Genomic DNA, 72,089 nt, shown 5'->3' with positions numbered 1-72,089 from the left:
AACAAAAACGTTTTGGAGGGGTACACTATAACATGTAATACTCTAAATGTACCGATACCAAACAAGTCATACTGACATCCTGACCCTACAAGGCTTAGTTCCCTTAAGAAAGCGCCTAAATATCTATCATTGGGACAAGCCGACTTCACACTACTTAAAGCTACTACTACAACACAAGAGAAACACGGGCAACACACAACATATTTAAAACAGAACATTAAAACAAAACAATTACATAATATCCGACAAACATAAACAGTATCAAAAGTATCAAAATACATCCACATCAACTTGGGTTTCCAACCCACAAGAGACTAGGGTTACCCACCCCCCCCCCCCTCCCCCACTAAAAACATTGAATTGTTCCCAATGCAACACATATAATCATAAAAAGGTGAGAACTCCCTGTGAAGCATCAAGCATCATCACGGGCCACATCAGAATGAGCTAAACCGGGCTCGGTGGGTGGAGCAACAGTGCTGGCTGGAGTGGGTTTAGGAATCTGGGATTGAGATGAGCTAGATCCATCTGCAAGTCGGAGAAAAGCATCAGCACTCCTCTCGCGCTGAGTTATCAAGTCCATCATGGAATGCTCACAGGCTGACCGCGTCTGCTGCTCAAGATCCTCCTCAGTCTGAACAACCGGGTGCCTGTGCTGAAGGGAAGGTACCAAGGTAACCTAAAAAATTGGGTCATCTACATCCTCGAGGAGATTCTTAAAATCTGGCAGTTCATCATAATCTGACTCCCCGTCATCTTATAGCTCACCCTCTATATCCTCTCCATCCCCAACAGTGGAGTGATCGGATGAGCTGTGTGTGCCCTCAGCCGGTATTCTGCTAGGGTCCTGTCCCATCTCGGCTCCAGTAGCCATGGCCTCAAACAATGGAGTCCGGGATGTAATAAAATCTGCCCTCAACTGTGAGTGGTCACTCTTGACTCCTGTCAAGAGGCCAGTTTCCCCGGACTCAATATTCACCACTTTCTTCTCTAGTGCCTTAACTCTGGCTGTCAAATCCTTATTAGCTTCGGCCACTGTAGCCTTGATCATGTCTGGGATGGTCTGGATGAATTTGGAGACTTTAGAGTTGACGACTCCCACAGTCTTGTCACTCGACCAAAAATCAACAACTGAGGGAGGACGGACTGTTCCTACTGGGCTGGGGGCAAGACCACTGGCTGTGGGTCCCGTAACAGTACTGGTGGAGGCGGACCCAGAGACAGCATTGGACGGCGTGGGCAAGGTAGAGGTGGCATCCCTCACCAACTCTTCCAACCCCATTGTCAAGTCAATGTACTGTGCCTTGGCCTTTTTCTACTTCTTGTCGGGATTTTTTTCATCAATCAGCTTTAGAATATATACAGTACCTCTTGGGATGAAATCCCTTTCGATCCGACAAAAGATGGGAACCTTTTCCTTTTTGCACAAAGCCGTGATTAGACATGGGAATGGAAGGGCTCTCGTAGTCTGGAATGCTCTGTCAAAAATGTGGTAGTACATGAGCATACCCACATTCAAGGGAATCCCATCCATGATGCATGCCAAGAGAACAGCTTTGGGAAGCCCCACCAAAGTCTCATTCTGGACTGGCCAAAAGCGACTACTCAAAAAGGACAGCCAAAATTTTGCTTCAATGTTCAAGCTAGCCTTTAGAATCGGAGTGTGGGGCTGGGGGAAGCGGTCCCAGGAGCTACTATCTTCTCAGCCACCTACGTTCCATGGCCCTCAGTGCTCTCTTTTCGGATTTTTTCTACATAATCACGATGTGGAGTGCCATTGTTGTCAAAGTAAACCCGATTGATACCTTCCAGGTACAATGACACTATTTCCCCATGAACTTTCACACCACCCACGTAGCGCTTTTTCTTTCCCATGGTTGCTCCCAAGCAAGAATAAAACTCCCGAACCAAAGTAGGGATGTTGATACCCAGTTCCTTAGTGAAGATCATCCAGTTGCGCTATTTCAACTGCTCAAGGATGCGGGGAAAGGAGTCTTGAAGCCCTCGCATGCTAATTTGCTTCTCATAGTTGAAGCAACGCTTTTTGGTATAGCGCTCCTTTACCCCATCATCCTGAAACCGGAGGCCATCCTCATATCTGATTCGTGCTGCCAACTAATCTTGCAGCATTTGAGGTGTGAAACCACTAGTACCCGGGGGCTGCGTAGTCTGTTGTGGCCCTGTAGGAGTAGTGGCGGGCCCTATTGATTGTGGGGCTTCCTGTGGCACTGGATTTGTCCGCTTACGCTTCCCTGACCTCTTTCCGTCCTTAGATGTGTCTCTGTCCGCAAGGGATTTCCTTCTTTGGGTCATGCTGTATAATCAACACCCATTAGATGCAACTAATCAACAAAGGCAAGCAGGAATTAAAAAAAATTATTTTTGATGTTTTGATTTAAAGAAAGGAAAAAATCCTAACAATTACACACACTAAACAGGGATTCAACTGAAGAAAGGAAGCCATCTGCGACAATGCGACGAGCATGCGCCATCGTATCTGATGAATGCGGGCGCATTTCAACAGATGAATATCGCATACTCGAAATGTGTACCAAAATGTGATCGCATCTTGAGGATGCGGTGTCGCATATCATTCGCATGCTCAGGCAATTTGCAGACTTTACTACCCAGATGGGCCATGGAGTATGCGTTCCAAAATGCGACCACATCTCAAAAATGCGATGTCGTATTTTGGTCGCATACTCGGGTTTTCCTAGAGGTTACTACTAGACCACATGGAGAATGTGACGCAAATGCGGCACCGCATTCTAGGAATACGACCGCATTTTGGTCGTCTTCTCCATGCTGTCACCCTTCGAATGGTTTCCCCATTTTAAGTGATCTGAAACCCATTCTAATAAATTTAAAGCCTACAATCACATTCCTACCCATATTTCAAACCTAATAGCACAAATTACCCTAATTAACAAGTAATAACAACACAAGAACGCAAGGTGCATCAATCACATAGCCATGGCATAATGGAAACACAGAATGTACACTCTCACAAGGGTAATCACACGTAGTACTTAAGTAAAACGGACCAAGTACAAGAACTCGAGGAGGTTGTGCTTACATACCTTGAGATGAGAGTTGTGTGCGAGTGAATCAAAAGGGGCATGACTGTGTGATCAAAGTGGACACTTGTTTTTGTGAAAGGATTGATTAAGCAAGGGGATGCTTGAAATCATCGATTAGGGTGTATGGGATAATGCAATGGTTGAAATTTTTAGAAGGGGGAAAGTAAGGATTTAAAATTGAAGCGTCTATTTATACTTACCCGAAATACGTTGAGAATGCGGCCTTATTCTCAATTTGCTGAGCCGCATTCTCTTCGCATTTGCACAATACCTAACCTGGCACCTTTGGGCATATGCGACCGCATACTTGACACCCTTTTGAAATGTGATGTCGCATATGGTCTGCATGTTTCTTGATTTTCCTGTGGTCAATGGATTTTTGGGACCGGGGTATGCGGCTCAATATGCGACCGCATCTCATGGATGCGATGTCGCATATAGGCCGCATTTTCGGTGTTTTTTTTGCTTCCATTGATTTTCAACTCCCTTTCCAAGTGTTGGAGTTTTAGATACTTCCCATAAATGTTTCCCTGCAACTTATATACTACACACTTAAACAAACGTTAAACATAAAAGGACTTGGGTTGCCTCCCAAAAAGCGCTTGAGTTAATGTTGCGGCACGATGGTATTACTCTGTTCATGGCTCATTAAGGAAGATGACCACAATATTTTTTTGCTTCATTGGTGGAGCCCAAGTAATGCTTCATCCTTTGCCCATTCACTTTGATTCTATTACCACCTGGGCACACAAGCTCAATTGCTCCATGTGGGAACACTCGGGTGACTTTAAATGATCCCGACCACTTTGACTTCAACTTTTCGGAAACAACCGGAGTCTTGAATTGAACAACAACACATGATCCCCCAGACTGAACTCTCTCTTCAAAATCTTCTTGTCATGGTGGTGATCCATGTGGGCCTTATAGAGGGAAGAGCTAACATATGCTCTAAATCGGAATTCATCCAGCTCATTTGGTTGATCCATCCTCAACTTTGAGGCATCACCCCAATCTAGATTCAACTTTTTTAAGGCCCACAATGCCTTATGCTCAAGCTCTACGGGAGATAACAAGCTTTCCCAAACACCAATTGATAAGGAGACATACCTATTGGCGTCTTGTAAGCCGTTTGATAGGCCCACAATGCATAATCTAACTTCCTTGACCAATCGGCCCAATTAGCATTCACGATTTTGGAGAGGATGCTCTTGATCTTCCGATTTGATACCTCCACTTGCCCACTCGTTTGGGGATGGTAAGGGGTGAAAACTTTGTGCTTGACTCCATATTTCTCAAGATGAGTCTTGAATGACCGATTGCAAAAATGAGAGCCCCCATCATTAATAATTGCCCTTGGAGTTCCAAACCTTGAGAAAACATACTTATTCAAGAATGCGGTAACACTTCTTCCTTCATTATTAGGGAGCGCTACGGCTTCCATCCATTTGGACACATAGTCCACCGCTACAAAAATGTACTTGTTATTGTAGGAACTCACAAATGGACCCATAAAATCTATTCCCCATACATCGAATAATTCAACTTCAAGAATAGGTGTCATTGGTAGCGCATGCCTTGTTGAGATGCCCCCCGTGCCTTTGACATTGATCACAAGCTTTCACAAAGTGATGGGCATATTGATAGATTGTTGGCCATTTGTGAGTTACTATGGTTTCCACCAACCGGTGATGAGTGACACGCTTCAATGATGGGCATCATTTCTACTTCGAGTATGCACCTCCGGAATATATATGGCTCATCCTAATAGAATTTTCGGATGTCACTCGAGAACTTTTTCTTTTGGTGGAAGCTCAAATCCTCCGGCATGATGTCACTAGCATGATAATTTGCAAAGTCGGCATACCATGGAATCATATCATATGACCCTGCCATCACTTGCTCATCTGGGAACGCTTCATTGATTTCAAGGCCATCCGATGGCCTCCCACTTTCTTCAAGATGAGACAAATGATCTGCCAATTGATTTTCACACCCTTTTCTATCCTTGACTTCAAAGTCAAATTCTTCCAAGAGAAGGACCCAACGTATCAACCTCAGCTTTGCATCTTTCTTTGTCATGAGGTAACGTAAAGCCGTATGATCGGTGTGCACAACCACATGGGTTCCCAGCAAGTAAGCACGAAATTTCTCAAAGGCGAAAACAATGGCAAACAACTCTTGCTCAGTGACCGTATAGTTCAATTGGGCCCCATTGAGAGTCTTGCTTGCATAGTAAATTGGATGAAAGATCTTTTCACGCTTTTGGCCAAGCACGACCCCTATTGCAAACCCATTTGCATCACACATAAGCTCAAAGGGCTTAGACCAATCCGGAGCGATAATGATGGGAGCTGATGTGAGTCTCTCTTTCAAACAATTAAAATCTTTGAGGCAAGAATCTTCAAATATGAATTTCGCTTCTTTCTCCAATAGCTTGCAAAGAGGATTGGCCACTTTTGAGAAATCCTTGATGAACCTTCGATAAAACCCAGCATGCCCAAGGAAGCTTCAAACACCTTTGACGGAGATAGGGGGAGAAAGCTTAACAACAACTTCAATTTTGGCTTGATTAACCTCAAGCCCCTTCTCCAAAATTTTATGCCCCAAAACTATACCTTCTCTTACCATAAAGTGACATTTTTCCCAATTGAGCACCAAATTGGTTTCTTCACATCTTTTTAATACTTGGGCTAGATTCCCCAAGCAATCATCAAAGGAGTCCCCAACTACAAAAAAGTCATCCATGAAGATTTCAATGGACTCCTCAACCATGTCGGAGAAGATGGACATCATGCAACGTTGGAAAGTTGCGGGACCATTGCACAACCCAAAGGGCATTCTCTTGAAAGCAAAAGTCCCATAGGGACAAGTGAATGTGGTTTTCTCTTGATCTTATGGGGAAATAGTGATTTGGTTGTACCCCGAATAGCCATCCAAGAAGCAATAAAAATCCTTTCCGCAAGCCTATCAAGCACTTGATCCATGAAAGGTATTGGGAAATGATACCTCTTTGTCCACCATATTCATCAAGTTGGATTTTATAGGTGCAAATTCCGGGAGGAATTCCTTGAATATCCGCAATACACCACCCAATTGCCTTTTTGTACTTCCTCAAGATCACCATTAGTTGCTCTCTTTGTTCATTGGTCAACCGGGGAGAGATTATCACTTACAAAGTGTTGTTTGGTCCACGGAATTCATAACTCAAATGTGAAGGGAAAGGTTTTGTCACGACCCGACTTAGGGGCCATGACGGGCACCGCTCATACCATTACTCATCGTACACATAAAGCGTTCATTTATTAATCTTATACTCAAATCATAGGAAAACCATTTTTCACTTTGAAACATAATTACCTTTATATACATAAGCCCTTCGGCTATCAAAATAATATACATACAATAAGGACATCGTGAGACCATACTACCCACACATACGTATCTACGAGCCTCTACTAGAGTGCTAGACATATGGACGGGACAGGACCCCGTCGTGCCCAAAACATATATATACACAAAAGAATAAATCAACGGCACCTCCGGAATAATGGGGTGCTCTCAAAATCAGCTAATAGTTCCTACGAGTCTGGATCACCTCCCTGTCTACATGTGGGCATGAACACAGCGTCCAAAGAAAAAGGACGTCAGCACGAACATCGTCCTGAGTATGTGAGGCATGAATGAAATGAATATAATACAGAAATCATAAGACATAGGATGAAGATATAACCTGCTTAACCTTTAAGAGTGGATGCATTTCATACATATATCATATAAATAATCCTAGTACATATATCATCATAGCACATACATCATCACATCATATATATCATAATCGTTAACCCGCGTCCGGGTAACCATCATACGCCGCCCACTAGTGGTGATCATGTCTGGCCTTCTAGGCACGGTGGAATCATAAGCAGCCCGCCCTAGCGGTGACATGTCCGACCATTTGGGAACGGTGGAATCACAAGCAGCCCACCTTCGCGGTGACATGTCCGGCCATTTAGGCACGGTGGAATTGTATCATCGTGTGCACATCATAGACTTATCATTATTATACGTCTCATAAGCATATCATGACCTTATCATAAGCTTATCGTAACCTTGTCATGACTTAGCATCATTATACATTTATCATTAAAACATACATTAGAACTTGAAGGCAACTATAGCTATGTTGGGGTGACATAAGGTCGTGAAACCCCGGTTACATTATGGAGTGATCATAATCATCATATCTCACCTTGAAGGGACTAACATTTTAAGGTGAGTGTACACAAGGAAAAGTATCAATGGAACCATACTTAGGGTCATTAGCTTCATGGACATCTTATATTACTCTAGGATTCTTTATACTTAAACTCATCATCGTCATTATCTTTCTCGTCGTCGTATCTCCTTTCTTTATCATATGCGTATGTAGCTCTTTATAGTCATGGACTCATAATTTCCGTTATTTAGGAAGATCATGGAAAAATAGGAAGATTCATGCCGTAGGAGTCATGCCTTAGAAGGAAAGGATTAGCCTTACATACCTTTATGTTTAGCTATTCTATCGCTTGATCGTTCTCGTTCAACGCTCACGTTTCTACCTTCAAGAGAATTCGCATCAACATTAGCTAATCGATTATATGAACGTGCTTACTAATGCTAGAGAAAATTGGGCAGCATTTCCTTTGTTTATATAACTTTCCTCACATTACATATCAACTCCCAAACATCCATAACACCATTCACAATATTATAAGCAATAATCATCATTCATCTACATTATCCACATTTCACCATTTCACTTCAATTCCTCCATAATCATGGTCATAGTTCACTATTGCGTTATCTCACATATAATACTCATCCCATGTTATAAATGTCACTTATAGCATACTTATAATCACAACATATCGATATTCATGACTCATTCCAAACTACTACTCAAAATGTCAGTATTCTTACATTCATGACCCATTTTCTATTTCCTCCTACAATCCAAGTCTTTCAACCTCTCATTACCTTAAACAACATGGAATGATCATAAAACTTACCTTAGATAGTGTAAGAATAGGCCTTGAGTGGAAATACTCCTCTTGCGCCAAAACCCTAGTTCACTTCCATTGGAATTCCTTGGATTGGATGAACTTTAATGTGTTTCTTACACTTGAATTTGTTGGTTTGATGAAGTTGATCATAAATTTATCTTGGGTTCTTGTGGATGAAGAGTGGAGAGGCTTCTAGAGAATTCTTGAAGTGTGGAGAGGGGAAATGAAATGAATTAAATGAGATAGGGTCCTTATATTAATTCTTGAAGCTGTCCCGACCAGATTCTATGGACCAACATACTGGCCGTATGTATGGCTGTAGATCTGGTCCAGTGAAGGACCCATTCTGGTCACAACATACGGCCTAACATACGGCCAGTATGTTGGACCGTATGTTGCCCCAACTTCCCAGAATTCGTTCTGGTCGACTCGTTTGATCTCCAATCCTTATGGAACCCTCTTAACACTTGTTCAACACCTCATTACCAATATAAGGGACGTTATAACTCTTCTCCAAAACATCATTAAGTCATCATTAATTCGATACTCGTAAATCCTGCCCGACACACAACATATACCTTGCTTTCCTTGACAACTTTCTTCCCCGACCTCAAATGTCTTTGAAATCTCGATTTGGATCATTAAATGCTATTTCTTACTTATCAAAACATCGTATACGTCATGCCCTTCATTAGTCTATTCACTGTACGTTAAAGGTAAATTTTCTGAGGTATTACATTCTTCCCCCCTTTTGGAACATTCGTCCTCGAATGTTAAGTTCTCGGGAATTCTATGAAAATTTCGCCAGAGGTTCCCCTGTAATATGGTACTACCATCCTATCACAACCGCCCATAATAACATTGCCTCACAGGGCCACACACGACCCATATGCATAAAAAGAAAACATATATACCTCATAATCTCTATGTTTCATCGTGAATCTCTTCTAGGGGCTGAAATAAGTGCGGGTATTTGGATTTCATACTCTCTTCTACTTCCCAAGTCATTTCTTCTCGGTTGTTATTTTGCCATAAGACTTTAACTGAGGCTACTTTTTTATTTCGAAGTCTCTGTACTTGCTTGTCTAATATGGCAATGGGCACTTCTTCATAGACTAGCTTTTCCGTCACTTGGACATCAGTTACTAGCACGATCCTAATAGGGTCTCCAACACACTTACGGAGCATTGGGACATGGAAAACCGGATGGACTGATTCGAGTTCTGAGGGTAAGTCCAATTCATAAGCTACTTGACCCACCTTGCGGACAATTCTGTAAGGTCCAATGTATCGAGGACTTAACTTCCCCTTCTTACCGAATCTCATCACTCCTTTCATTGGTGAAACCTTTAAGAATACCCAATCATCAACTTGAAATTCTAAGTCTCGCCGGCAGTTGTCCGCATAAGATTTTTGGCAACTTTGGGCTGTCAACAATTGATCTCGGATCACCTTGACCTTTTCTACTACTTGTTGAATCAATTCAGGACCTATTAGTTGTACTTCCCCTACTTCAAACCATCCAATTGGGTATCTATGTTTCCTTCCATATAAAGCTTCATACGGAGTCATTTGGATACTGGAATGGTGGCTATTGTTGTATGCAAACTCAATAAGAGGTAAGTGGTCATCCCAACTACCACCGAAATCTAGTACACATGCCCGTAGAATATCTTCCAAGGTCTGGATGGTATGTTCGACTTGCCCATTAGTTTGCGGATGAAATGTCGTGTTGAGCTTTACTTGAGTACCCAAACTTTCTTGGAAGGATTTCCACAACTTAGCTGTAAATTGTGCCCCTCTATCTATGATAATGGATATTGGGATACCACGGAGTCGCACAATCTCCTTGAGATACAATCTTTCATAATCTTCTGCTGAGTATGTAGTTTTGATTGGAAGAAAATGAGCTACTTTCGTGAGTCTGTCCACGATCACCCATATGGAATCATACTTGCCTCAGGAACGGGGTAAACCCACAATAAAATCCATGTTGATCACTTTCCATTTCCAAGTAGGGATTTCCATTGCTTGCAATAATCCTCCTGCTTTTGATGTTCGATTTTCACTTACTGGCAATTTGGACATTGAGCTACATATTCTACTATGTCTTTCTTCATTCCATCCCACCAATAAATTAACTTGAGATCATGATACATCTTTATCGCTCCTGGATGAATAGAATACCTAGAATAATGAGCTTCTTCTAGAATTCGGTGACGTAATTCTGCAACATTCAGAACACATAGCCTGCCTCGGTATCTAAGAATTCCATACATAGAAGTTTCAAATGGAGACTTCTCTTTTTCATGAAATGTGTCTCTATAATGGCTCAACTGAGGATCTTCATATTGACGCTCTTTCACTTCCATATTCAAGGACGAAACTATGGGATTATTAATACCAATTCCTGCACTACATGGATCAATTAGATGTACTCCAAGATTAGCTAGTTGGTGGAGCTCATGAATTAATTCTTTCTTCTCCGGAGGAACTTCACACAGGCTACCTATCGATCGACGGCTAAGCGCATCAGCTACTACATTTTCCTTTCCGGGGTGGTATAAAATACTCACATCATAATCTTTCAACAATTCTAACCACCGCCTCTGTCGCAGATTCAACTCCTTCTGTTTGAAAATGTATTGAAGACTCTTGTGATCTGTATAGATATCAACATGAACACCATACAAGTAATGTCTCCACATCTTTAATGCATGAATAACTACAGCTAATTCAAGATCATGAGTTGGGTAGTTCTTTTCATGTTTCTGCAGCTGTCTCGAAGCATAAGCAATGAATTTACCGTGCTGCATCAATACGCATCCTAACCCAACGCCAGAAGCATCACAATACACAACATAACCATCTGGCCCTTCTGGGAGTGTTAAGACTGGAGCTGAAGTTAACCTATCTTTCAATTCCTGAAAGCTATGCTCACAAGCATCATTCCACTGAAATTTAGCTGACTTCTGAGTTAGCTTCGTCAATGGGGATGAAATAGATGAAAATCCCTCTACGAACCTTCTATAGTAACCTGCCAATCCCAGAAAACTACGGACTTCTGTAGGCCTCGTAGGCCTTGGCCAAGTCTTCACGGCTTCAATTTTCTTAGTATCAACTCGAATGCCATCATCTGAAATAACATGACCAAAAAATGTCACAGAATTAAGCCAAAACTCGCACTTTAAAAATTTTGCATACAATTCTCGAGTTCGAAAAATTCCAAGAACAATACGTAAATGGTCTGCATGTTCTGATTCTGTGCGAGAGTATACCAGAATATCGTCAATGAATACAATTACGAATAAATCCAAAAGAAGCCTGAACACATTATTCATCAGATTCATGAACACTGCCGGAGCATTATTTAACCAAAATGACATCACCCGGAATTCATAATGTCCATATCTCGTTCCGAAAGCTGTTTTGGGAATATCTTCTTCTTTAACTCTTACTTGATGATAACCTGACCTTAGGTCTATTTTGGAAAACCACTTGGCACCTTGTAATTGATCAGACAAATCATCAATCCTTGGGAGAGGATATTTGTTCTTTATCGTCACCTTATTCAACTGCCTTTAATCAATACACATCCGTAAGGAACCATCTTTCTTTCTCACAAATAGGACTGGTGCTCCCCACGGTGATGAACTGGGTCTAATAAACCCCTTCTCAAGCAAATCTTTCAACTGTGCCTTTAGATCTTTAAATTCTGCTGGAGCCATTCGGTAAGAAGGAATAGAAATATGCTTGGTATCCGACAACACATCAATAGCGAAATCAATCTCTCTTTCCGGAGGAAGGCCTGGAAGTTCATGTGGAAATACATCCAGAAATTCATTCACTACCGGAACGGATTGGAAAGTTGGCGAATTTGCTTCAGTATCATGAACTCGGACTAAGTGATAAATATATCCCTTAGCTATCATCTTTCTTGCCTTAAGTAGGAAATAAACCTACCCCTTGGAGATGTTGTGTCACCGTCGGAAATTGAAATCGAACTACTTTCATTCGACAATCAACATTAGCATAACACGAGGCCAACCAATCCATACCCATAATCACATCGAAATCTAACATTTCGAGCTCAACTAAATTAGCTTTAGTCTGGGGGTCACATATCACAATTACACAATTTTTGTACACTTGTCTAGCTATCACGAGATCACCAACTGGAGTAGATACCTCAAAAGGTTTAATTGGCTCGGGTTTCACCCCAATACGACCAGCAACATACGGAGTAATATAAGATAAGGTAGAACCCGGATCTATCAATGCATATACATCATGAGAAAACACGGATAGTATACCTGTAACCACATCTGGGAAGGACTCAAGATCCTATCGTCCGGCTAAAGCATAGATACGGGGCCAGTGGCACCTGAAGTAGATACTCCCCCTCTGCCTTTACCTCGACCTGCTGGAATCTGAGGAGTATGCCCTACCAGGCGCACTGAAAAGGAACCAGCTGCTGATCCTGTGGGCTGGACCCCAACTCTACCATACCTCGAGGGACAATCACGCATCACGTGCCCATTCTGTCCACAAACATAGCAAGCATCTGTGCCCTGGCGACATGGCCCCGAGTGTAATTTTTTGCACTGGCTACATCGTGGGACTGGTGGTCTCCTCTGACTATAATTACCCCCAAACTGGGAACCTGAAGCTCTCGAACTCTGACCCTGTCCTGAAGGAATGGAGAGGTCAAATCTCCTACCTGCAAATCGTGAAGGTGCACTAGTCGCCGACTGGCCTGAGTGTCTAGGATATGACTGCCTCGATCCCCCTCTATAATCGCTACCTGCCCTCATAGATCTGGCCCTCTTGCTTTGCCCCCTATCAATATCACGCTCACCCCTTTGCGGATGTTGTTGTTCTTCAAAATTTTGGGCATGGGCTTGAATGCAGGAAATATCCATCCCGTCTTGCAATGAAGCCGTTAAATAATCTTTAAATAAATGTGTCCCTAAGCCACTCATAAACCTGTGCACCCTATCTCCCTTGTCGACCACCATAGTCGGGGCATATCTAGCCAATGAATTAAACCGAAGGCTATACTCCCGGGCACTCATATTTTCTTGTTTCAAATTTAAGAATCTATCCGCTCTAACTCGGCGGACCTCGGGTGGCAAATAGTGGCGGTGAAGGCATCTACAAATTCTTGCCAAACCGGAGGAGGCGCGTTGTCTTTTCTTGATGATATCCAATTATTGTACCATAAGACCGCCACATCCCGGAGTCTATAAGATGCTAACTCCACATATTCGGTTTCGGAGGCATGAATAATCTTCAATGTTCTCAACATTTCATCAATAAAACCTTACGGGTCTTCATCCGGCTTTTATCCGAAAAACTCCGGAGGATTCAAACTCATGAAATCACGGGCTCTAGTACTAATGGCCCTGTCACTTGAACCCGAACCTTGCCGCTGCGCCTGGGCGGCAACTAACTGCATCAATAGATGAATAGCCTCGATCACTTATTGACCCGAAGTAGCCGGTGGAGGAACTGGAGGCATAGGAGCTGGAGATCAAGCTCCCTCTTATTCTTCTAAATTAGGCAGAGTGGAAGAAGTATTAGATGTAGCCTCATTATGTGATTCACCCTCTTCTACATTCATTGGTGACTCTCTTTCTACCCGTCTTTTCATCGTAGTCTTGCTCTTCTGGGCGGCTGTAGCTTTTCCCTTTGGCGGAATTTCTGAAATCATAGCACACTATTAGGAAGGAGATAATCTTATAACACAGCTCTATCGCACGATCTCTTAAGATGAAGGATGGTCATTTTTCCTAAATGCCCTGTAGCCTCCTGTTTATTAGTGGCGCGCAACACACCATAAACAAGACTCTACTAGACACGGCTCGTAGACACTTCCTAGGACTGAACTGCTCTGATACCACTTTTGTCACGACCCGAACCCGGGGCTAACCACCGAGCATTGCTCATACCATTACTCATCGTATACATCAAGCGTTCATTCATTAATCTTATACTCAAATCATACGAAAACCATTTTTCACTTTGAAACATAATTAACTTTATATGCATAAGCCCTTCGGCTATCAAAATAATATACATACAATAAGGATATCGTGAGACCATACTACCTACACATATGTATCTACGAGCCTCTACTAGAATGCTAGACATAGGGACGGGACAGGACCCCGTCGTGCCCAAAACATATATATACACAAAAGAATAAATCAATGGCACCTCCGGAATAATGGGGTGCTCTCAAAGTCGGCTAATAGCTCATATGAGTCTGGATCACCTCCTTGTCTTCCTGTGGGCATGAACACAGCGTCCTAAGAAAAAGGACGTCATTACGAATATCGTCCTGAGTATGTAAGGCATGAATGAAATGAATATAATAGAGAAATCATAAGACATAGGATGAAGATATAACCTGCTTAACCTTTAAGAATGGATGCATTTCATACATATATCATATATATAATCGTAGTACATATATCATCATAGCACATACATCATCACATCATATATATCAACATCGTCAACCTGCGTCCGGGTAACCATCATACGCCGCCCACTAGTGGTGATCATGTCCGGCCTTCTAGGCGCGGTGGAATCATAAGCAGCCCGCCCTAGCGGTGACATGTCCGGCCATTTGGGCACGGTGGAATCACAAGCAGCCCGCCTTCGCGATGACATGTCCGGCCATTTAGGCACGGTGGAATTGTATCATCGTGTGCACATCATAGACTTATCATTATTATACGTCTCATAGGAATATCATGACCTTATCATAAGCTTATCGTAACCTTATCATGACTTAGCATCATTATACATTTATCATTAAAACATACATTAGTACTTGAAGGTAACTATAGCTATGTCGGGGTGACATAAGGTCGTGAACCCCCGGTTACATTATGGAGTGATCATAATCATCATATCTCACCTTGAAGGGACTAACATTTTAAGGTGAGTGTACACAAGGAAAAGCATCAATGGAACTATACTTAGGGTCATTACCTTCATGGACATCTTATATTACTCTAGGATTCTTTATACTTAAACTCATCATCGTCATTATCTTGCTCGTCGTCGTATCTCCTTTCTTTATCATATGTGTATGTAGCTCTTTATAGTCATGGACTCATAATTTCCGTTATTTATGAAGATCATGGAAAAATAGGAAGATTCATGTCGTAGGAGTCACGCCTTAGAAGGAAAGGATTAGCCTTACATACCCTTTTGTTTAGCTATTCTATCGCTTGATCGTTCTCCTTCAACGCTCACGTTTCTACCTTCAAGAGAATTCGCATCAACATTAGCTAATCGATTATATGAACGTGCTTACTAATGCTAGAGAAAATTGGGCAGCATTTCCTTTGTTTATATAACTTTCCTCATATTACATATCAACTCCCAAACATCCATAACAACATTCACAATATTATAAGCAACAATCATCATTCATCTACATTATCCACATTTCACCATTTCACTTCAATTCCTCCATAATCATGGTCATAGTTCACTATTGCGTTTTCTCACATATAATACTCATCCCATGTTATAAATGTCACTTATAGCATACTTATAATCACAACATATCAATATTCATGACTCATTCCAAACTACTACTCAAAATGTCATTATTCTTACATTCATGACCCATTTTCTATTTCCTTCTACAATCCAAGTCTTTCAACCTCTCATTACCTTAAACAACATGGAATGATCATAAAACTTACTTTAGATAGTGTAAGAATAGGCCTTGAGTGGAAATACTCCTCTTGCACCAAAACCCTAGTTCACTTCCATTGGAATTCCTTGGATTAGATGAACTTTAATGTGTTTCTTACACTTGATTTTGTTGGTTTGATGAAGTTGATCATAAATTTCTCTTGGGTTTTTATGGATGAAGAGTGGAGAGGCTTCTAGAGAATTCTTGAAGTGTGGAGAGGGGAAATGAAATGAATTAAATGAGATAGGGTCCTTATATTAATTCTTGAAGCTGTCCGGACCAGATTCTACGGACCAACATACTGGCCGTATAAATTATACTGGCCGTATGTATGGTCGTAGATCTGGTCCAGTGAAGGACCCATTCTGGTCACAACATACGGCCTAATGTTTTACTGATAAGTCTCACGGCTGCTAGTCATAAACCGAAAAATCGAACCAAACCAACAATAACCAAACCGGTGGTTATTATTTTATTTGGTTTGGTTATGGTTTTAGACATTTAAAAACCGAACACATTGGTTTGGTTATGATTTTAATCAATAACTGACCCAAACCGAACCATAAACACCACTCGGTCATGGGTCTGGTATTAGGAAAAGATCTGGTGGGGAGGGGTAGGGTGGGGTTTTATTTTCGACCAATAGGAGGCGCCACGTAATAAATAATAATAAAAAATGAGAGGTTTGTTAAGTTTAAGGGAATAAGTGAGACAAAATAGGTGGATGAAGGGTATTTTTAGACCAATAGATGGATGAAGGGTATTTTTAAACCTTTTGGAATAGTTCATGGGCATTTTTTGACCTTTTCCCTTCTTTCAATTCCATGTTGATACTTGTGGTACCTGAAAAGAAAAAAATTGTATAAGTAGAGTTCCCCGTTCATGAAAAACATAGAGACAACTTCCACAAAACCACATCAACACCTGCATTGCAAGTGCTTGTAGAAATATATTTTCAAAGACTCAAGGATGCGAGGCGTACACTACTCATACAATGCAGAAAATTTAAGATAACTATATATACATGTAGAAGTAATAAGAAAATGGATTGTCTGCCTTCTCGTGATCTGTACCAACTACAATCGCATAACGCGAACCTTTAAATTCCACTGCATAAATACTTCGTGGAAGACTGTCACTTTTCGTAGCTATATTTTGCAATAAATACAGTCAAACCTCTCTATAATTGTCATTCGTTATAACAACATTTCACTATAATGACCTGATTTTCTCCGGATATAGATAATTAAAAGAGGTCCCACAAATTTAGGATTCATATTTATACCTTTCTTCTCTATTTCAACTTCTCTCTCCTATAATTGATAGCTATCCCATGATTCTAGCGTAATGTTTTCTTCCTTTTTTCTCATTAACGGGTATACATCATTTATATTAAATAATACAATATTATGCACCATTTACATTTATATAATATGTATCCTGGTTATATTTGATGTATATATTAGTAATACACAAGTACTATACTATTTATATATATTATTAATATGTTATATATAATAATAATACACTCATATATCTAATTACTAATCATTTATCTAGTAAGTATACAACAAATGAATTATAAAATTTAATATAATATATGTAATATTAAATTACATTTATTATTGAATTCAAATTCTTGTATGTTGACATTAAAAATATTCATACCAGAAATATACCATAATTATACAAAGCTTTAATTTTTTTTTCTTGCAATATGTATGGTGTATTTGTGAATATTTATGGTATAAACTTAATTATTGTAATATATATTTGACATATACTATTGTTAAAAGTTAAATTTTCAAACATTTAAAAATCATAAACCAAAAAAACGTTATTTTTAGGGATAAATTTGGTACAGATCATTAGTTAGCGTTAGGCTACATTTTAGGTGATAAGTATGGGGCAAATCATTAGTTAGTGTTAGGCGATTTTTAAGCACATAACAAGGAGTCAGTTTTGATACTACGTGCAACATTTATTAGGCTTATAGTAGGGTTTTTCTAATATGGTAATCATTATTTGGCTATAATTGTTATTATCATTTTTATGCTAAAATCTGTAATGTATATTTTAAAACAGCCTAGTTACGTAATCTTCTCCAAAAAAAATGCGAATTAATTGATATTGTGCGTACCGTAAGACTAGTTCATACTAAAAATAACTCAAAGACTGATTGACAACATAGAAAAGATATTATGTTGGGCTTCAGGCCTAACACATAATGTTGAATGAATTCGGTGACCCTAGTAAACTCGTCATATTTCGTGCATCACATAGGAAAAAGAATGGAATTAGTATAAAATCATACTAAATGAGATGGTGTGCTTAAATGATTAAGAGCATAATTAAATACAAATAATCAACCAATACTGCAAATTTATTATCGGCATTACTATATCAAATAGAGAATTTCTAAAATCATTTAAGATTTGAATTTAAATTGCACACTTGAATGCTTAGTTAGGAAGTGATGTATTTATCTTCATCTAATGACTCAAGCTACATCAAAGAGAGAGAACATGAAAAGGATTGTTAAAGAAAACATATGAAGGTTAAACAGTGACTGAGCTTAAATAAATCTTATTCATAAACTTAGCAATAAACCTTGCTTCTTAGGTAGCAACTTAAGCTACTATAATAACAAAATAAATAATCTAAACTGATCCTTAGGAATACGCAAACAGAGACTATACTTCCAACAGCCTATCAGTGCATTGAGGTCAAATCTTAACCACAACCTTGTTTTAAAGACATACTGACCTTTAAGGGTTAAATTATTTAGCACTTAATGATCATATAATGGGCTAAATATAAATTCAAAAGACAACTTATACTAATTTAAATAGATTGATTAGAATCACATAGGGTTCATGTTTGAAAAAAAAAAAAAAATCTATGCCTAGACTAGGAGGGAAAATGCTTTTGTAATGAGATAGGTCCAAGCACAATCATCAGTTTGTTAGGTCCAAGGTTTCACCTATTAATTTTGATGATAACAAACCAATATAATTATTAATAAAAGAACATTTACTTGTGGTAAATTTATTTTTGGTATAGGTTTATTTGATGAAGAAGGATTTGGTGAAGATCTAATCAAATATGAAAAAGAAGATATTACGAGATGGAATTACGAAAGAAGATGTGGAAGAAAACATACTTACTCAAATCAAGGTGCAAGAATTATGGAAAGAATATTTACTACGATCCTATGGAAGAAAAATATTCTAGAAAAGGAAAAGATCGAGATCAATTTGTTACTTAAGGAAGGTCCACAATCTATGGAGTATCAAGATATGCCAAAAGTCTTGAGTGCACAAAAGTGCTCATGTTCGGAGTGGTCAAAGTCCAAATGCTAGAAGACGAATGTGATTACATTCAAATTAATATAAATCAAGATCCAAGGTGAAATGAAGAGTATTTTGAAATTCTCTTGGGTTGCTTAAATAAGATCTCGTATTTGTACAAGCTAGAAGAAGAGTTCAGAGAAATTAATGGGAAGAATGTTCATTATGTTGGAAAGAAGATATTTTATAAAAGGGAAGAGATATTATAAAGATATTCAAATTTGAATATATTTGCTACAAGTTTGGAAGGAAGGTGATGGATTTTACACAGTATTACGGAAAGAATATTGTGAAGATTTGGTAAATGCTAAAAGCTTTTTTATGGAAATAAATTATATTTCCAAGATCTATGTACGGAAGGAAAGCACCTATGGAATCAATAAATTAGGCAGAAGATTTATACAAGGTATGAAAATGAAAACATGCCAAGTCTATTGGACTCTTACACAGCAACAAGGAAAGGAATATGTTTAACATATGAATTGAAAGAAGACCTCATAAATGCTTCACGATTCATACGTTATGGAAGGATCTGCCAAATATCATCAAAGACTGAAGGAGGTCCAAATGGGTTATTTAAGGAATTAATTTATTCCCTGCAAACACCAAAAAGATTCATTAGACCAATTAAGGAAAAGATTTCTACAATCTTCAAGGAGTAATGAGAAGCTACAACGTGCACTAAAAGGAAAAGTTCAAGAAAATCTTCAAAGAGAATATTCAGTCACGGTCATGCGAAATTAGCTATCCAAGATTAGAAGACTACTACTTTGGGAAGAGCAACGACTAGAAGGCCAAGTATAAAAGAGAAGACATCTGCAACAATTAGACTTACGCAGCCACTTATACTTTCGTCTCAACCTTCTTAAGTTTTTTGCTCTACTTTTCATAAGCATTGTAATCCTGAGTGACTTACTGTGTAAACAAAAAAGAGATGAGAGATATAGTATAGTTGGTGAGGCTTTGTATTGAGAGGTTGTGTCATTGTTCGTTTCTTTGGTGAGCGAGTGAAAACCAACCTTGTAAACGTTGGTGGTGAACGAGGAAAACCACAAAGGCTGTACTCAACTTAAACTACAAAGAGTTTAAAGAGATAACCTCCTTGCAACCCAAGGGGACTGGATTAGGATACCACATTGGTTCCGAACCAGTATAAAAATTCCTGATGTCATTTATTTTATTGCTCTCATATTATATTCTGCACCCTTACTATTTATTGTGGTTTATACTTGTGCAAATCGAAGGACTGATAATTTTGTGCAGGCTGTCTCGCTATCAGTCGACTGATACCAAACAGTAGTCGACTAGATTTTTTAACAGGCTTACAATCCCCCCCCCCCCCCCCCCGCGCCCCCTCTTGTACTTTCACAGTTGACTGTTTTGGAGACACACAACCATTTTTAGCGAACCAAAATTCGAACTCAAAGTTCTAAATTAAAAATCAATACATAGTTGTAAAGACTTCAGGAAAAGGTAGAAGATTGAGCATAGATTTGCTAGAGTTTTAGTCGCCCTGAACCTTACTCCATACTAATGAATTAAAAAGAAAAACAAAAAGACAAATTAAAACAGGGTAAAAAATAATAAAATAAGATAAATTAATCAAAAAAGAGGTGGGAAAGGACAAAAGCAGCTAAGGCATAAGGGAAGGATGAAGCTACCACCACTACTAGAAAAAGAGAGTTTTTCTACCGACATTCAGTGAGAAATTTGTATTATAAATTATGATTTTCCCAACTTATTCTCACCAGACCAGTTCACTGAAAAAATGCATGGTGGGAAACAGTTTCCCATTAAAACACTGGGAAACATCATAATTTTTCCGTGTGAAAATATTACTATTTAAGTTTTTCTCACCTTCAATGGAAAATAGCTAGTGAATATTTTTGAGAGATTTTTTAGTAGTGCACATGATTTGACGTGACATCGGCTAACAAAACATATGTGCAATTGCACTTGACGACTGACATGGTGAGGAAATGAAATGGGTAATTCAGATAATTTTTTAATTCCGTATGGGTAGCAACTGTAATTAATTTGCTTCTGGACAAATTCGGGTAAATACTTTGCCTATGATGTGCAGTTTTTGTAGTTTTCCCAATTTTAATTTAGGGCTGAACAAAATCTAGGCCGAGGTCTATGAATTACCCCTTTTGTAATTTCTAATGTGATTGTGATATATATATAGTCATAAGGTATATAGTTACTGTAATTTGTAATGTGTATTGTGATTCTAGTGTTGGTGAATATATATCAAGTATTAATTCTTATGTAAAACCACGCCGTATATTATCATGAAAGATTTAATTAAGAAATACAGAAGGTTAGGAGTTTATAAAATTATAGTAATAATTTTCACAATTTGATGTTAACACTAAAATTTGATAGTGATTTAACTAATCTTTAAAGAACAAAGAGAAAGAAAAAAGATGTAGTGTAGATCCATTATCATTCGTATATACCTCGTCTGCTTCCAAATATTATTGGAAAAGTGAATTTGTTCCAAGAAGAAACTGCTTATTGCCTTTTTCTTTTTTGTCACAGTCTATATTTACTGTTTCGATGGCGGATGCTAATTGAATGAGACATTTAAAAAGGTAGCATTGCAAATACTGTTATGATTTTTTTTTTTTTAAAGATGTATGCAAATGTCTTTAGATATAGATCATATCAACTTGATAAATTACTTTGCCCGTTTCATTTTACTTGGCCCATTTTAATTTGACACTACCATTAAGAAAGTATTTATTATGGGTTTATTTAACTAAACTAACCTTATTACCTTATTAATTATACTTTGGAAAGAGAAATTTGGCTACTAGTACTTTATGTAATTAGTTAATGATAAGAGTAGTGTTGAAAGCAAATAATAAATTTCTCTTGATTTGTTAAAATGGACAAGTGAAAAGAAAACATATCTTTTTTTTTTTTAAGTATAAGGGCTAAGTAAAATGAAACAGAGGGAGTATTAATATGATTATTTTTGAGGTGAAAGATTATTTAACTCAATGATATGGAGAGAGAAAAATACAAAGACATTCTTTTGACTATAACAAATTAAAGTATGAACATAAGAAGTTCAAGCTGCATTTAATTTCTTAATCAAGGGTATTTATTTCTGCTGTTAACTAAATGGATTTGACTAAACTCATAGCTGGTCCAAATTTTTTAGGTTAGGCATATAATTTTGGTCTTCCCATTGTCGCCGCAATGTTGAGCATGTTTACAAGGGAGGAAGCATAATCAATTGTTCAACTACTACATATTTTATTAGACTGATATGTGATTCCAAAGAGGTATATGATCTTCATGTTATTCTTCTTTTCCTTTTCCTTGATTAGAAAATTACTTCATTGACATATATTTTCTAATACTGGAAAAATAATAAAGAGAACTTTATACCACCTATCAATTTGGGAGCTATAATTATATTTTTAGTTGTAGATATTTTGAAATAATTATCCTACATAACAAGATTTTTTTTTTCTTTGCAGCAATTTAAAGGAATACGTGTATCCCTTTATTTTAGGCTTTAATTTTGGTATGTCTCCCACCCAATTTTTCTAATTTTCTCTCAGTTTAGCATTCTCCTCCATCCGCCTCTCTCTTTCCTCTCTCAGTTTGGCCATTGAGAGCTGACATTTAATTGTCGTTGTGACGGATTGGGTGGAGAAAACTAAATATTCCATTTAAAGCTTTAAAAAGCTTGAAGATACGAAACGTGATACAAAAGCTATTGTTCAGATTTTATATCATTTGGATTAGGTTCTGAGTGATTTTAATTGAAGAATTTGAGCTAAAAAGGGATAATATATCACATGTATATCATAGTATATCATGTATCTATTTTGACATATCCTATGTATGTCATGTACATCAGAATTATATACGTGACATACATGTGATATACATGTGCTATACAACTGAAATACATATAACAAATGAGTGACATGCATCAGACTTCAATATTCTTCTTCAACCTCGTAGTTCAATTTGAAATTCGATCCAGAACTTCACCAAATTTGCACCAAATCTTTTCAAACTTGAGATATAAGTTCTTCTGCAAGATGTTCCAAGCTTTTGGAACAAGACCTAGTCGGAAATGACTCCAACTTGCAAACCTCATCAATTTTAGCTTCAAAACTCCAAAGCTTCATCAATGGCGGATGACTCTGGTTCTTCACGGTTCAATCATCAAAACAATAGCCAATCACAAGTTTCAACTTTATTTAATACAAAACAACAACTATTAAGCTCGAATTGAGATTTCAACTACAAGTATTCTTAGTCCAAAAATAAAGTTTTCTCAACCAGAAGTTTAAGTTTTCAGGAGGTCCATATCTTAGTTCTTCAATCTCTAATTGTGTGTAAAAACTGAAAATAGAGTAGGTTATCTAAATCCAATAAATTTTGCAATCTCTATGAGTTATTGCAAAATATGGGTTTTATTTCTTATATCTATGTAATGATCCAATAAATAAATTATACCCCTTAAGAGTTTAAATAATTTTCCTTTAAGGAAACTTAAGATATAAATAATAAGTACTTTACAAATTTGTTTTCAATAACCTTGCAACCCCTCTCCCCACCCCCCACCCCCACCCCCTCCCAACACTACACACACTAGGCCTGTGCACGAATCGGTTCGGTTCGGTTTTGGCCATCATCGAGTTGAAATTTCGAATTTCGACTTTCTAAAATTCTCAACCAAACTCGATCCATTCTAGGTTCAATTTGATTCGTTTTTTATTATTTCGGTTCGGTTACACAAATCGATTTGTTCGGTTTATTCGAAAGTTTAACAAGCAACTATTTCATTTCAGTTTTAGAGTAAACATAACAAAAAATAATGAGATCCTAAACTTGCAGCCTTATAACCAAGACATTAACCAAGAAAAACCGATAAACTTGCAAGCATAATAGCATATAAATAGCAAAACAAGAGTTTGACAACTTGTGCAAGCATACAAATCCGCCAACACCACATTACATATACCAAATTAGTCATATTAATCACTAGTGGCATATAAATTCGGTTTGTTCGGATCGGTTCGGTTGATAATTGAAGCAAACCGTATCCGAACCGTTAAACCGTAATATTTTACAATTGCATTTGTAAATCGAAATCGAATTGTATTATCCAAATTAAATTATCCGAATTGTTTCGAATCGGTTCGGAAATTTGAATTGAACCGATTTGTGCACAGGCCTAACACACACAGAGAGAATCTTTATTTCCACCTAAACTCGAATAATATTGTAAATTGAGTTTTTGTTTTCAATGGGTTCTCCTTCCACCGAACTCTAAGCCTTTCCAAAGTCAACCTAACCGCTTACCTTTGGAAAGGCGCTAAATAGGCCTTCGCTTTGTAGATGATATTTAACATCATAGAAAGTGGAGCATTCGTTAGAGTAGTTGATATTTCTTTGAGAAAAGACATCATTTGACCCTTGAACTTGGCACGAAAACTCAGTTTGGTAACTAAACTTAACTTGTATTTATTTATCCCCCTTAACAACTTTCATCTTAATTAAATACAACCCCAAATGCTGACGTGGCAAAAAAAAAAGTAAAACAAAAATTAAGAGAGTGAAAAATATAAAAAGGTGGGCCCGCTGATATATATATATATATATATATATATATATAATTAAAAAATAAAATCAAAATGCACCCTCTTCTTCACCAAACAACCCCGCCCCCACCACCATCTTCTTCTTCACAACCCCCACCCCACCCCACAGCCCCGCCCCCACCACCTTCTTCTTCTTCACAGCCCCCCACCCCACGCCACAGCCCCTCCCCCACCACTTTCGTCTTCTTCACAACCCCCACCCCATGCCACAGCCCCGCCCCCACCACCTTCCTCTTCCTTCTTCTTCTTCACAAATTCCTCTTTCTCTCAATATTCTCATCATTCTTTTCTTACCATTTTCACCATTTTTTGGTTTCTTGATTTTAATTTTTGTTTTCTTTCAGAAATAAAGTTATGGAATAATGATTATGGAAGAAATGGGGTTGCTAATAATAATAATAGCCAACAATAACAACCAAAATAACCAATTTGGACGAATTTGAGAAGGAATGGGATGAAATTTGGTGGGGTGATGATGGTGGTGGTGGTGGTGGGTGTGGGTTAAAGATGTGGGTGTTGTTATTATGGGTGGTTATGGTAGGATGAGGAGAAAGAAGAAGAAAGAGAAAAATAAAAAATGAAGGGTTGGTAATTTTTGACATGACAATGACGTGGTAAGAATGACGAACTGTGGATTGTTCAATCATGGCGACGTCGGTGGCGGTGCGGCGGCAGTGGAGGTGTGGCGGCAGCGGGGGGTTGAGGAGAAAGACGAAGAAAGAGAAAAGGGGGGGGGGGGGGGGGGGGGGAGAAGAAGAAAGAGAAAAAATAATAAAAGAAAAACAAAAAATGAAGGGTTAGTAATATTTGACATGACAATGATGTGGCAACGACATGGCAACGACGTAGCAATGACGTGGCGCGAGTGTAATACACCTTCCATTGTGAGAGTGGTATTATTTTTTCAGGGTGGTAAATAATTGAAATGAAAGTTGTTAAGGGAAGTAAATAAGTACAAGTTAAGTTTAGTTGTCAAACTAAGTTTTCGTTCTAAGTTCAAGGGTCAAATGATGTATTTTCTCTATTTCTTTCTTCATTTGTTACTACCTTTTATCCATTTTCATTTAAAGACAGTACGTGGGGGCATTTAATTCGAGGTCCATGCATGAAAAACACCTACATCTCTTGAAACATGAACTTAATGAATAACAGGGTTACAGTGAAAGAACCTATAGTCAACGTAAACCTTCTCATATCGTGGTATTCGAACTATAAAATGTAAAATATTAGATTCCATAAATAAAATAAACGTACTCCTTTTCTCAAGTTACGATTTTGTTCTCATTTCTGCTTTCCTCATTTTCCTAGTTTCCCCCAAAAGAAAGAAGAAATCCAGGCTAGGGTTTGGCTCAAGAAATAACACGCTTTAAGGAGCGTCTTGTTTGGTAATAGTAGAAAACCTCAATTTTGAAAAATAGGAAGACATTTCCAGTACCTGGCCTATCGGCTTGGAAAAACTTCTTGTTAGTAAGCCAGACAAACCTGAAGACTGAAGTCCTTTTAAATTGAAAAAATAAAATCCAAATACTATCTAAAAGCATTTTCAAAATTAATACAAACAGTTTCCTAAGATTTTCCTCCAGAAATGTAACCATTTCTATCTCAATTTATATGTCAAGCGGTTTAGAGTACGAAGAGGATGGCCTGACCTAGCTCCCCCTCAAATTAATTTGAAGGAAGTAATCAATTTTATTAAAAATCTTTGATCGATTTTTATCCATCAATTGTATTTTGAAGTTTGTAGTTTTTTCTTAATTCATGAAAGTAGAAAATTTTGTTGTAAACTTGTAATTTACAAGTGTAAGATTCAAAATATAAATTTGAAATTTGTATTGAAAATTTTAAAGTTCAAAGTTACGTTCAATATTGTTTCCAGTGTTGAATTGTATGAACATTTCATCTAAAAATAAAATTGTTAGAGAGTATACATTTTAATTAAGAGAATTTTACATTATATAACGAAAAAGAACCCCTAATTACATGGTATAAAAACTCATTACCCTAATTACTCAAGATAACAACACTTTTAAAAATAGCAACTTAGGAAAATTAAATAGGGAACCGTAAGGTGGGAGGGGGTAGGACATGGCTAGGAACTCAAAAAGGGAGGAAAATATTTTTCTACTCTAAAACTCTTTTATCAGACTCTCTCTCTCTTTCTCTCATTATCATCGCCGCCGGCCAACATCACCTACCAAAATTCAGCCAAAGCTAAACTAGACGCGGGCCAAACATCACCTGCCGAAATCAGGTCAAAGCTAAATCAACAGACAGTTGAGGCAACCACCACTGATAAGTAGACGTGAAACATTTCTATATACTCCCCCTCTCTCTGTCTCCTCTATACCATATCCGGCGATATTGCTTTGACAAAACAAATATAAACAGATCTAGCTCTGACAAAACTCTTTTTTTTAAAAAAAAATTGAAATGAAAATGATTTTTGCGTTGTTATAGTGGAAAGGTGTTTATGATGGTTTTGTGGGGGTGGCTATGGTTTTTGTGGTGGTGGTTTGAACTTTAAATATGGAAATGGATGTATGTATATTCTATATCATAGTATGTCTGGTGTATTTTTTGTGTATGTTTACTGTATGCCCTATGTATTATTGTACATAATGACATACACTCGAGATACAATTGTGTATGAGCAATGCATGTTTAATTGTGTATATATCTTGTATGTCTTGTGTATGTCAGTATATGTCATGCTTATGTCGAGTATACGCATTGACATACATATAGCATATAATAACATACCATGATATAAAAGTGTACGTGGACACAAGAAATTGTGGAAGTCATTGGAGAGAACTCCGGCAAAATATAGAAATTTTGATGAAGAAAAACACAGTCAAAAATTTGATTTTCTAGCGAAGCTCAGACAGTTCTCGATGAAGCTATGGCGGCAGGCAGAGTAGCGACAATCGGAGGGTGGGATGGAGACAGTGGCGGCTAGGATTTGTGTGATAGAAGACAAATTCTTTAATTTTATGGAATTTATTGGAGGTTATATATATATATATTTCTTAAAGAAACTATTGCTTTGTTTCAAAAAGGAAATGATATTGCTCCTTCTGTTTTAATTTGTTTGTCTTAATTCGACTCAGCACAGAGTTTAAGAAAATAAAGAAGATTTTTAAATCTTGAGGTCTTTAACTAAAGAATGTCGTTTGAATCTTGTGATTTTAAATATGTCATGTAGGGTGTTGGGTACACTAAATATAGAAATTGACATTCTTTTTAAACGGCCAAAAAGGAAAGTAAGACAAACAAATCAGTACGGATGGAGTATTAATTTATTTCCTCCGTCCACTTTTACTTGTCCACTATTCTAAAAATATATTTCCACTTTTACTTGTCTAGCTTAGCAAACCAAGACGTAATTTACCACTTGGTTCCTAATTTACCCTCATTATTAACTATAATCATTACCCGATGCAATTCCCAAAACACTGAATTTATTATAATATTCACAAGATGATATAGTAAGCTTATCATTTTATTAATTACTAAGGTGTGTCAAGTCAAATATAGACAAGTAAAAATGGACGGAGAGAGTATAAAAACAAGGGTTCTATTTTAGCATGGCTAGAAAACTACAGAACATTCATGAAGTTCAAGGTAAATGAAAGAGCATGAGATTCTCATGACCAGTGTCCGCCGTTTTCACTTTGAAGTGGATATATATCCTAGTGTACATTTTGTTATGATCAGTAGCGGAACTAGAATTTTTACTAAGGGGTGTGAAAATACAAAAAAGTGACGGCGAAATTAAGGGAGTTTAACACATAGTATTTTTACGTATTTATCCAGTGTAATTTTTCGGCGAAGGGGTGTCGCCTCTGTTTACCCCGAATTTAGGTAATCAATTGAATTTGTAAGTGAGGTATAGGATATATGGGCGAACTTTAATCTATTTTGGTTTTTCGTGGAATATATATATGGATTCGTGTGCAATGGTTTGTATATATGAATATATGCGTTAATAACTTGAATAAATACGTTGCTATGGATGATCAAGTAAATGATGTTAGAAGAGTAAGCTAAAGACAATAATATTCCACTAATTCGGGCCAAAGAGAAAAATGATATTTTGATTTGCTATTACAATGCTCTAGATCTCAAAAAAGCTCACCCTTAAAAGTAGGGAAATGCCCCCTATTTATAATTTTGTCTTATGGGCCTTGCATACAACATAAAGCCCTTTTAGAATAAAGTAAACCCTAAAAGGATAAGGTTGGGTCGTACGGTCTGACACCCGTACGGTTGTCGGTACAATGTGACAGAATGATGTTGACGCGTGGCGATTTTGTAACTGATTAACCGGACCAACGGCCACGATCAACTTGGTCATGCTGAAACCGGACCAACGGCCATGATCAACTCGGTCATGGAGAAACCGGACCAACGGCCACAATCAACTCGGTCATGGAGAAACCGGACTGGCTGTTATGCGGAGTTTGGTCCGGAGATACCGGACCAAACAGATTTGCTTCACTTTTCTCAGGTCAGCCGCAGCCGGTGCAATTCCACCAATTCTAAGGGAAGACTCGGTGCTCATGCCTGTCTCTTCTTATCTCCGGTCCCCGATCTCACCGGTCTTGCATATATCCGGTTTTTACCGTATACAGCCTCATCTCTCGCAATCATTTAAGGATTTTTCTCCAAGCTAGGATAAGTTTATCTTATATTTGCTCACGTATTTAACAAGGAATGAGAGTACCTCGAGAACGCTTTCAGCCGTTTTTAGAACAAACGACGTGATGACGACAATTGATGAATCGTCAGACTCAATTAGGATCTTTGAAATGGAAATGAGCCAAATTCTAGCTGTAAAAAGGATTCTCATGATGGCTAGGTTTATTTCCCTTATCTTTTCTTTGACGTTCATTACAACAGTCCACAAGGTCAATGAGATTTGAAAAATGGATATATATGGTATCAATGTGTATGTATATATGTAGATTTGAGCTTTATGGGTTTTGAATTTAGAGTAATAATTTTAATGTGATAGTAACTGGCTTCGAATTTATTTTTTGTACGTTTTTAGTGAATATTTTTAACACAAATATGAGGTTTGAACATAATCTAGTTATTGGGTTCTGTCGAATCCGAATATTCAAACTACATCCGCGCCCATGTGCAGGAAAGGAGCTAAAATATGAGTTATAGGTTCGGCCAATGCAGGAGCTTTGGTCCACTAAAAGCTGTTATTTTATGGAATACTAAAGAAAACCAAAGGAAGATTAACACTTTGAAACTGAATTATATTTCTCGTGTGCTTACGTTCTGTACACGGCCTTCCTTTATACAAGTGATCATGTAGAGTCCTAGTGCCCTCCTATGCCTAGTTGGCTACAGATTGGGATTGTATATAATCTCAATTCTATACAAACACTTGTCTCATAGAGTTCGGGAGAGATTAGGAGTCCTAAACCTGCTGTCTTTCATCCCCCCTCAAGCTGGAGGTGGGGAGCCGCAACAACTCAAGCTTGGATCGCAAATAGTGAAATTGGGACTTTGTGAGAGCCTTTGTGAAGGTGTAAGCGACTTGATGCATAGAAGAAACAAACTTGGTGAGCATGGCACCCTGAACCACCTTTTCACGCACAAAATGATAGTCGAGCTCGACATGTTCTGTTCGAGCATGAAGTACATGATATGCGGAGAGCTGAAGAGCACTTAAGTTGTCCATGAAAAGCACTGGGGGACAAGGCAGTGAGACACCGATATCTTTCAAAATGTAGGTGATCGACGTCAGTGCAGCAGCCAACGAAGCCAAAGACCGGTATTCCACTTCAGCACTAGATTTTGCAACTGTATGTTGCTTCTTAGAGGACCAAGCGACTCAATTTGATCCTAGAAATACACATAAGCCAGAGGTGGAGCAACTAGTAAGAGGGTATCCAACCCAATCAGCATCTGAGAGCCCCACAAGTCGAAGAGTGGATTTCGCAGTGATGAGAAGGCCGAGTGACTTTGTTCCAGCTATATATCTCAGAACACATTTGACACCAGACCACTGTACTTCCATGGGATGCTGCATAAACTCGCAAAGAAGATTAACAGCATGTGCGATTTTCGGGCTTGTAAGTGTCAAGTATTGTAGTGCACCAACAATGTTGCGAAATTTCGAGGGGTCGATGGGAGAGCCAGCTGAGGAGTTAAGCTCATGCTTCTGAGAAAGAGGTGCGTGAATGGCCCTTGCGCACACCATTCTAGTTCGCTCCAGCATGTCACAAGCGTATTTGTAATGGCCAAGAAAAATACCATCTTTGTTTCGAGTGACCTCTATGCCAAGGAAAAACTGAAGGTCACCAAGGTCTTTTATTGCAAATGTACTGGAGCTTGTTGATGCGTTCACGGAGAAGAGAAGAGTGGCTACTGGTGAGAATTATATCATCAACATATAGAAGTAATAGGATCATAGGCGGATCTTGGATTTAAATTCTTGGGGTTCAACCTTTTAAATCTTTTAACATTGAACCATTATATTTCTAAAGTTATAGGTTCATATTTACTATTTATTGTAAATTTAGTAAATTTTTACATATAAATTTGTACACCGCATCGAAAGTTTGGGGTTCATTTGAACCCCAAATTATAATGCTCCATCCGCCCCTGAAAAGGATTGTACCCCTGGATGAATGCCAAACAAAAAGAGAGGGATTAGCCTTACTACACATGAAACCAATGAAACAAGTAGGTGCTAAATTGTGGAACCATGCCTTGGGAGCTTGTTTCAACCTGTAGAGGGATTTCTTAAGAAGGCAGACATGATTGGGAAATATAGAATCCTTAAATCTAGGTGGCTGCTCCATCAAAACAGTCTCATTCAAGTCACCATGAAGAAAGGCGTTTTTGACGTCAAGCTAAGTTACTTGATTTCCCAGTGAAGAGTTGTAGCAACAGACAGGACGATGTGAATGGTCGTTGCCTTCACTACCGAGCTGAATGTATCATCAAAGTCTACACCCTCAATTTGGTTAAATCCTTTGGCGACCAATCGCGCTTTGAAGCGTTCGACAGAACCATGGGCTTTAAGTTTTGTTTAGAATACCCATCCAGAGCCAACAACATTCAAATGAGGTTGACGTGGAATGAGTATCCAGGTGTTATTGGATAGTAAAGCATTCATCTCATCTATCATAGTAACAACCCAGTGAGGCTTGGCTAGGGCTTCAGTGGTATATCGGGGTTCTTTGGTGTCAAGATGAGTTGTAGTGGCAAGTGACTGAAGGCTGATAGGCAACGACTTGGTTTTGGTTCGGGTGAGCATATGATGGGTATTTAAATCCTCGGAATGATGGGAGGCGATGGGAGGAGAGTTTGGTTCTTGAGACATGGGTGGGAGATCGACAAAGAGTTGAATCCCGTCGAAATCCGAGGCATCTATATTCGGCGAGACAGTGGCAGAGGATGAGGGGCATGGTGAAGACGAGATATATAGAGAGGCGTTGGTTTCCGCCGATGAACTGTGAACAACGTTACGTGACCTATTCTCGGTTGATTCAAATGTCTCATTGTACATGTTGACACCTAATTTTTGACCTCCCGTAATTTATTTTAATTTACTCAAGAGTCCTTGGATGACAAGCAAGATGAACCATGCATTTTAGAGGTCAAAATAATTTTATAAAATTGCTTAGGTCAATATTTTTACTCCTTTAAATTGATGAAATAATTGCTATAATATTATAAGTCATTTAGAAATTAATTGGTACATTTTGTGACATTTATGAGATATTTGTTAGATTTAACCAAAGAAAAGCAATTTTAAAATAATCATTTATTTAATTGTTTAATTTGTCAAAAAATCAAATTAGCAAATACATTATTCCCTTTAATTCAAAGAGTTTGAGTAATTAAAATAATTGACCCTTTTACCCCTTAACCTTTAATTTTGTGTAATTGTGTTCATAATTGCTTATAAATGTTTTAACTAGGATAATTAATCAATTAGAGGGTCACTACTGCAAATTGGTTTGATTTTTTTTTTTTACATTATGGCCACAATTGAACCAATCAATTCATGATTGAGGTAATTGGGGTTATTTTTGCAAATTTGGCCTCCTAACGACTTTAATTGAAATGGCCAAACTCATTTGGGTCAAATTAATTAAGGTCATTGATGTAATTGAACTTTAATTGACTAATTGAGCTAAAAATGGCCATAATTGCAACAACCAATTAAGATTTTAAAACCAGTTAAGGTTGTATTTGCGAAGTAAGACCATTTACAAGATTAGACTCATTTTAAATTAATTAATAGGTTGATTACATCCTAAATTGACTAATTAGAATATTAGGGTCAACAATTGTTTTTTTTTAGTTTTGCCCATTTATTAAGTTGCCCGTTTTACCCTTTACACGTGTATATACACTAGATATACGTATATAAGGCCCTTTTTTTCACTTTAAAACTTGGACCCAGCCTTGTCCAATACCGGACAGACCCGGGCCAAGTCAATAATAAGAGGGGCAACTCCCCACTTTCTCTTCATTTTTCATTTTACTCATACCAAACACACCCTTCCTTTTATCTCTCCTCTGCTCTTTCCTCTTCCACGTAAACCCTAGGGCGCCGCCTCAAATTTCTTCTATCTCCATGCCAGAAATGGCAATTTTTCAGAGATCACAGACTTACATCAGCTTCTGCATGACTATTTTCATACAACAATTAATGCTCAACCTCGTTTTTACTCGACCTCACCCCAAACATGGTATTAATCCTCTTGCTTTTTTGCTTTTACTTTAATTTTCAGTTCAAACAATGTGATTTTTCTGTGTTTTTTTGATATATATGATCGTACGAATTTGTTTTCATTGGTTCACAAAGGTTTGGCTCGAATCGACCTAAAATAGGTTAGATCTGGCCATATACATTTGTTGTCTTTAGATCCTGGTCATTGATTTCATGTATTGAAGGTTTGTTTCTGAAAAATTATGCTTGTCCCACATCGTTATCTTAGTCCTTTGAATGAATTTTGGGGTTCTATAAATAGAACCCCCAACCCTTACTATTTAACAAGTTTGAACAACCTTAAAAGGCTAGAACTTCGAGTTTAAGCTTCTCAATATAAAAAATTTAAACTTTAACTTAAAAATTTGAGGTTTCCTTAGTTCTAAAATTTGTTTTTCTTGGTTGTTTTGTGTCTGGTGTGGCTGAGTATGGGATTTGGAAGCATAAAAGGCTTCAAATTCGTTCTTGTATACGACTGCACTTAAAAAAGGTAACTCTTTAATCTTGCTATTGTTTTTTGTTATTGTTAGGGTATGTTATGTAATATCATCCTATCATTTCTATTAGTTTACCTAGGTATGATTAATGTTAGTTCACTACCTTAATGGTGTTTGAGGTTCATGAAGAGTTTAAGCAAGACACTGCCCTCTTGACCTCATTAGTTGAATGTTTAAGTCCAATTATCATTGAGGCCTGTTGAATTAAGGATGAGTTGAATATGTGTTTGTCTGAATAATATAACTAATGTCATTCCATTAAAAAAGAGGGTAAGCTAAGTTGTGTTTGTTAGAAGGGTTAAATCCCTGTTTGACTGTATCTTCCTTTAAGCACAATAAAATGGGACTGTAGGGTTCACATTAGCAACTTTAATGGCCTTTTTTAGATTAATGTTAAGTTGTTTAACCTTTATAAGACTGTTAAAAAGCCGTAATGACGTAGGTTGATTAGTTCAAGGCTTTGATGAGGTTAATTAGTTCAGTTGGTAAAATATGATGGCTTGTTTAACCATTCAGAGGGTACAGAGGTCTTTACATGACTGTTTAAACACCAATTTTAAATAATAGGACTTATTAATGAGATTATTGAAATCCAAGTACCCAAGTACTAGTATGGCACACTATGAGAACACTGCTTAATCAACTGCCCCTTTTGACATGCTCGAATTGTCTAAAAACTCATACAGATCTCTAAGTGTTAGTTGCAATGACCTTGTTCTAGATTCTGGCTATGCTTGTAGATCCATCTATCTGGCTTGTGTTGTTTCTTTCCTTTGAGTTTCCATGTTGTGATATTTTAAGCTTATATCCTTATTTAAAAACATATGAAGTTTGTGTATGAGAATCTACCCATGAAATGTGTTGTATGTTCTTGATGTCTGATGGTACTGAATTTTTGCATAAATGAGAGGTCTGCTCATTGTTCATGTAGTCTATTTGTATACTAAATAATTTGGTAAAATCATGATGTGCAATGGTTCCTTGTTCAGATAATGAGCATGGTTAAAGGGAGGGTGTTAAGTGTTAATTAATTAAGGTAAAGGATAAGTATGGTATGGTTAATCCATGAGAGTATCCCTTGTTCCATTCAAAGGTTTGCCTGGTTTTGTTTTACCCAAGAAGCTGAGGATAACTAACTTTAAAAAGGAGACTCTTAGATCAATAATATCCAGAGGAGTTAATGAAGTCTGAGACCTTAATTTGGCTATGATCCTTAGACTAGCTTAACTGTAGAAGTCAGCAGGGTCATTTAGGGACACATAAGTTGGTTAATTGACAAGGAAAGGGGATCAAGGAAAGTATGTGGATGGACTTAATTCACCTGGACCTTGAATAGGTTTTTTAAATGTAACTTGAGGTAGGATTAGGAAGAACCAAGATTAAACTTGGTTCATAATGCCTTTGCCTCAAATAAAAGGTGCCATGACATACCTCAAGGATCTGTGGGGGCATGTATTGCATTATGAATATCCCCTGATCTCTATTCCTTATCAATGAACCAAGGAAAAGGGGTCTGAGTCAATTAGGAGGCTGTTAGAGTGAAGAGTGTGGACTAACAATAGATCTTAGTTGTTAATAAAGGATCAGGTGAATTCATTGCTTTACAGGTCTGATCTTCTTTAATATTAAAACGAGACTAGGTAAAGGGAAGGAAAAAAGGAATCACCTATGTCAGTTTGGACTTTATGAATACATTAGTTGTTAATAAGGAGAATCCTGCCTAGGAAGCAAGCTGGTAAGTGATCTAAATCAATCTTTCAGAAGGTCTAGGTCATTGGAACTTAGTAGAAATCTAAATTTCTACCATATGGCCTATTTGTGAACATGAGTATCCTGTTGCCTTCGCACCTGCACATTGCATTTTAGGACCTGTTTTAACATTGATTGAGACTTTATCTTAGAATCCAGTTATGCCAAAAGTCTTAAAGGTTGATTAGATTAAGTATTTAAAAAATCACTATTAATCCAAGTCTATTTGATTCCCTGTTTACATGAGAGGTCTCTGAATCTTATTTGAAGACCTTGAGTGCATTAAAATGAAGTTGACATTGGTCTTACTTAATATGTGTGATTATCCCATGCTTAAAATCTGGAAAAACAAAAAGAGAAAGTGTAAGTCAAGCTGCTAACTTGAAGTTATACTTAAATCACAAAAATTCCTGCATAGTTTATCTAGAGTAAACTGGTTCAAGGTTCAAAGTGAAAGTTTTTCTGTCATGTTCCCTCTTGAACTATTTGAGCTTTGGTATGAGCTTTAATACTTTGTCCATGTGATTAGTTGCCACTACTTGACTGATTGCTTCAAAGGAATCTCTGTGACCTGGTTAGATAGAATTTATAGTGTGACATGACCTGCTGAAGGTTCAGACTAGCTTGTGATGACTCTGTGAAGTTAAAATGACTTAATGAACCTACTAATGACAAATTGACTCAGGCTAAAACTCAATTCAAAAAATGTGGGAATCACTCTGTGTCACTTAGGTGTGCTTAGAATGACATACATCTTGTCTTGCTAGCATTACTAGTTGGTTGTTTTTTCTGAATATCACTGTGTCTTGCAACAGTTGGTTAGACTAAAAGAGGCCTGGTTTTGTATATTCAATTGTGTTCTGCTTGTTTAGATCCCCACTGGTTTTATTAGTCCTGCACATGTCCCTTTGTGAATTAAATGAATGACCTAAGTGTGTATATAAATCTGCTCAGTTGTGTATAAAGCCTCTATATGCCTCTTCCGCTGACAGCCATTGTGTAAATTGCCTTGTGCTCTCCCATGAACATTAAGACCTGCAGTTAACTTCTATCTAAACCATGTCTACATGCTTATAACCTGACCCTGTCCATGTTATGTCTAAGGCCTCATTTGTTTGCACTTATTCGAGGTCTGAATCTGAATGGTTCAGACCTTAAGTCATTAAGTGCATTTGTTTGCATTAAGATCTAAGCACTTATTGGGTCTGAATAGGTCTTAATCATTAAGATCTTGAACTAAGTCTTAATATCATTAAGAGGTATTTTTGTATGGAATTTTTTTATCACCAGCTCCACCACCAACCCTAACCCTCCACCTCAACCCCAACCCCACCTCCACCCACTCTCTACTCCAACCCCACCCATCCACCTCAACCCCACCCCACTACCCACCCACTCTCCACTCCAACCCTCCATTCCCCACCACCCTCACCCCACCAGCAACCCTAATCCCACCCACTCCCTACCACCAACCCTTACCCCACACCACCCACCCCTACTCCCTACTACCCACACCACCAGCCCCACCCCCACTTCCCACTACCCCCACCACCAATCCCACCGCCACTCCTCACCAACCCCACCACCAACCCCTATCCCACACCACCCACCCCCACTCCCCACTACCCCCATCTCCCACCACCAACCCCACCCCCGCTCCCCACCAACCCCACCCCCACTACCCACCACCCACTCACCCCTCCACCCCCACTCACCACCCACCATGACTACAAAACATCTCCGCCATCACTAGTGAACATAAATGTTTCATTTTTTTTATCAAATAATATTTTTTTATTAAATTTATATTTATTTACTCCTATTTAGTTACTTTTTAATTTGAATTGTATATTTATTATGTTTAAATAAATACATTATGCACATTCAGATATTGAAAAACAAACAGTCTTAATCATTCAGTGTTCAGACCTAGAGACAACATCTTAATCATTCAGATGTGCATTCAGATTCAGACGTCTTAATTTTAATGAAAACAAATGAGGCCTGAGTGTCCTTAGTTAACTTTTATCTAAACCATGTCTACATGCTTATAACCTGACCTTGTCTATGTTATGTCTAAGTGTTCTTAGTTGGCCTTCTATTTAAACCATGTCTGCTTGCTTCTATCTACCTTATATATATACATATTGTAGTGGTTTTTGTTCATCCATGACTATGTATTTTGGTTACTGCTTCCATTCATACTATGCCCACTATCTCTATTTAGCTGATGGTTACCCTGTGTCTACATATGTCAATCTATGCTATCCTTATGTGCAAGTGTGAAATCCAGTGTTATCATTCCTTCTCCTCTGGCTGTATTGGTTAGGAAGTTAAGTTAGTGACTTGGGTTTGTTCTCCAGCCTTCCCTTGGTGTCCTGCTATGCCGGAGGTTCACGAAGCCTCGTGGATCTTGTGCGGCATTAGGAACATGGATGATGGTGACTTTCCCTTTTACTACCCAAATCCCTACCAATAAAAATCCTAGTAGCGAGATATGAATATAATAACCGCAGGTCTTGTAAATGAATTATATGTATATATATACGCGCTTGTATAGTTATATATGTGATAAGTTCAATAAATATAAACAAATTGGGTCCTATTTATTTATTTTCTTCTTCACTGCATGGCCACTTAGGCTGAGTCCAGCCACCCTATTGGGCCTTTCCCAATAGGAAAAGTTCTTTCAAAGATTAGTGAGTTCAGGAAAAGAAATGGAAGCTAATATTGTTAAAGAAGCAAAGAAGGCCCAGTCATCGGTGAAAATGGCCAACTAGCGGCGTGGTATGCCCCTAGTCTTCTCTTTACTTATGCATTTTCTGTTATATGTAACTGATTGTAGCCAATATTTGTAAAATTGTAAAACTCATGTATATTATTGGAATCATTATGATTACGAACTAGTCATCTTAGGACAACGGTGCTTACGCCGTTTAGTTCGACTTTAGGTCCCCACATGATTTTCAAACCCTAACTTAGTATAAACGATTTTTTGAAAGTAAAAGTGGCTAAGTAAATTAATCAATAAAGAGGATAAAAGGGGGTTGCGTCATTCACTACAAAAAAAACGCTTAAATTGCGGGGGTTATTTTTAAGGTTTGCGGCGGTTTGAAACCCCCGCAATGTGTTGTTGCGGCAGTTGGCAAAACCCCCACAATAACAGCTGTCGCAATCAATTAGCGGCGGTTTTTTGCTGACCGCCAGAACTAATTTGCGGCGGTTATTTTATGGCAGTTGACCCCCGTAAATTTAAAATTTAATCTTTTAAAAATAATTCTCAATGACAGATTGCGGCGGTTTAGAACCTCCGCAATATATATATATATATATATATATATATATATATATATATATATATATATATATATATATATATTTAAATTAGCTTATATTTAAAGGTCCTGGCAGTCTCATATCCCCCAACAATTCATTGATTTTGTTTTTTATATATTATCGATTACAAAATCACTAATTAAGCTAGAAATCATAATCAAAGCAAAAAAATGTTATAACTTTAAGAGACATCGATAACATATCGTAAAATCACAAATGTTATCATAAAGTACCATTAGTTTTTGAAACTAAAAATTTAAGTAGCATTATCAGATCACTCAAAAACTAAATTTAAACACAGTACATTCATTCCAGCATTCTAACATCTGTTCCTACCAAACAATACAATGAAATCAACGGTTGTCACTAGGATTACTATCACCGCATGATCTTCTTGCGTCCATGGGCGAAAGGGATCCACTCGCCGCATCACTTGGCTGCATAATGAAAAGCATAGAAATAGAGTTAGCTACTATCCTGATAACACCACAACTCTTTATTCAAGTTTAATTTGGAAATCCAACTGCTCACTTACAATCTTATATAATATCTTATCAACTCATTGAATGACAATTAAACAACGTATTAATCCATGAGTATATACACCAACCAAAAGTATACAAAATACATCAACAGAGTGTAAAAACGAATTCACATAGCTAGTACTAGAATATAACACCAGCATTAATATTTGGAAAGATAAAAAAGAGTGCCCAATATGATTTAGGGCAAGGATTTGTGATTTAATTTCGTACAACAAAATTTGTAATGAACCATGTGAAAATAAAGGAAGGAAGTCATATATGGATCTTAAAACAACATTTTCGTACACTTTTTTTTTTTTTGAAATATTGTAGTCATACTCATAAACTTAAGTCAGAACCAAAATCCAAGGACCATTCAACACGTCTACACACAAACTAAGGCATAATCTAACAACAACAGAGGACTTGCCACTCAAATATCTATATGCTTCAACACTCCTGTCAACAACTGCCTCATTGATAAATTCAACATATCTTCTCAAACACTCGCACAACTTTTCCAGCATTAACTCCATGAAAGATTTAACAGACTAAAAAAAACCCTCCCAGTCAAATCAAGAACAAACCTCTTATTACTTGGCACTGTTAAAGCAGTAGATACAGAAAGATCAGATGAATCTATCTCTGTACTTGTCAAAATTTGATGAGAAGTTTTGACAAAAGTCTCTGTTGCACCATTACATATGGTCACTAGCCTTTCTCTCATTTTAGCTTCATTCTTGGGATTTGTCAACCCAGAAAATATTTCATTGTAGGTATTGATATGCATTGTTTTGTCAAGATAAATAGTAACAGCAGTGCTCACAAATACTTGTACACAATGTCCAATCAATTCTATGCACTTATCCTGGAAAAGATCATCAGCATAGTACTCAAAATCTGAACTTTGTTTGACAGAATAAAAAGCCAACACCAAATTCCTTGCAAAACTTCCCATAATTACAAAAGCAAAACCACACCCTGCATCAGAAAAGAGCTTATTTAAGACTTGGTCAAACAAAGTAGAGTCCATTCTCTCTGTTTCTTGATGATAACCTTTGAGAATTCCAATTGTCAAAGCGCTAGTGACCTTAGCAATAGACTCTGAAAACTCATCTGACTTAGGAACCTTGGAAATTTGCCTCAAACTTCTAGGAAGTTGATCAGAATTTGACAGTATAAACTTCTGTAAGTCTATAGAGAAAATCCCAATTGTATCAGCAGAATCAGACACCATTTCAGCTAAAGAAACAACTGAACCAAAAAGCTTCAACATATGACACACTTGTTATCATGGCACACCCCTATTTTTTGTAGTTTTGATCTTGTAAGGATCCTGTCATATCCTACTATCCAGCAAATGAAACTCGGTTATGGTATATTGAGTTTATTCCACACCACCTCTCCCAATACCAATACCATGCTTCTTGGTCTCATTTCCTCCATTTAAATTTATCTCTAATTGAGCATATCTTCTTCCAGTACCATGAACAGTCAGTAGGAGGTTCAAATCTTTACACAATGATTCTATTTTCTATATTAATTCATCAAAATTGAAGGCCAAGAATCAATTCAAACAGAAAATAAGTCAGTAGCCAAACACCTCAAAATCAAATCTTTAAACACCTGAAAATCAAATCTTTAAACATAAAAATGATTCTATTTTCTTTATTAATCCATAGTAGTTCGTCAAAATTTAAGGTCAAGAATCAATTCAAACTACACCATACACCTCAAAATCATTGTGTATCGGGTATTGGGTGAAAATAGCTCTATCATATATTCTCTTAAATTGCTACTAGTAGCAGTATCTATTAAAAAAAAGGTAATTAGGTCTTATTTTGGTACATGACAGTAAAATTATCTTTATTTATCTAACAAAATAGTAGGAAAGGACCATCATATTACAATTGGATCATCTGAATGCCGATACTGTTTTTTCGGACACAAAATAAACCAACATACAATAACAACCAAGTTATTTTTATTTGCAGCCCACTTCTTACCAATAGATTTATAGACATGTCCCATTGCAACTGACTCGGTTGTCCTAAAGAAGAACTTGGGCTTCAAGAATAAAACATTGGTTAGCTTATACCTTTATAATTTGATATAGTTGTGCTTCTCACCAAAAAAGAGACAGTGATATAGTTGTAATAATATAGAGCTTATACCTTTATAATTTGATCGAAGACGCGGTTGAAGTATGAAATAGGTAAACTTAACCATTTCTCAAAGTTGATTGGAAATAAAGAGCAGTCACACGCCAAAATTCCACAAAAGCGTGAAAGAAGGCCGCGTCCATCTCCAAATGGTTCATCCAAGTAATCAAAATCAACCACAATACGTTCTTCACACGTTAAATTGATCACTTCATTAACTTTCACTCTGAGTTTCCTGATATTTTCTTCTGAATCTATAATAAGAAAAGAGATCAGTTGAAGCCACGAGAGAGATGAACAACAACTTAGAAGGTATTGTTGAATATGTACTGATAGTCAAAAGTATTTACCAATTGCGTCTACAATCCAATGCGACCTAGAACGCTTTTTGGATGCGGCCTGAACTGTTGGAGCTGGCTGTGTTGAGTCCTGATCTGTCGAAGCCAAATGTGATGTCGAGTGAACTGACAGAGATGGTTGTGGTGAGTCCTGATCTGTCGAAGCCAAATTTGATGTCGAATGAACTGATCGAGATGGCTGTGATGCTTGGTGAACTGCTTGAGCCGGCTGTGGTGCGGCCTGATCCATCGGAGCTGGATGGGATACTGACTGAACTGAATTTTGCTTCTTCTGCAAACGCTTGAACCTTGGCATATCTACAATTCAATAATGAATCCTGCAGCAGGAAGCAATGAAGTTAGTAAGCAGACCCACAGCAAAACTTCAAGATTGAATATAGCTGCTGAAAATAGTAGTAAATTAGAAAGATCAAGAAATGTTTGAACATATTAAGTTCCACAATATAACAGCTGGTCAAACACTTTCTAAATCCTATGCAGAACCCAAATAACAAGAAACTAAAAAATTCCATAAAGAACAAAGATAACTTTCTTAACCAAAAGATAGTAAGTTGTGGAAAAAACACTAATGAAACCTTCCTAATCAAGCGAGAAAAAAAGGTGACGAAGGGAACTAAAAAAGTAATGATATACCTATTCAGTCATATTCTCCTCTATTGCAATTTGGATATTCTCGTAATCAACATCAAAAAATTGTCCAAATTCTTGTTGTCGATATGGTTCATTCTCGTATATTTCCTCTTCATCAACCTCTCCCATGTCAAACAAATCTCTTGGCTTTAGATGAACAGCCACACTCCATCCTTTATTAGTTTCATCATCAACATAATAGACCATATTTGCTTGTGATGCTTCAATATACGGATCGTCATCCTCACGATCACCAGTGTGAATCAATTTAGAGAAGTTGACACAATTAAACTTCCAAACATCTGATTTGAACCCTCTGTTTCGAGTAGTGTCAGCCCACTGACATTTGAAGAGAACAACCCTGAATCGGCCATAGTAATTAAGCTCAATAATATCTTCTAACCTCCCGTAATATGGCAGGTCTGCTTGTCTTGCATATCTATCTGCACTAGATGCAACACAAGAAGTGTCAGAGACAAGAAAGACTCCGCTATTTTGAGTTTTTAATCCTTGTTCTCTAGACAAAGTTCGAAATTTGAATCCATTAATGTTATAAGCACTGAATCTTCTTGCATCTTGTGCCGGACCTTGTGCTAAGAACTTCATATCATCGGAGATAGTGTCTGCTATATCCGGATTCATTATCTAAATAGACAACACATTTATGTTAGAAATACAAAATTGATACAAGAAAACTTATGAAACCAATCAGGAAACATTCTAATAATATTCACTTACTCTCTTAGGAAACCAATCAGGGAATTCTTTACTAACTCTCCTCTCTACCTCTGTTGGTGAAAGTTTTCGGCCTCTACTTCTTCTGATGTGATGTCTAAATTCACTACAAAGGTGTTATATGAATCAATTTAAATCCAATTATTCTAAATGTTTCTTATAAATAAAATCAATTTAAATTTCTTACTCAACAAATGGCTTCACTGTTGCGCAATTAAGTAACACATATCGATGAGCTTGTGTTTTCTCCAAAAGAGTCAATGGTTCTGTTGTGGAACCTCCAACAGGTTTACCTTGTTGGGGGAACATAGATGACTTTTCATAAGCCTCATTACAATTTGGTTCATCATTTACACGTTTAGGCCGATTTAACCTTGACTCAATTCCCTCAAAATAACGAGAACAAAAAGTTAGAGCTTCTTCAACTATGTAGCCTTCAGCTATGGAACCTTCTGGTTGTGATCTGTTCCCTACAAGGGACTTTAAATGACCTAACAATCTATAACCAAAATAATAAGGTGTTAGAAGAAGCATTTATAGTGAAATACTATTACAAGATCGATTAAAATATTTTGAATAAGAAATATTTTACCTTTCAACAAAATACATCCATCGATAATGCACCGGGCCACCTTGTATTACTTCATCCACGAGATGAACAGTTAGATGAACCATTATAGTAAAAAATCATGGAGGGAACAACATCTCTAGATGGCACAGAGTTTCCACAATTCGATTTTGTAGCTTTTCAAGGTCTGCGAGGGTTAAGCTTTTCAAACAAAGATGCCTAAAAAACGAGGAAAGCTCTACCAAAGTTGCAACAACCTGGTTTGGAAGCACATTGCGAATTGCAATCGGTAACAATTGTTCCATAAGGATGTGACAATCATGACTTTTTAGTCCAAAGATCCTTTTCTGATCCAAATAAACACAACGAGATATATTACTTGAATAACCATCCGGCACTGAGATATTCTTTAAAGTCTTGAGAAAGGTCACTTTCTTCTCCTTTGGAATTGTAAATGCACCAAGCCTACATTCATCATTCTCATCCGGCCAAAGATCACACCTTATACCCATATCTTGTAGATCTCTTCGAGCCTTAACCTGATCCTTTGATTTTTCTTTATCATTTAGCAAAGAGTATATAATATTGTCAAATACATTTTTTTCAATATGCATAACATCCAAATTATGGCGCAACGAGTTAAACTCCCAATATGGAAGATCGAAGAATATGCTTTTTTTTCTCCATTATTGAGTTGCACCTTCTCCAACACTCGCTTTCCCATTTCGTTTCCTTTTACCATTCAATTCTATTTGTCTTCCAAATGTGACACTGATATCTTTCACTTGTTGCAAGATGTCTGACCCTGATAACTTCTTCGGAGGGGTCCTCTCTTCGACATTCCCATCAAAACGATCCCTCATCAGTCTAAATTTATGGTTTCTTCCTAAAAACCGACGATGGCCAATAAAACACCACTTTCTACTATGACGAAGGCGACAAGGTTCTGTGTCAAAATTACAAGAGGGGCATGCAAGGCCAGTATGTGTGTTCCAACCAGATAAGATATCAAGTCCAGGAAAATCACTAACTGTTCACATAAGAGTTGTTCGCATTCTAAACATTTCATCCTTTGATGAATCAAAAGTGTCCACACCTTCCCTCCATAACTCATTCAACTCCTTAATAAGGGGTTGTAGGTATACATCTATGTTATTCCCTGCCGTACGTGGACCTGGAATGATCATTGAGAGGATGAAATTTGGTTGCTTCATACACAACCAAGGAGGAAGGTTATATGGAACCAAAACCACAAGCCAAATGCTATAATTAGTACTCATTGTCCCAAAAGGATTGAAACCATCACTAGCTAGACCTAATCGAACATTTCGAGGATCAGAAGCAAATTCAGGAAAAGTTGTATCAAACCTCTTCCATGCCTCACCATCTCTAGGATGTATTATGGTTCCATCTTTGTTACCATCCTCCGCATGCCAGCTCATATGCTCAGCAATCTTAGAGCACATGAACAATCTTTGTAATCTTGGTTTTAATGGAAAGTAGCGCAAAATTTTTGCAGGCTTTTTCCTTTTCTTCTTTAGTTTCTTACTTGTAGTAGGTGCATGATCTTTATTGCTCTCATTCTCGGGCTTCCATCTAGAAGTGTGACAATACTTGCATGTTTCTGCATTAACATCATCTTCCCTGTACAACATGCAATCATTTGGACAAGCATCTATCTTGACATAATCAAGACACAACTTCTTGATGGTTTTCTTGGCCTCATAAAAAGAATTAGGAATCTTTGCAAATTTAAATGCATCTCTGAGTAGATCTATTATCATAGTCATTCCCTTGTCACTTAACCCAGACAAACACTTTATATGATAAAGCTTTAATAAAAATTCCAACTTTGAGTACTTAGACCCTTCATACAATTCTTGACGTCCATCTCCAAGCAACTCAAACAAATCTTTGTTATTTGAAGCAGGCATATCATGTAACATTTCTTCTTCTCCCACCACTTGTGACGGACCTACATCAACACCCTCATGCCTTAAGCCCCCAAATACTTCATTAATCAATAATTCTACAGGATTTTCAGTGGGTGGTACATCTTGAGTGACCTCTCTATTTCTGGAATTATGCAATACATTCATTTCCCCGTGCATAAACCAAGTGACATAATTTTTAGGGAACGGCTTGTCAATCAAATGATTAAACACTATTTTCCTGGTGTGCCACTTCCTAGAACCACATTTAGGACATGGACATTTTATTTTATCTCCTATAGCTGCATTGTTAAATGCAAAATTCAGAAATTGATTCAATCCAATCACATACTCTGGTGTGTTCCTTGGCATTCCAATTCAAGATTTATCCATTAAAAAATTAGATTAGTGTGCAGCAATATCACCTATAAGAATTCATGGGAAAGAAAATGAGTTGCCAATTAGCATAAGTGAACATAATAGAAAATGAAAAAATAATTAATTCTAACAGAGAACATACATAATCTAACATGGCTTTTTGGTATGTTTTCTGTATTTTTTTCTTCCTTCCTCCCTCTTTTGCATATTTTTTTCCCCTTCCAATTCATGGTTTTTTGGGGGAGAATATAGTAATATGAAGATTATAGATGTAAGTTTTCTCTTTTCCGTGTCCCTTTTTCTCTTCTGAAACATCCTATTCAAAGTTATTTTTGGTTAAACAATCTGGATTTAAGAGGGTCCTAACACAGCGAAAAGTAAGTTCTTTCAGGCAATTTGTCAAACACCTCTAAGGCAAGTTTGATAGCAGTTCCATTCTTACTACACTTTGAAAAGCTTAAAACAGTTTAAAATAAAGAATAAACCATGAAAACAGCGAAGCAGCTGAACACGCACAACAGAGGTGTAGATATTTATCACCAATTAGCCAAAAAAAAATAGGTGAAAGTAAGCTAAATCTTCCATGGAAGACTCAAAACACAGAAAAGAGCATTCTTCAATTTAAAACTCAGCACTGATAATCAGAAAAGATGGAAAAATAAAGAGGAAATCGGGAAAAAAACTCACCTAATAACTGTGTAGATCACCTAAACTGAGCAGTGAAGACACGCTGCAAAACGATCAAAATATGAAGAAGAACCTGGTAAACCCAAAAAATTAGTGAACTCATATTATTCATTAATCAGCGATTGAAGTGTCAATCTTTAAAAAATCATAGGTGTTTGAACATATAATCACATGAAAACATTAAGAAAGGGGAAAACCCATATATTGAAATACCAAAAATCAGAAGATACTAAAAAATGCAACATATAAATCGCCTTCGCAAATACGATTTATAAATCACGATATCAATATGAACCATTCTAACAATTACAATAAATACCAAAAACACATATATTACTAGAAAATTTTCTAACTCTTACTTATCTCAAACAAAAATTACAATTTCCCGGATCTCAAAATTGAAATATAAGCCAAAATAGAGAATTCTTAAAGAAGAAGAAAAAAAAGGAGGAAGACGAAATAGCTCTTCTTATTTTTATTTTTTTTGGGCTTAGTTGCTTTATAAATGGCTCTCTTGAGATTCTTGATTAACTTCCGTTGCAATTACTTGTTCTTTCAGCTTCTCATCAGTTAATTCTTCACTTTCCTTTTCCATTTTCTTTGAGATAATAGATAGATTAGTAGAAGTAGTAGCAGTAGAAAATTTACCTTTGAGATCAATGTTTGGACCAATTTCGTTCAGAAACTCCAACTTCTATTTAAAACTAATTTTGTACCCATGTTTGGACCAATTTCATTTCACGTTTGAGAAAGGCTATTTCAAAGTTCTAAATTCATTAGAATGAGGCTAATGGTTTTGTTGAGTCTGTTTAATTTGGTCTAGTTCTAAATTTGTATCTTATTTGCAGAACTAAAAAGTAGTGAGAGAGGCATAGGGTTTTGAGAGAGGGGGAAAAGATAGGGTAAAATTTTTCAGAAAAAAAGAGCCAAAAAAAAAGTGAGGGAAAAATTACGCGCTATTCTTTTTCCCAGATGGTGGAGGTTCTAAACCCCCGCTATTTTCTTTTATTTGTGTCGGACATGTAAACCCCCGCTATTTAATGAAATTTGCGGGGGTTGTATCTGACCCCCGCTATTAAACCGCCGCAATTTAAGCATTTTTTGTAGTGATTATGGAATATTGTCACCACCTTCTTGAACGAAAAACCAAATTGAATGTTTTAAACCAAAAGAACGTTTCTTTAGAACTCAATTTTCTAAAACAAATAGAAGATTTCTAGACCAAGCAAAGTCGAGAAAATAAGAAATTTGGGGCTAAGGCCCAATTAAAACCACATTCTTAAACCCCACTTAACAAATTTTTAGAAAAAGAATGCCTATTTTGGGCTGAGCCCAGTAAGCGGAAAAACGAAATTTTTTTGGGCTAAGGCCCAACGAAAAATCAATACCCTTTCCTGCACTTAATTAATTTTCAGAAATGAATAAAATTTAGGCCAAGCCCACGTAAAAATACAACCTCTTTAATACAAATATTGGGCCTTAAAGTTTAATTTCAAAGACACAAAAAGAGGTTAGTTTTTTTATAAAGGCCGGACCTCTCATATATATATATATATATATATATATATATATATATATATATATATATATAGATATATATAGACAAATTGAAATCCATATAAATCATTTGTAAACATAAAATTTTTAGATAAGGACATTCTGAAAACGTGTTAAACGGATTAACCCGAACCATGTATGAGTCAAGCATGAACAAAACCCATTCATCCCACACTTTAAATAAATAAACTTTTTATATATCTTTGCAAAATCAATACTATCGTTATATATAAAAGGAACTAGTTGTATCTGGATATTATAAATCCAAGTCTAAATACCATATATGTAAAGGGGATATACTCAATTCATTTCAAAAAATGATATGCAAAATGACCGACTTTATAATGCGGGAAATAAAAACCAAATAAATAATTCAGGCAAATACTCATACATTGGAATTCGAAGGTCAATCGTATAGTACGGATCCTTAATGCTAGGGTGCCTAACACCTTCTCTAGGGGATCACCAGAACCCTTACCTAGAACTTTGGATCACGAATAATTTTTCACGGTGTATGAATAAACACCTTCCAAATTGGTTTTCCTAATTTCCTAAAAATTAGGTGGCGACTCTTTTAAAACAAAGTCCGAAAGAGCACCAACGAGTTCGAAGTAGCTTTCCGAGCGCTAATCCTGCCTGCGAAATGTGAACCGTTACAGATGGCGACTCTACTGGGGACTTAAAGGTTCTAACCATAAGGATTCCAACATAATATGAGTATATTTTCCTGAACTGTTTATGTGTCTACTTTCCCGCAATTATTAACTGTCAGTGCATGCATATCATAATTCTGCCACTCTTGGCATTTATGTTACATGTTGTTCCAAAGGCGACTTCGCGGAGCACGCGGTCATTCCTTTAGTATAAAATCAAAGTATTTCTTTTGGAACCGTTATGAGGTGGGGTTGGTTCGCGGTCGTCCAACATTCCTAACGCTTCAGCCCCAATTGTCCGCTCGGGTTGCTGGTTTTTTGTGAAAATCCCACTCTAGTGAAAATTAGGATAGAGCTAAGCCAATTCCCTACTGAACTAGAGAATTCATACTTAGACGAGCTTTGGGTACCTTAGACCTACCTAAAGCTCATTAAGAGATACTACCTTGTGTTCGGACGGTCTATGTCCTGAAGAACACCGCATTTCATTTATGTGCTATGTAGAAACATGTTTGTGCCTATGTGATGAACTATTGATCCTATGGGGATGGACGAATCTTAACCGTGTTTTGTTTTGTAGATGGAATGCAAAATTCATTTTGACATAGTTACCGAGGCTACAGACTGGTTGAGAGCTTTGTGGGAATGGTTGAGTGATGCTCATCAAAGGACAGTTAGCTGCACTCTAGGTCATCTACCCTCTATTATGACCACGAAAGGTTGTCCCGAGCTAATAGAGGTATTAGCCGGGAATTGGGAAAACAAGGAAATGCGTTTTGTTTTGGTGATATCGAAACGACTCCGACCCTAGAGGAAATTAGGGATTCCATAGACAACGATGGAACCTATCTAAGGAGATGACAAAAGACATATCACAATCTGTTATTTCCACAAAGGCCCACCGTTAGCCAAATCATGAAGTTTCTCGCCTTAACTGAGGCGCCCTGGGCACAAGAGCCCACGATAGCCTTTAGGGATCTATACTGGAGGTTCAGGGACGTCACCTGGTATAATTTGTATCAGATGAAGTTCAAGAGTAGAGAAGAATGGGAAGCTGTTAGACCTTTGGCGTTTGCCATAGCCCTACAAAGCACTATTGTAGTCTCGAAGAATGAGTCGCTGGCCATGGACATTCGAGTGATTTACTTGACCCATGCTATCTTCTATGGTATAACCAAGGATCAAGAAACCAAGTATTTTAACTTGGCACCAATCATCCTGGCAGATATTTTTCGGGCTTTAGACAAATGCCAGAATCATTTTTTATACTTCCAAGGGTGTAACATGTTGCTACAGTGGTGGATTATCAAACACATTAACATGGCTGAAGGAGTCCAGTATCTAAGCAACAACAACAGGATAGACCGCCTAACAAATTACTATCAGAACCTTGGTTACATGTCCAAAGGGGTGTGGGCCCGTTTCTTTGCAGTGTTGACTGAAGATAGGATCCAGTGGATATTCCCTGACTTCATTTCTGAAAGCATAGTGGTTCGGGGCAAAAATTACCCATTTGTGCCATTAGTTGGGGTTTGAGAAACCTGTCCTTACTATCCATCTCGGGTCTTAAGGAAATTTGGTAGAAGGCAATTGATGCCCCAGATGGGGAACCCCAAGCAATTTATTATCGAGCATACCGAGTAGAAAATCAAGAACGCCGGTGTAATTCTCAGGAAATGGAATGGTCGCGTGAGTTGGGGTCCAGACACTTTAGCTCCAGACAGGTTCGAAGCGGGATGTGACCCAGGGTATTATGAGTGTTTACAGGGACACTTGGCCAGTGCATCCATCCCGGGGCCCATACTTTCTCATGATGCCCAAGAAAAAGAGCATTTGAAGGAGTGTTTGGAAAGCACAGATGAGCATTTGGCCAAGATCTTATAAGAAATAGACCCGGTGATAGTCAGGATGGAAGCACAACTTTTGATTCAGACCACCTTTCGGAGGGTCAAGAAGGCCAAGACAAGCCAAGCCTCGACATCAGCAGCTGGAGAAGGACCCTGCTGATTTATTTCTTTATATCAATCCTCATATCGGATTCATCATCTTTGTAATCCCTTCGGGGAAGATATTTTTATTATTTATTAACTAATGATGATTTTTTGGGGCAATGGTTCATCTTCACAAATGGCACTTACATGTTTCAAGCGATTAAGAGAGTCTTAACTCAAAAGGGCCTTAGGAACGCGAGTAGTATAAATATCTGCAAATTACATGAGTACTTGCTACGTGCTTCACATGCCTACTTGCTATGTGTGTTATCATATATTAAAGCTTGAGTACAATTGGTCCGATGATCTAAGCTACATACCCAAAAGAAAAACCACAAGGCTTACCCGAATTTATCTCCACTAAAGGTTGACTTACGATGGCAAACCAAGAAGAGCAGAAAGCGCGGACATTAGGAGAAACAGCCAAGATGCTATGGGATAAGGTGCTACAAATGGAAAAGCACCTCCAGGAAATAGGAAAGAAAATTAAGGAGGTAGACAGATTACTGGGTATAGTTGGGAATCCACCAGAAGGCATAACTCAAGAGCAATATTATGGGAATGTTCCGAAAGAAGTGAGAGAATTAGTGCTGAATTATATACCCTTAGAGAGAAGGCTTGTGACACCTACAGAAAGGACTCCAGAAGGAGTGAATGAAAACCAAGGAGCTAGGTTAGACCCATGGGTGATGGAATCAGACTCGCAAGAAGAGTCGGAGCTGCAACAGGAAGCCTCCAAACCCATTGAAGAGGAATAAGAGCTAGAAGAGAAGAAAGAATAACCCCAAGATATGGAGGAAGAAAAATTGGAGCCTATCGACATAGAGGTCGGAGAAAACGATGAACCATTGGAGATGTTTCCCAAGTTTCAAGAAGAAGAGAATGATATGAATGATAGATCTGACTACTATGCCCCAACCAACGAGGGATCTAACTTCTATGCACTCTCACCCATGCTGGTACCTACGGCTTCTACTATGGCGTCAGAGAATTTTGGGAGAGCAGGCCCTTCCGAACCTACTTGGTGGGGCATAGCCTTCAAAGCCTATTCTTCCCCATTTAGAGGGCCCCACGGCCCATCATCTGTAAGGAGGTGTTCGGAAAGATGACCGCCACGGGAGTGTCTTACACTACTAGAGCTAGGTTGCCACCGCCCAAGATTGTGAACGCCTACAAAAGATGCCCGTTTCACCGCAACCAGGCGGGTCATACCTTGAATGAGTGCTTAGGACTAAGGAAGAGGATTTGCAGCTTGATCAATAATAGGATCGTTGGGACTTTGTGGGGTCCACACACCGTGCTAGTCCATGACCCTATTATTCTCAGAGAAGGGGTCACCGTGGGTACTCAAATTTGGCGATATGATTTCATGGTCTTCGAGGATCGTACGACCGCTTCTTCTCAACTTTGGCTACTTTAAGAAAGATCAGACCTATGGAACCTGTCCACGAGCCCGCTCCATTAGGATCCAACAAGAACAAATTCTTCCTGTACCATACTGGAGCTATGGGTCATGACATAGAAGAATGTTATGCATTCAAGCTCGAGCTCGAGGACAAGATCAGTATGGGAGAGATTTTGGTCATCCTTCTTCCACAGTACTGAGAAGAAAGGAAAAATGAGAGAGCGAGTTCGTAAGGACAGTGACTCGCGGAGCTATATTTCTGGGTAGATATTAGGTGTGCCCCACTTTTGCATATAAAAAGTTACCCCCTCCCTATAAATATTATTAAGAACCGTGCCGACCTGACGTCCATGTAGAAGGATACGCAGGAAGCCCTAGTCGGGTGTTAAACCTTGAACATTTCCCCGTGAATGTACAGTGGATAGGCTAACAAAGGGCATAGCGTATACGATGTTTTAATAAGAAGGGAACGACGTTTGACGACCCTAAGTAAGATTCCAAAGGAAATTGCAATAATAGATAGGTTATGCTCCATAATGATTAACTATAGGTTCTGAGAATGTGGAAAGTTGCAGATTTGCACTTTGGCCAGTTGAACGTAAAATGGAATACGGACCGTAAAGTGGTATACGGCCCGTAAACTGCCATGTCGTATTTCAACTTCCAAAAATTCAACTTTCTGTCAAATGCTTGAATGGTTAAAGACGACTTGAAATACGGGTCGTAAACTGAAATACGGCCCGTAAACTGTGTTCGTAAATCACCACGTCTCATCCTGACTTTCTGGTTCTGTTATGCTTAAATACGCCCACAGAATACGGACCGTAAACTGGAATACGGCCCGCAAACTGGGTTTACGACCACTGTGCACTTTCGACCACTGTTCATTTCAAATCAGATGTTGGGTTATTAAAAAGGGGACCAAGTTTATTATTTCATTTCCACATTTCATCCCTTCTCTCTAAAACATCTCTCTACATTTATTCCACAAGAATTCAAGGATTATTAATGATCAACAACATAAACCAAGTGAATCAACTGTAAGAAAACCCATTAAAGATCATACAAGTCAAGAAATCTCATTGAAGGTGAACTAGGGTTTTTGCTCAAGTGGAGTATTATCAACCAAGGCTTGTTCTTATGATATCTAAGGTAAGATCCATGGTATTTCTATGTTGTTTAAGGTATTTTAGAGTTGGAATACTTGGATTGTAAAAGGGTATAGAAAAATGGGTCATGAATGTGGAATAGTGCCATTTTAAGAAATAGCTTGAATTGAGTTATGAGTCTTGATGTGTTGTGATGTAAATATGTTATAAATGATGTTGCGAATATGAGATGAGAAATGTACGTGAATGGACATAGTCCTGTGTTATAGCCATGGATATGGGTGATTGAAGATAAATTAAGAAATGTGGATAATGTGGATGAATAATGACTATTGTTATGGCATTGCGAATGTATTATTGACGTTTGGGAGTTGATATACGTTATAGAGGAATGTCGTATAAGTAAAGGAGATGCTGTCTGATTTTCCCTAGTTTTAGTCATATATGGTAGCTATCGATTCTAATGATAGTATGACTTTAATGAAGGTAGAAACGCGATCGTCGAAGGAGAATGTGCAAGTGTAGAATAGTTAAACGGAAAGGTATGTAAGGCTAACCCTTCTTTCATAAGGCATGGTTCTTTGGCCAAATATCTAAATCTTCTATGAGACTATGATATCCTTCACATGATTTGATCTTCCGAGCTAGTAAGCTCACGATTCTTGATACGCAATGATTGTACTAAATCCCTCGTATGACGAGTAAGCCTATAAAGATAAACATGATGAATGACGATAATAGTAATAATGATGTTGATGACGATTATGATAATGATGTAAATAGTAAAGGTGTTTATGAGCTATTATGTATATGTATCTACGTATGATTATTATGGAACCCCGAGCTTATGATGCCGGGTAAGATATGTAAATAAGTATGTATATGATTACGTAACACGCGCACACCTCTGCAGATGGTATGGATAACCCTGATGCCTTGGTAGGGCCAAGTAGATATAACCCTGAAGCCTTGGTAGGGCCAAGTATGTGCCACCTTGAGCCTTGGCTGGCCAAGTATGTATGAAACACCGATCCTGCATGGCCGGGTATGCTACGTAAATGCTATGTATATGATATAATTATGTATATGATATGGAGATGAGTATGAATACAAACATGATATGATATGAATGTGAATAAGGGTATGTATACGAATACGAGTACAGATATGGAATAGATACAGATATGGATGTATGTACGTAAATACGCATTAGAAATGGAAAGATCCTATGTAAGGAAAGTAAGTGCCTGTGACGATGATATTACCATCTCCCATCTTGTGCTATTCCCCATGTTGTTCATTATGTTTCTATGTTGATATTGATCATGCTTTACATACTTAGTACATTCTTCGTACTGACGTCCTTTTGTTTGTGGACGCTGCGTCATTCCCGCAAGTGCACAGGGAGACAGGCTTGATCCATAGTCACATTCCCAGAGACTAAGTAGCAGAGCTCCTTTTCATTCGGAGAAATAGCTTTTGGGTACTTATTCTTTTTTGTACATAATTATGGGCATAGCGGGGTCCTGTCCCGCTTATGTGATATGTTATACTCTCCTTAGAGGCTCGTAGATACGTGTATATGGTTAGATATGTCTGACTTTGTCGGCCTATATTTTGTATATCATTTTGATAGCCTTGTCGGCTCATGTACATTGGTGTGGCATAGATGCCAATGATAATGTAAAGGCATTGTTGTCCAATGGGACTAGTATGATGAATGAATAGAATTATGTGTTTAATTATGTGGTTCACCTAGATGCAAGTGCAAGTGTAAGCCAAGTGGTGCCCAAGTGGGCTAGCACCGGGCGCTCGTCGCGGCCCCCTAGATGGGTCGTGACAAAAGTGATATAAGAGCAGTTCAGTCCTAGGGTGTGTCTACGAACCGTGTCTAGTAGGGTCTTGGTTATGGGTGTGTTGCGCGCCACACTTATAAACAAGAAGCTGCGACATTTTAGGAATAAATGACCTTCTTTCTTCATAAGAATCGTGCGATAGAGCTATGATATAAGAAATTCTTGTCCCTTAACCGTATGTTGTGTATTTCAGAAATGCCTGTAAAGAGAAAGGCTACAGCAGCCCAAAAGGGTAAGACGGTGGCAGAAAAGCGGGCTGAAAGAGCACCGCCACCGGTAGTAGAGGAAAGTGAGTCCCAGAGTGCGGCTCAATCTCAGTCCTCCCGTTCAGTACCTATATTAGAGGAGCGCGAGGGAGCCTCAGCCCCGGCTTCAGCACCTCCAGCTCCTCCACCGGATTCTTCAGGCCAAGATGTGAAAGAGGCCATACATTTGCTTACTCAGTTGGTTGCTGCTCAGACTCAGCGGCAGAGTACAGGGCAAGGTGATAGGGCTGTTAGTGCAAGGGTCCGTGACTTTATTACTTTGAACCCTCCGGAATTCTTTGGGTCAAAGCCAGAGGAGGTCCCTCAGCACTTCATTGATGGTATGTTGAGGACGCTTCGTTTGATACATGCTTCGGACACCGAATCGGTGGAGTTAGCGTCGTATAGATTGAGAGATGTCTCGATCCAATGGTACACCGTTTGGATGGCTTCACGTGGGGCCAATGCACCTCCCTCGGTATGGCAAAAGTTTGTTGATGCCTTCCTCCGACATTATATGCCTCTAGAAGTTCAGCGAGCTAGAGCCGATAAGTTCTTAAATTTGAGGCAAGGTAGCATGAGTGCTCTAGAGTATAGTCTCCGCTTCAATTCTTTGGCTAGATATGCCTCGGCCATGGTAGTGGATATGGGTGACCGAGTACACCGATTTGTGAAAGGCCTAGGGCCGCATTTGATGGATAGCTGTTTGACTGCGTCCCTTCAGGACAATATGGATATTGCACGCATTCAGGCTCATGTTCAGAACTTAGAAGAAAGCTTACAACAGCAGAGAAGTGAACGCGAGCATGATAGGGGACATAGCAAGAGGGCCAGATCTTCAGGTCCGATGAGTGAGTTTAAAGGTGGGCACAGGCAACAGTTTCCCAGGCACTCAGGCTATTCTATGACTAGTGCACCTCCCCGGTTTTTCGGCCAGATATTCGATAGATCTATTCGTTCCGGGCCGAGTCAGAGTTATTCAAGGTCTCAGTTTAGAGATGATTCGGGTCAGGCCAGGCCACCCGCACTACGATGTTCCCAGTGTGGGAAGTTGCATTGGGATCGATGCCGATTGGGTTCAGATGTTTTCTATTCATGTGGTCGACCAGGCCATATCATGCGTGATTGCCCCTCAGTTCATGGTAAAGGTAGAATCCAGCCCTCAGGGTCGGTAGCCGGGTCTTCAGCGTCTGTATGCCCTATGGGGCCAGGTTCACATGCGCCAGTCGGCCATGGTAGAGGCAGAGGGAGAGTTCTAGTTCTAGCGGTCCTCAGCACCGTGTTTATGCTTTGACTGGACACCAAGATCTTGAGTCTTCTCCTGACGTGGTCACAGGTATATTATCGGTATTCTCTCATGATGTATATGCTTTGATTGATCCGGGCTCCACATTGTCATATGTTACTCCACATATTACGGGTCGATTTAGAGTCGAACCAGAGTTGATCAAACCTTTTGAGGTCTCTACACCCGTTGGTGAATTGGTAATAGCTAGCCGAGTATATAGAAATTGCGTAGTTGTGATTTGTGATCATCGTACCATGATTGACTTGCATGAGTTAGAAATGGTGGATTTTGATATTATTATGGGCATGGATTGGTTGGATTCTTTCTACGCCAATGTCGATTGTAGGATGAAAATGGTTCATTTTCAATTTTCGGGAGAACCAGTTTTAGAATGGAAAGGAAATACGGTGTCTCCAAAAGGTAGGTTTATTTCCTATCTAAAGGCAAGGAAAATGATCACGAAAGGTTGCATTTACCATCTAGTCCGGGTTCAAGATGTAGAAGCTGAATCGCCGACTCTTCAGTCAGTTCCTGTAGTAAATGAATTTCCGGATGTGTTCCCAGAAGAACTTCCAGGCCTTCCTCCCGAGCGGGAGATTGATTTTGCCATTGATGTGTTGCAAGCCACTAAGCCTATATCTATTCCTCCTTATAGAATGGCTCCCGCATAATTGAAAGAGTTGAAGGAGCAATTAAAAGACTTGCTTGAAAAAGGCTTTATTAGGCCTAGTTCATCCCCGTGGGGTGCACCCGTATTGTTCGTCCGAAAGAAAGGCGGCTCCTTGAGAATTTGCATTGATTACCGTCAATTGAATAAGGTGACGATTAAGAACAAGTATCCTCTTCCGAGGATTGATGACTTATTTGATCAATTACAAGGCGCCAAATGGTTTTCAAAGAACGATTTGAGGTCCGGGTGTTATATCCCGCATTTTGTGCAATCGGATAATTCAAGACAATCGCGGGAAGACAATAAGCAAAGCAATATTTTATGTTGTTTGACACATGAGTTGTTTATGAAAAATTTAGAAGTGAAGACAATGAGAAAGGTTAAGAGCATAAAGAGGAATTCACGACATAACTCGTGGAAATATGGAGGGAGACGAAGGGCAAATTTGGGAGTTTGAAAATTTGTTTTCATGAATTACAAGGCCTAGCTCACAACATAAGTGGGCTTGGAAATTTTAGGAAAAACAATTAAAGGCCCAACCGGCCATACTTGGGACCAAGCCCATGTGGGATAAAAAATTTATGAATTAAAAGGATGAAAAAACTCATAATTATCTCATAAGACTCTAGAAACTTCAAGAAAACAAAAGAGAGAAAAGAAGGAGAAAAACCCCAAGGCCTTCGGCCAAGAGAAAAATTTCCAAGGAAAATTGATAAAAATTCTTGCAAAAATCATTTTCTACCAAGTAGGGGGTGCACAACAAGGTGGAGTTGTTGTTGGAACAAGAAAGGTTCAAAATCATACAAGTTGCCAAGAGTTAGGCAAGTGAGAAGTTGAAGAAGAAAGGTAAATTCTAATCTTGTTTTATGTGTTATACATGGTTTATATGTGTTGTAGTATGCTAAAATGGATGAAATTCATGAAGGAGAGGAAATTAGTATGTGGCCGTGCATATTCATATATGAATAAGAATCATATTTCAATTATTTTGTTTAGTGTTTGGTTGTTATGGTTGTGAATGATATGTGGAAGATGGAAGTTGATGAATTTGGAGAGAATGTAGTCATGCATGCATGAAGTGTGGCCGTGAGTGTTGTGTGTGTGTGGCCGTGAGGTTGTGGTATAGTATGGAGGTGAATGAGTTAATTTTATGTAGTGTTTTGGTTGTTGTTATATTGTGAATCCTATGTTGCTAATGAATGTCTAGGAACCTTAGTTGTGAAGTTGGAGACTTATTTTAGAAATCATGCATATTGAATGTGATGTTCTTACGCGTATGAAAGACAATGATATTGGTATGGGGTCGTTGGAATATATATATATATATTAGAAGATTGCATTGTTTTATTGGAGTTGGAAGGTTTTGGAAGAAAGTAGTAAATTGATATCATGTATCTTGAATTGAATGTATGGATCGCTAGTGTGATTGTTGAATTCATGTTGATAGTTTGGCCGGGTTTGAATTCCCGGATTGTGTTTGATGAGAATTTGACTAAATTGAATGTCGAGGATGGTATATTTACAGAGGAGATGCTGCCGAAATTTTGGTAGCCAAGTATTACCTTAAGATTTCAACTCTAAATATACTAATGAGAGTTTTGGTAAACATGACCAATTCGCAGATTTTGACGAGATTGCAACGTGAATTTGGAATAGCAAAAGGAGCGGAAAGAGGTATGTAAGGCTTCACCCTTCTTTCTACGGCATGTCTTAGTTGTAATAAGTTGGGTACGAGCCTCGGGGACAACTCGGTTCCCCGGAATCCGCACCTAAAGTTTTCCACTTTTTGTTCAATAGAATTGAACTAGAAAGTGTGCCAATTGTTGGAAAAACCTCCTACACCCTTAGAACTTGTATAAATGGGACCCGATTACCCTAAGACCCTCACAAGTAACGCTATGACACGTAACATACGTAAATCGTATACGCTACCTCATCCGGCCCGAGGTGGGCCCGTTACTCTCGGATTTTCCTATAGTCGTGGTTGACTTACTTGAAGTAAATCCAAAGGGGACTTTTGATCCCAATCTCGTTACCGAATGATAAGTACTATGACTACTCTAACGAGAATGTTTCTATGAGGATAATGATAATTACAATGTTAGACAAAAGAATGTACCTTTGATAAGTACGACCGGAACGACTCTATGACTAAGCTAAGTACCTTATGTAAACATGAAAGAGATACACTAATTTTTGAATCGTATTTATATTTCCTAGCTATATCTTTATTTTCTCTGACTCCAAAGCCTATGACGGTCATCTATGATGCCCACGATTTCATTCTACGGTTACTGTAATACTATTCTCCGTTGATACTCTCGCCTTAAAATACTTGTTCCTTCAAGGTGAGACAAAGCTATAACTAGCATTCCATAACGTAATCGGAGGTCACCGACCTTACGTCACTCCGATGAATACATGATTTTCCTTGGCTCTTGTGTGCTTATATGATATATGTATATAAAATAGGTATATGTGTATGGATATGTATATATAAATAAGATAAGTAATTGTATATGAGACGTGTATATGTATAAAAGATAAGCAAATGTATATGTATATGTGTATGGGGAAAGGGGAAGGGTCACTGTTATATCACCACCTGATTCAGCTGGATTCCATCCTGGACGCGGGATGCCCGGACGCGGGATATGGGAGAGCCGTATGCGGCGTCTGTATATATATAATGTATGCTACCTATATATGATGTAATGTGTTGGGACACCGTTGGGGAGGGGGCTTGGGAGAGCCGATGTATTCGGTGTCTGTAAATGTGAATAAAAGATACTGTTCACTGAATTGTACTGTTTTCTGTATACGAGAATAAGGGACACCGTGGGGGTGGAGCCGATTGTATTCGGCGTCTGTAAATGTGAGCAGAAGGTGCCGTTACTGAAATGTACTGTTTTCTGTACACGAGAATAAGTAATATGTAAATGTTAATTCCTATGCTTATGAAAAGAAACGTTTCAAAGACGAAAGGACAAGCCTACATGACAGCCGGCCTGACAAGGGGCCTTCCTATGCACAGGTTACTTTCTCGCCTCGTTATATGCCCTGTGACTCCATGATATTATTAATCGTACTCTATGTTACTGCTTGTATTATTTTCTCTGCCTTACATACTCGGTACACTATTCGTACTGACGTCCCTTCTTGTGGACGCTGCGTTTCATGCCGCGCAGGTCAGCAGACGGGTGGACTTGATCCTTAGAAGCCTTACCAGCAGTGTTGACAGTGCTCCAGTTGTTCCGGAGCCCCACTTCTGCGGTACTATTTTGTGTATGTATATTCGGGCACGGCAGCACCTGGCCCTTTCTATGTATAAGCGTACTATGTCTAGAGGCTCGTAGACAGATATGTACAGTCAGTCAGGTACAGTTGGACATATGGTGTTCTAGCATGTTAATGTTGTTATAGAAAGTGATAACGAAGTTTACTAGCCTATGTTCATAATGACGCTGCTAATGTTAATGTTCAAAAAAAAAAAATATGGCTCTGTTTACACGGCTTGCTAAGAGGTAAAGGTAATATGATAGATAAGGAGTGCTCGGTACAAGTATCGGGTACTCGTCACGGCCCCTAGTCGGGTCGTGACACCGGGTATCACCAAGTGAGAGTTAGGGAGAAAGATATCCCTAAGACAGTTTTCAGAACAAGATATGGTCATTTTGAGTTTCGGGTAATGTCATTTGGGCTAACTAATGCACCGGCAGTGTTTATGGATTTGATGAACAATGTGTTCAGGCCCTTTCTGGATTTATTTGTGATTGTATTTATCGATGATATCTTGGTGTATTCTAGATCCAAGGCAAAACATACGGATCATTTACGTACTATCCTTGGAGTTCTTCGAACTCGAGAGTTGTTTGCAAAGTTTTCCAAATGCGAGTTTTGGTTGAACTCAGTGGCATTTCTGGGGCATATTGTGGCAGCCAATGGTATTCGTGTGGATAGTCACAAGATTGAGGCCGTGAAGACTTGGCCAAGGCCCACGACTCCTACAGAGGTTCGTAGCTTTCTGGGCTTAGCAGGTTATTACAAGAGATTCGTTGAAGGTTTTTCTTCTATTTCTGCACCACTCAAAACGTTGACCTAGAAATCGGCAAAGTTTCAATGGACAGATGCTTGTGAACGTAGCTTCCAAGAGTTTAAAGGTAGATTGACTTTCGCCCCAGTTTTGACACTTCCAGAGGGATTGGAAGGATATGTTGTCTATTGCGATGCTTTAGGCATTGGGCTAGGCTATGTATTGATGCAACATGGTAAAGTAATCGCGTATGCTTCAAGGCAATTATGAAAACATGAGCAAAATTATCCGACCCATGATCTAGAATTGGTTGCAATGGTTCATGCATTAAAGATATGGAGACATTATTTATATGGTGTCCATGTGGATATTTATACAGATCATAAGAGTCTTCAGTATATCTTCAAACAAAAAGATTTGAATTTACGGCAGCGACGGTGGTTGGAATTGCTAAAAGATTATGATGTTGATATCTTATATCACCCCGGAAAGGCAAATGTTGTGGCTGATGCTCTTAGCCGCAGATCTACGGGAAGTTTGTGTGATGTACGACCCGAGAAGAGAGAAATAGCCCGTGAGCTTCAGCAGCTAGCTAGTCTAGGAGTTCGAGTAGTGGACTCAAGTAGCCAAGGAGCTACTATCCAGAATTCAGCAGTCTCGTCGCTAGTAGCAGAAGTGAAAGAGCGACAATACGAAGATTCCATGCTAAGGCATTACAGAGATACACTTCCTCAGAAAGAGGAGTCATCATTTGAGCTTTCAGGAGACGGAGTTCTCCAATGTTGAGGGAGATTATGCATTCCCGATGTGGCAGGTTTATGCCACCAGATATTGAGAGAAGCTCATTGTTCCTGTTATTCTGTTCACCCCGGAGCGACGAAAATGTATCGTGACCTTAAGTCTATATATTGGTGGAATGGAATGAAAAAAGATATAGCGGAATTCGTAGCTCAATGTCCCAATTGTCAACAAGTGAAAATCGAGCACCAAAAGCCGGGTGGATTGTTGCAAGCTATAGAAATCCCAACTTGGAAGTGGGAAGCGATTAACATGGATTTCATTACAGATTTACCCCGTTCTCGACGTAAGTATGATTCCATATGGGTGATTGTGGATAGACTCACCAAGTCAGCTCATTTCTTACCAGTCAGAATGACGTATATGGCTGAAGATTATGCAAAGCTTTATCTGAAAGAGATAGTGAAACTCCATAGTGTTCCAGTATCTATCATCTCAGACAGAGGAACTCAGTTTTCAGCCAACTTTTGGAAGTCTTTCCAAGAGGGTCTAGGGACCCAAGTGAGCCTTAGTACGACATTTCACCTACAGACTGATGGACACGCCGAGCGTACCATTCAGACTCTTGAACATATGTTGCGGGCATGTATGATAGATTTTGAAGGAAATTGGGATGACCATTTGCCACTCATTGAATTTGCTTACAATAATAGTTATCATTCTAGCATTCAAATGGCACCGTATGAAGCTTTATATGGGCGAAAGTGTAGATCCCCAATTGGGTGGTTTGAAACAGGAGAGGCTAGACTGATAGGGCCAGACTTGGTCCAGCAAGCCATAGAGAAAGTCAAGCTCATACAAGATCGGTTATTAGTAGCCCAAAGTCGTCAAAAGTCCTATGCGGATAATCGTCGAAGAGACTTAGAGTTCCAAGTAAAAGATTGGGTATTCTTGAAGTGTCACCAATGAAGGGTGTAATGAGATTTGGCAAAAAGGGGAAGCTTAGTCCCCGATACGTTGGGCCTTATGATATTGTGCGCAAAGTGGGCATAGTGGCCTACGAATTAGATTAACCTCCGGATTTGGAGTCAGTCCATCCAGTTTTTCATGTTTTGATGCTTCGGAAATATGTTGGAGATCCTACTAAGATCGTGCCAATAAGCGATGTACAAGTGACAGAAAAGTTGACTTATGAAGAAGTGTCCATTGCCATTCTAGATAGGCAAGTACGGAGGCTTAGAAACAAAGAGGTGGCCTCAGTTAAGGTTCTATGGAGAAGCAGTAAATGAGAGGAAATGACATGGGAAGCGGAAGAAAGTATGCGATCTAGATACCCGCATTTATTTCAGCCGTTGGAAGAGATCCAAGATGAGATATCAAGATCATAAGGTATGTATGATTTCCTTTTCTTGCTTTTGGTCGTGTGTGGCCATAGATATGTTAATATTGTGACATAGCCCTGTGAGGCGAGGATATTATGGGTTGTTGTGACAGGTTGGTAGTGCCAAATTACAGGGGAAACTCTGGCGAAATTTTCGTAGGACCCTGAGTGTTTAACATTCGAGGACGAATGTTCCAAAAGGGGGGAAGAATGTTAAACCTTGAAAATTTCCCCGCGAACGTACAGTGGATAGGCAAACAAAGGGCATAGCGTATACGATGTTTTAATAAGAAGGGAACGACGTTTGACGACCCTAAGTAAGATTCCAAAGGCAATTGCAATAAGAGATAGGTTATGCTCCATAATGATTAACTATAGGTTCTGAGAATGTGGAAAGTTGCAGATTTGCACTTTGGCCAGTTGAACGTAAAATGGAATACGGACCGTAAAGTGGTATACGGCCCGTAAACTGCCATGTCGTATTTTAACTTCCAAAACATCAACTTTCTGTCAAATGCTTGAATGGTTAAAGACCACTTGAAATACAGGCTGTAAACTGAAATACGGCCCGTAAACTGTGTTCGTAAATCACCACGTCTCATCCTGACTTTCTGGTTCTGTTATGCTTAAATACGCCCACAGAATACGGACCGTAAACTGGAATACGGCCCGCAAACTGGGTTTACGACCACTGTGCACTTTCGACCACTGTTCATTTCAGATCAGATGTTGGGTTATTAAAAAGGGGACCAAGTTTATTATTTCATTTCCACATTTCATCCCTTCTCTCTAAAATATCTCTCTACATTTATTCCACAAGAATTCAAGGATTATTAATGATCAACAACATAAACCAAGTGAATCAACTGTAAGAAAACACATTACAGATCATACAAGTCAAGAAATCTCATTGGAGGTGAACTAGGGTTTTTGCTCAAGTGGAGTATTATCAACCAAGGCTTGTTCCTATGATATCTAAGGTAAGATTCATGGTATTTCTATGTTGTTTAAGGTATTTGAGAGTTGGAATACTTGGATTGTAAAAGGGTATAGAAAAATGGGTCATGAATGTGGAATAGTGCCATTTTAAGAAATAGCTTGAATTGAGTTATGAGTCTTGATGTGTTGTGATGTAAATATGTTATAAATGATGTTGCGAATATGAGATGAGCAATGTACGTGAATGGACATAGTCGTGTGTTATAGCCATGGATATGGGTGATTGAAGATAAATTAAGAAATGTGGATAATGTGGATGAATAATGACTATTGTTATGGCATTGCGAATGTATTATTGACGTTTGGGAGTTGATATACGTTATGGAGGAATGTCATATAAGTAAAGGAGATGCTGTCTGATTTTCCCTAGTTTTAGTCATATATGCTAGCTATCGATTCTAATGATAGTATGACTTTAATGAAGGTAGAAACGCGATCGTCGAAGGAGAATGTGCAAGTGTAGAATAGTTCAACGGAAAGGTATGTAAGGCAAACCCTTCTTTCATAAGGCATGGTTCTTTGGCCAAATATCTAAATCTTCTATGAGACTATGATATCCTTCACATGAGTTGATCTTCCGAGCTAGTAAGCTCACGATTCTTGATACGCCACGATTGTACTAAATCCCTCGTATGACGAGTAAGCCTATAAAGATAAACGTGATGAATGACGATAATAGTAATAATGATGTTGATGAAGATTATGATAATGATGTAAATAGTAACGGTGCTTATGAGCTATTATGTATATGTATCTACGTATGATTATTATGGAACCCCAAGCTTATGAGGCCGGGTAAGATATGTAAATAAGTATGTATATGATTACGTAACACGCGCACACCTCTGCAGATGGTACGGATAACCCTGATGCCTTGGTAGGGCCAAGTAGATGTAACCCTGAAGCCTTGGTAGGGCCAGGTATGTGCCACCTTGAGCCTTGGTTGGCCAAGTATGTATGAAACACCGATCCTGCATGGTCGGGTATGCTACGTAAATGCTATGTATATGATATAATTATGTATATGATATGGAGATGAGTATGAATACATACATGATATGATATGAATGCGAATAAGGGTATGTATACGAATACGAGTATTGATATGGAATGGATACAGATATGGATGTATGTACATAAATACGCATTAGAAATGGAAAGATCCTATGTAAGGAAAGTAAGTGCCTGTGACGATGATATTACCATCTCCCATCTTGTGCTATTCCCCATGTTGTTCATTATGTTTCTATGTTGATATTGATCATGCTTTACATACTCAGTACATTCTTCGTACTGACGTCCTTTTGTTTGTGGACGCTGCGTCATTCCCGCAAGTGCACAGGGAGACAGGCTTGATCCATAGTCACATTCCCAGAGACTAAGTAGCAGAGCTCCTTTTCATTCGGAGAAATAGCTTTTGGGTACTTATTCTTTTTTGTACATAATTATGGGCATAGCGGGGTCCTGTCCCGCTTATGTGATATGTTATACTCTCCTTAGAGGCTCGTAGATACGTGTATATGGTTAGATATGTCTGACTTTGTCGGCCTATATTTTGTATATCATTTTGATAGCCTTGTCGGCTCATGTACATTGGTGTGGCATAGATGCCAATGATAATGTAAAGGCATTGTTGTCCAATGGGACTAGCATGATGAATGAATAGAATTATGCGTTTAATTATGTGGCTCACCTAGATGCAAGTGCAAGTGCAAGCCAAGGGGTGCCCGGGTGGGCTAGCACTGGGCGCTCGTCGCGGCCCCCTAGACGGGTCGTGACATCGGGCCTGGTCTAGAGATGTCTTTAGTTAGGGTTAGTCCAAAGGATATTTAAGGAAATTTTATATCTTTCTTTTGTAAACGAACTACGATAGGGCCTGATTTCTCCTGGTGGGATACGTAGGCAGTGTACGTAAGACTCGTCCCCTATATAATATAAATTATAATCCCCTCAATTTGTTTAATTTTTGCAACAGGAAAGGGTTTGCCAAAGTAAGTCAGCCATAAAGCCCATTGGACCGAGATCCACCCAAACATAAAAGGCCCATAACATCCAAGCCTTTAGAACAAAGGATCAAAAAATATTCAAGCTTTAATATATGATTTTATGTGCTACGTGCACTTTAAATACCAATGTGTGATATCTTGTTTTTTCATTTATATCCAAGTGACTAACTTTTTCTACCATTGAATTATTCTTATCTTATAGAACGAGGATGATTAGCGTAGTACCGAAAGCTGGCATACTTCACGATATTTAAAGTCGCGTTAGCATCCCTCTCAGATAAAGGAAATGAGAAAATGACTAGTACACCCGATAATGGAAACGAGCTCGTTCTCCGCGAGGGAGATACCTAAGACCCACAGGAAGTATCATCCCAAGAAGATGTGATCGCGACAATACTGACCGCCATCACGCCCCTCCAAGAAAAGGTGGCTAGGAATGAGGCAGGCAATGCCGACAATGATGCCTCGATTGAGAGAAGAAGGCCTCCTCCTTTCCCATCATAAGCTCCCCAATACCCGATCATTTTCCTATATATCCACCAGGAACCATCCCACCTTTATTAAATCCAACTGACCCGAATCACGTTGGTACTTCTTACCGCACCCCACCTCTAACGAAATACACTCAAGTCCCAGGAACCACTCACTCGGTCCCTTCTTACCAGGTTCCTCAGTCGGTATTCATCAATCCGGCAAACTAAGTACGCATTCCAGCCCCACCAACTGGGTAGACTACCACTTCCCCGCTCAAACATCCCAACCACCAAGTATATTTCTTCACTCCCAACATCCTAAGTGAATCCTCCCCAGGACATTAAGAGCTAGATCATTACGAGGAAATGGAGAAAGCCTAGAGGGCTGAGCAGGACAAGCGCGAGAGAGATATGGAAAAGAAGATAGCTTTTATTAGAAAGATCCAACAGGTCTGCAAGAAAGGCTACGGGTTTAAGATATGATGACCTGTGCATGCATCTAGATTTGGACTTACCAGAAGGGTTCAAAATCCCAAAATTCAAAATGTTTAATGGGACAGGGAATCCCAAGGCACACCTCCGATCCTACTGTGATCAATTGGTCGGGGTTAAGAAAAATGAACCTCTGATTATGCGACTATTCAGTCGTAGTCTGACTTGGGAAGCTGCTGAGTGGCTCGCAACTCAAGACATGTGCCAATGGCTCACTTGGGAGGACATGGCAGAATCTTTCATGGAGAGATTTCGTTTTAATATCGAAACAGTACCTGACCGCTACTACCTCGAAAAGGTCAAGCAGAAGTCAACGGAAAGCTATAGGGAGTTTGCCAGAAGGTGGAGGGCCGAGAAAGACCGTGTGCAGCCATCGATGTGTGAGGGAGAGCTAGTCTCCATGTTCATTAGGTCCTAGGAGCCTGATTTCTTGGCTAGGAGGCCATTTGCTGAGTTAGTCAAAATGGGATAGGCCATAGAAGATGGTCTCAAATTTGGAAAAATAGTCAGTGTCTTCAACAAGGTATCTGGACAAGCTACTGCAGGAATCTTCCGTAAAAAGAAAGAGGACGTTGCCCGCATATCCCACATTCCAAACCCAAGCCCGAAAGAACCACAACCCTGCCACATAACTCCGCCTCTCATAAATTACTCTACACCTGCCTATAAGCCAACACCTGTATATTACACACAACCAAGCTTCACCACCATAATACCAGCTTACGCGGCTCCGTTTAGTGTCTCTGTGTCCGCTCCTGCTTACCAAACACCACCACAGCAAAACTACTGTGCACCGCAAAATAACCCAGCACAAGATTATCCACCTCCAAATTATAAAAATCAATCACCACCCCCAGCATATAATGCTCCACGTCTTGCTTTCAAGAGAAAGCCGGCGAGAGAATTCACAACACTTCTTGAGCCTAAGGCTCGGCTCTTCAAAATGCTATTGGTCGCGGGCCTGATCCAGAGGGTCCCTCCAAAACCAGCATAGCCAGGGAATAGATTCTACAGGGCTGATCAGACTTGTGCCTACCATTTATGAGGAAATGGGCATAGCACATAAGACTGCATAAATCTCAAGCACAACATCCAGGATCTGATCGACAAAAGGGAAATTATTTTGAAAACTGCAGCTCCCAATGTGAATACGAACCCATTACCCAACCGTGGAAACAACGGGGTCTACATGATTGAGAGGGACGAGAACTGGGAAGTTTGTAGAGCATTGGTCCCTAAAGCAGTCGAATCTCTGGAACAAACAGTAGCCTTCCTCACACTCTAAGAGCGTCCCAATTTTAAAGTCTTGAAGCCATAAAAACAATATTGTAGTTCAGGACTTTGGTCCCAGCACCCGTGGTATCCCAGACAACAAAACAAATTGTACCCGCCCCTAAAGAGCCAATCATTGTACAAGCAGCCATGGCTCAAGGCATGACCCGTTCAGGAAGATGCTACACCCCCGAAGAGTTGGCACAGAACGCCGCAAGAAAGGAGAACGCCCCAAAAAGAACCATAGCTGAAGGGGAAGCTGAGGATTTCTGGCGCCGTATGCAACCAAAAGACTACTACAACATTGAGCATTTGAAGAAAACGCCAACACATTTATCGGTGTTGTCATTGTTGGTTAGCTCCCCATCACACAGGCAGGCCCTCAGGAGGGTGTTAGATGATGCACACGTGCCAGCTGGTACGTGCAGCGAAGCCTTGGCTGGGTTAGTAGCCCACATCATCGGAGAACATAAAATTTGTTTCTCCAAAGAAGAATTGCCAATAGAAGGAACCTCCACAACAGAGCTCTTAACATCACCATAGAATGTCGTGGCAAGAAAATAGGGAGAGTGCTTGTGGACAATGGATCGGGCCTCAACATCTGCCCCATCACTATATTAACACAGCTCGACTATGATATGGGCAAAATCTGCCAGAACGAGACAAATATCAGGGGATTTGATGGATCCCAAAATGATTCCTTGGGAGAAGTAGACCTAGAGATCCAAGTTAGGCCTGCCTCTTTCACAGAGAAATTTCAAGTCATGGCGATCACGGCAAACTACAACATGCTCTTGGGAAGACCCTGGATACATTTCGCCGTGCAGTCCCATCAACTTTGCACCAAGCCATAAAATTTGAATGGCAGGGATAGGAAATTGTAGTCGCAGCTGAGAAGGATATCCAGATGTATCCTTACAACATCATACCTGTGATTGAGGGGAGTCCCCAAATATCAAACTTCCATGTGGTGGAATACGTTGGGGCCACCCATGTAGAAGGGGAGATCAATAAACCAATGCCAGTAGTCTGCAAAATAATTGCCTCCACCATGCTAAGAAGTGGTTTTGAAACAGTAAAAGGCCAAGGAAGGGACCTTGAAGGGATAACAGAGCCTGTGCCAAACCAAAAAAAAAATTACCAGAACCCTTACCTAAAACTTTGGATCACAAAAGATTTTTCATGTTGTATGAATAAACCCTTCCAAACTAGTTTTCCTAATTTTCTAAAATTAGGTGGCGGCTCTTTTAAAACAAAGTCTGAAAGAGCACCAACGAGTTCGAAGTAGCTTTTCGAGCACTAGCCCCGCCCGCGAAATGTGAACCGTAACAGTACATATCTTCATTTTGCATAATTTCACTAATGCCATGGTGCACTTGTCTAATGGATCAATGGTCATGTGATTTATCATAATTATTTTCTCCGTGTGTGTTATTCAATTGTGGCATATTGGAGGTGATCTCAAGTGGGTTAGCAACCTTTACTGGAGGTGTATTTTGCTCCACAAATTCCCTGTATGTTGTAAAATGAGCAAAAGTTGAATCTGCAATCAAAGAAGGACTAGGAATCACATATATTAAGTAGAGTTCATCAAATATAACATGGCGTGAAACATAAACTTTTCTAGACTGAGGATGGTAACATTTGTATCCTTTATACAAAAGACTATAGCCTATAAAAATACATGGAAAAGTTTTTGGTTGAAATTTATCCCTATTGTATCCTCTTAAATAAGGAAAACATCTGCATCCGAAAACTTTCATACTATTGTAATTCCGCTCTTGTCCATATAGCTTAGTGAAAGGAGATTGCATCTGCAAATTCGGTGTAGGAATTCTATTGATCAAGAAAACCGCAGTCACAAAGGCTTCAACCTAAAGAAATATGGGTAAGTTAGCGTTAAAGAGTAATGTAAGGCCTGTCACAACTCTATGTTTGTGCCTCCCCTCTGCTACACAATTTTGTTAAGGTGTATGTGGGAAAGATATTTGTCTTCTAATGCCATTCCGTGCAAGATAATTTATAAACTCCAAACTATTATATTCACCTCCTCCATCACACTGAAACACTTTGAGTTTCTTTGAGAATTGATTTGCTACTAATTTGTGGAAAGTGATAAAGTTAGAGAAATATTCTGACTTTCACTTTAATGGATAAATCCAATTAAACCTTGTGCAATCATCAACAAATATAGCTTAGTATTTTACTCCTTGAGAAGATACTACAGGAGCTGGTTCCCATAATCACTATGCACTTTCAATAAAGGCTCGTGTTCTCTTTTATTTAATACTTGGAAAGGTAACTCACAACTTTTTCCCACTTGACAACTAGTACACACCTTATTCCAACTACTAACATTAATTGACTTATTGCTATGTAAAAAATTGAGAACTCTTGAATGGGTGTCCTAATCGTTTATGCCAAATAAAATCTGAATTTTTTTCGACCTTTGAAGCTGCTAACGCCTTGTGCAAGTCTCCCTCCAAGGTAAATAGATCATCTCTTATATTTCCCTTTGACAGAATGGTCCTTGTGTTCTTTTCCTTAACAATGAAGCCTTTGTAAGTAAATTTTAAGGATCGAGGATTATCTGTCACCAACTTGCTAACAGAAATAAGATATTTCTTAAGTTTAGGCACAATAAAAACATCTTTCATTTGCAAGTTTCTTCCAATATTTTTATCACCTATATGTGTAATTTGGAGTTTATCACCACTGCCAACCATTACAGAATCACTTTCTTTAAAGGGATATGAGTTTTTGAGGATACCTGTGGTTGGTACCATATGATTAG

At 38.7% G+C, this 72,089-nt stretch overlaps 2 protein-coding genes and 1 pseudogene across 4 annotated transcripts; all 3 read right to left on the bottom strand.

Moving 5' to 3' along the window:
- Positions 1–39,344: 39,344 nt before the first annotated feature.
- Positions 39,345–48,072, bottom strand: LOC132643996 (uncharacterized). Of its 3 annotated transcripts, XM_060360639.1 has the most exons (6): positions 47,776–48,066; positions 47,128–47,200; positions 42,190–42,515; positions 41,852–42,093; positions 41,684–41,744; positions 39,345–39,590 (listed from the first exon to the last, which is right to left on the bottom strand). In XM_060360639.1, exons 3-6 carry the CDS (start codon positions 42,491–42,493, stop codon positions 39,583–39,585), a joined length of 615 nt encoding a protein of 204 aa, XP_060216622.1. In that variant the 5' UTR covers positions 42,494–42,515; positions 47,128–47,200; positions 47,776–48,066; the 3' UTR covers positions 39,345–39,582. The 3 variants fall into 3 exon arrangements, with proteins under 3 accessions (XP_060216622.1, XP_060216534.1, XP_060216575.1); XM_060360551.1 differs by lacking the exon at positions 41,684–41,744 and having other exon boundaries at positions 47,776–48,072; XM_060360592.1 differs by lacking the exons at positions 41,684–41,744; positions 47,128–47,200; positions 47,776–48,066 and adding an exon at positions 42,832–43,465.
- On the bottom strand, positions 39,587–41,670 carry LOC132643939 (protein PHLOEM PROTEIN 2-LIKE A10-like; annotated as a pseudogene).
- On the bottom strand, positions 43,563–46,467 carry LOC132643876 (uncharacterized). The gene is made up of 3 exons (XM_060360429.1): positions 44,156–46,467; positions 43,751–44,062; positions 43,563–43,669 (listed from the first exon to the last, which is right to left on the bottom strand). Exon 1 carries the CDS (start codon positions 46,432–46,434, stop codon positions 45,166–45,168), a length of 1,269 nt encoding a protein of 422 aa, XP_060216412.1. The 5' UTR covers positions 46,435–46,467; the 3' UTR covers positions 43,563–43,669; positions 43,751–44,062; positions 44,156–45,165.
- Positions 48,073–72,089: the final 24,017 nt, after the last annotated feature.

This window comes from Lycium barbarum, chromosome 1 (genome assembly GCF_019175385.1).
Source record: "Lycium barbarum isolate Lr01 chromosome 1, ASM1917538v2, whole genome shotgun sequence".
Classification (NCBI taxonomy): domain Eukaryota; kingdom Viridiplantae; phylum Streptophyta; class Magnoliopsida; order Solanales; family Solanaceae; genus Lycium; species Lycium barbarum.
The sequence above is the reverse complement of the archived record's forward strand: the minus strand, read 5'-3'. Positions and strand labels throughout refer to the sequence as shown.

Excerpts from the sequence above, each read along its gene's own strand:
- LOC132643996 (XM_060360551.1), bottom strand. The coding sequence starts at position 42,493 with ATGCCAAGGTTCAAGCGTTTGCAGAAGAAGCAAAATTCAGTTCAGTCA. Across the intron at positions 42,094-42,189 it reads TTGGATTGTAGACGCAATTG|ATTCAGAAGAAAATATCAGG; the intron begins GTAAATACTTTT and ends TTCTTATTATAG. Across the intron at positions 39,591-41,851 it reads TCTTCGATCAAATTATAAAG|CCAAGTGATGCGGCGAGTGG; the intron begins GTATAAGCTCTA and ends TTCATTATGCAG.
- LOC132643876 (XM_060360429.1), bottom strand. The coding sequence starts at position 46,434 with ATGCCAAGGAACACACCAGAGTATGTGATTGGATTGAATCAATTTCTG.